Source organism: Camelus ferus, chromosome 14, assembly GCF_009834535.1.
Source record: "Camelus ferus isolate YT-003-E chromosome 14, BCGSAC_Cfer_1.0, whole genome shotgun sequence".
Lineage (NCBI taxonomy): Eukaryota > Metazoa > Chordata > Mammalia > Artiodactyla > Camelidae > Camelus > Camelus ferus.
Window position 1 is genome coordinate 62,300,543 of NC_045709.1, and position 72,089 is coordinate 62,372,631.

Below are 72,089 nucleotides of genomic sequence, written 5' to 3' on the forward strand. Positions count from 1 at the left end.
TTTGGAGTTCCTGCAGTTTTCACAGTAAAACCGAGTTGTTCCTTCTACCGCCCCATATATATGTATGGATTGTAGTTTGCAACCTAAAAGAAACTTAGATTTCCCAAGCAGCTAGTTGTAGTACGGCTTTCACACACACTTATATCTCAGAACTGAGCATGTGGAGAGACGTTCGTTCATTTGGCACAAAAGGAACGGTTTGCAGGAGAAAATTTTACTCTGGTTTCTGAGTATGATTCCTAGTGCCAGTTTGAAGTTCCTGCATTTTTCACTGTAAAAATGAGTTGGAGCTTGTGCCCCCCCATATGTGTGTATGGATTGTAGTTGGCAACTGAAAAGAAACTTTGTTTTCCCAACAAGCTAGGTGAAGTACGGCTTTCACAAACAATTATCTCTCAGAACTGAGCATGTGGAAAGACGTTCGTTCATCTAGCACTAGTGGAACGGGAGTGAGGAGAAAGTTATACTCTTATTTCTCAGTCTGTTTCCTAGTGCCGGATTGAAGTTCCTGCAGTTTACACTGTAAAATCCAGATGGAGCTTGTGCCTCCCCATATGTATGTATGGAGTGTAGTTTGCAACTGAAAAGGAAATTTCTTTTCCCAACAAACTAAATGAAGGTCCGCTTTCACACACACTTATCTCTCAGAACAGATCATGTGGAGAGACATTCTTTCATCGCGCACAAAAAGAACGATTTGCAGGAAAACTTTCACTCTGGTTTCTCAGATTATTTCTAAATGCCGGTTTGAAGTTCCTGCAATTTTCTATTTAAAACGGAGTTGGAGCTTCTGCATCCCCATATATATGTATGGACTGTAGTTTGCAAATGAAAAGAAACTTTGTGTTCCAAACAAGCTAGCTGAAGAACGGCTTTCACACACAGTGTTCTCTCAGAACTGAGGATGTGGAGAGACGTTCGTTCATGTAGCACAAACGGAACGTTTTGCAGGAGAAACTTTTACTCTGGTTTCTCAGTCTGTTTCCTAGTTCCGTTTCGAAATTTCTGCAGATTTTACAGTAAAACCGAGTTGTTGCTTATGCCTCCACATATATATGAATGTAGAGTACTTTGCAACTGAAAAGAAATATTATGTTCCCAACATGATAATTGAAGGACGGCTTTCAAACACACTTATCGCTCTGAAATGAGCATGTGGAAAGACGATCTTTCATCTAGCACAAAAGGAAAGGGTTGCAGGTGAAACTTTTACTCGGGTTTCTCAGTCTGTTTCCAAGAGCCGATTTGAATTGCCTGAGTTTTCACTGTAAAACCGAGTTGCAGCTTGTGCCTACCCATATATATTTATTGATTGTAGTTTGCAACTTAAAAGAAACTTTGTGTTCCCAACATGATAGTTGAAGGATGGCTTTCACACACACAATTCTCTAAGAACTGATCATGTGGAGAGACGTTCGTTCATCGAGCATAATAGGAATTCTTTGCATTGTAAAGTTTTACTCTGTTTTTCTCAGTATGTTTCCTAGTGCCGATTTGAAGTTCCTGCAGTTTTCACTGTAAAACCGTGCTGCAGCTTGTGCCTCCACATATATATGTATGTATTGCAGTTTGCAACTGAAAAGAAACTTTGTGTTCGCAACAAGCTAGGTGAAGTACGGCTTTCACACACACTTATCTCTCAGAACTGAGCATGTGGAGAGACTTTCGTTCATCGAGCATAAAAGGGAACGGTATGAAGGAAAACTTTCACTCTGTTTTCTCAGTCTGTTTCCTAGTGCCGGTTTGAAGTTCCTCCAGATTTCCCTGTAAATCCGGGATGGACTATGTCCCTCCCCTTATATATGTATGGAGTGTATTTTGCAACTGAAAGAATCTTTGTGTTCGCAACAAGGTTGGTGAAGGACGGCTTTCACACACACTTATCTCTCAGAACTGAGCATGTGGAGAGACGTTCGTTCATCGAGCACAAAGTAACGGTTTGCAGGGAAACTGTCACTCTGTTTTCTCAGACTGTTTCCTAATGCCGGTTTGATGTTCCTGCAGTTTTCATTGTTAAACCGAATTGTAGCTTGTGCCTCCCCATATATATGTATGGAGTGTAGATTGCAACTGAATAGAAATTTTGTGTTCCCAACAATCTATGTGAAGGACGGCTTTCACACACACTTTCTTTAAGAACTGAGCAAGTGGAGAGATGTTCGTTCATCGAGCACAAAGGGAAATGGTTGCAGGAGAAATTTTACCCTTTTTTCTAAGTCTTTTTCTTAGTGCCGGTTTGAAGTTCCTGCAGTTTTCACTGTAAAACCGAGTTGGAGCTTGTGCCTCCACATATATTTTTATGGAGTGTAGTTTGCAACTGAAAGGAAACTTTGTATTCCAAACAAGATATGTGAAGGACGGTTTTCACACACACTTATCTCTGAGAACTGGGCATGTGGAGAGACGTTCGTTTATCGAGCACATAAAAACGGTTTGCTGGGAAAATTTTACTCTGGTTTCTCTGAATTTTTCCTAATGTCGGTTTGACGTTCCAGCATTTTTCACTGTTAAAACGAGTTGGAGCTTTTGCCTCACCATATATATGTATGGATTGTAGTTTGCAACTGAAAAGAATATTTGTGTTCGCAACAAGGTTGGAAAATAACGGCTTTCACACACAGTTATCTCTCAGAACTTAGCATGTGGATTGACGTTCGTTCATCTAGCACAAAGTGAACTTGTGGCAGGAGAATATATTACTCTGTATCTCAGTCTGTTTCCTAGTCCCGATTTGAAGTTCCTGCAGTTTTCACTGTAAAACCGTGCTGCAGCTTGTTCCTCCCCATATATATGTATGTATTGTAGTTTGCAACTGAAAAGAAACTTTGTGTTCGCAACAAGCTAGGTGAAGTACGGCTTTCACACACACTTATCTCTCAGAACTGAGCATGTGGAGAGACATTCGTTCATCGATCACAAATTAACGGTTTGCAGGGAAAATTTCACTCTGTTTTCTCAGACTGTTTCCTAATGCCGGTTTGAAGTTCCTGCAGTTTTCACTGTTAAACAATGTTGGAGCTTGTGCCTCCCTATATATATGTATGGAGTTTAGTTTGCAACTGAAAGAATCTTTGTGTTCGCAACAAGTTTGGTGAAGGACGGCTTTCACACACACTTATCTCTCAGAACTGAGCATGTGGAGAGACGTTCGTTCATCGAGCACAAAGTAACGGTTTGCAGGGAAACTGTCACTCTGTTTTCTCAGACTGTTTCCTAATACCGGTTTGATGTTCCTCCAGTTTTCACTGTTTAACCGAATTGTAGCTTGTGCCTCCCCATATATATGTATGGAGTGTAGCTTGCAACTGAATACAAACTTTGTGTTCCCAACAACGATTTGAAGGACGGCTTTCACACACAATTTCTTTAAGAACTGAGCATGTGGAGACACGTTCGTTCATCGAGCACAAAGGGAAATGGTTGCAGGAGAAATTTTACCCTTTTTTCTAAGTCTTTTTCTTAGTGCCGGTTTGAAGTTCCTGCAGTTTTCACTGTAAAACCGAGTTGGAGCTTTTGCCTCCCTATATATTTTTATGGAGTGTAGTTTGCAACTGAAAGGAAACTTTGTATTCCAAACAAGATATGTGAAGGACGGCTTTCACACACACTTATTTCTGAGAACTGGGCATGTGGAGAGACGTTCGTTCATCGAGCACATAGGAACGGATTGCAGGAAAATTTTACTCTGGTTTCTCTGAATATTTCCTAATGCCAGTTTGAGGTTACAGCATTTTTCACTGTGAAACCGAGTTGGAGCTTTTGCCTCCCCATATATGTGTATGGATTGTAGTTTGCAACTGAACGATACTTTGTGTTCCCAACAAGCTAGGTGAAGGACAGCTTTCACACACACTTTTCTCTAAGAACTGATCATGTGGTGAGACGTTCATTCATTTAGCACAAAGGGAAATGCTGGGAGAAGAAACTTTTATTCTTGTTCCTCAGTCTGTTTCCTAGAGCCAGTTTGAAGTTCTTTCATTTTTCACTATAAAACCGAGAGGGATTTGGTACCTACCCAAATATATGTATGGATTGTTGTTTGCAACTTAAAGGAAACTTTGTATTCCCAACAAGTTATGTGAAGGAAGGCTTTCATACACTCTTATCTCTGAGATCTGGGCATGTGGAGAGACGTTCGTTCATCGAGCACATAGGAACGGTTTGCAGGGAAACTTTTATCTGGTTTCTCAAAATTTTTCCTAATGCCGGTTTCAAATTCCTGCACTTTTCACTGTAAAACCGATTTGGAGCTTGTGCCTCCCCATATATATTTATGGAGGGTAGTTAGCAACTGAAAAGAAAGTTTGTGTTCCCAAAGGACTATTTGAAAGACGGCTTTAACACACACAATAATCTCTCAGAATTGAGCATGTGGATATAAGTTCGTTCAACTATCACAAATTGAACGGTTTGTAGAAGCAACATTTAATCTGGTTTCTCAGTCTGTTTCCTAGTGCCTGTTTGAAGTTCCTGCAATTTTCAATGTAAAACGGAGTTGGAGCTTCTGCTTCCCCATATATATGTAAGAATTGTAGTTTGCAACTGAAAAGAAACTTTTGTTCCAAACAAGCTATGTGAAGGACGGCTTTCACACACAGTGATCTCTCAGATCTGAGCATGTGGAGAGACGTTCGTTCATGCAGTACAAAGGGAACATGTTGCAGGAGAAACTTTTACTCTGGTTTCTCAGTCTGTTTCCTAGTTCCGGTTTGAAATTCTTGCCGTTTTCATGGTGTAACCGATTTGGAGCTTGTGCCTCCGCATATATATGTATGGATTGTAGTTTGCAACTGAAAGAAACTTTGTGTTCCTAACAAGCCAGGGGAAGGACAGGTTTCACACACACTTATCTCAAAGAACTGTTCATGTGGAGAGACGTTCATTCACCTAGCACAAAGGGAAAGGCTGGGAGAAGAAACTTTTATTCTTGTTCCTCAGTCTGTTTCCTAGTGCCAGTTTTAAGTTCGTTTAGTATTCACTATAAAACCGAGAGGGATTTTGTACCTCCCCATATATATGTATGGAGTGTTGTTTGCAACTGAAAAGAACTTTGTGTTCCCAACAAGCTAGGTTAAGTACGGCTTTCACACACATTTATTTCTCAGAACTGAACATGTGGAGGGATGTTCGTTCATCGAGCAAAAAGGGAACATGTTGCAGGAGAAACATTTACTCTGGTTTCTCATTCTCTTTCTAGAGATGTTTTGGAGTTCCTGCAGTTTTCTCAGTAAAACAGAATTGTTCCTTCTACCGCCCCATATATATGTATGGATTGTATTTTGCAACCTAAAAGAAACTAAGATTTCCCAAGCAGCTAGGTGAAATAAGGCTTTCACACACACATATCCCTCAGAACTGAGCATGTGGAGAGACGTTCGTTCATTTGGCACAAAAGGAACGGTTTGCAGGAGAAAATTTTACTCTGGTTTCTGAGTATGATTCCTAGTGCCGTTTTGAAGTTCCTGCAGTTTTCACTGTAAAACCGTGCTGCAGCTTGTGCCTCCACATATATATGTATGTATTGTAGTTTGCAACTGAAAAGAAACTTTGTGTTCGCAACAAGCTAGGTGAAGTACGGCTTTCACACACACTTATCTCTCAGAACTGAGCATGTGGAGAGACTTTCGTTCATCGAGCATAAAAGGGAACGGTATGAAGGAAAACTTTCACTCTGTTTTCTCAGTCTGTTTCCTAGTGCCGGTTTGAATTTCCTGCAGATTTCCCTGTAAATCCGGGATGGACTATGTCCCTCCCCTTATATATGTATGGAGTGTATTTTGCAACTGAAAGAATCTTTGTGTTCGCAACAAGGTTGCTGAAGGACGGCTTTCACACACACTTATCTCTCAGAACTGAGCATGTGGAGAGACGTTCGTTCATCGAGCACAAAGTAACGGTTTGCAGGGAAACTGTCACTCTGTTTTCTCAGACTGTTTCCTAATGCCGGTTTGATGTTCCTGCAGTATTCACTGTTAAACCGAATTGTAGCTTGTGCCTCCCCATATATATGTATGGAGTGTAGATTGCAACTGAATAGAAATTTTGTGTTCCCAACAATCTATGTGAAGGACGGCTTTCACACACACTTTCTTTAAGAACTGAGCAAGTGGAGAGATGTTCGTTCATCGAGCACAAAGGGAAATGGTTGCAGGAGAAATTTTACCCTTTTTTCTAAGTCTTTTTCTTAGTGCCGGTTTGAAGTTCCTGCAGTTTTCACTGTAAAACCGAGTTGGAGCTTGTGCCTCCACATATATTTTTATGGAGTGTAGTTTGCAACTGAAAGGAAACTTTGTATTCCAAACAAGATATGTGAAGGACGGTTTTCACACACACTTATCTCTGAGAACTGGGCATGTGGAGAGACGTTCGTTTATCGAGCACATAAAAACGGTTTGCTGGGAAAATTTTACTCTGGTTTCTCTGAATTTTTCCTAATGTCGGTTTGACGTTCCAGCATTTTTCACTGTTAAAACGAGTTGGAGCTTTTGCCTCACCATATATATGTATGGATTGTAGTTTGCAACTGAAAAGAATATTTGTGTTCGCAACAAGGTTGGAAAATAACGGCTTTCACACACAGTTATCTCTCAGAACTTAGCATGTGGATTGACGTTCGTTCATCTAGCACAAAGTGAACTTGTGGCAGGAGAATATATTACTCTGTATCTCAGTCTGTTTCCTAGTCCCGATTTGAAGTTCCTGCAGTTTTCACTGTAAAACCGTGCTGCAGCTTGTTCCTCCCCATATATATGTATGTATTGTAGTTTGCAACTGAAAAGAAACTTTGTGTTCGCAACAAGCTAGGTGAAGTACGGCTTTCACACACACTTATCTCTCAGAACTGAGCATGTGGAGAGACATTCGTTCATCGATCACAAATTAACGGTTTGCAGGGAAAATTTCACTCTGTTTTCTCAGACTGTTTCCTAATGCCGGTTTGAAGTTCCTGCAGTTTTCACTGTTAAACAATGTTGGAGCTTGTGCCTCCCTATATATATGTATGGAGTTTAGTTTGCAACTGAAAGAATCTTTGTGTTCGCAACAAGGTTGGTGAAGGACGGCTTTCACACACACTTATCTCTCAGAACTGAGCATGTGGAGAGACGTTCGTTCATCGAGCACAAAGTAACGGTTTGCAGGGAAACTGTCACTCTGTTTTCTCAGACTGTTTCCTAATACCGGTTTGATGTTCCTCCAGTTTTCACTGTTTAACCGAATTGTAGCTTGTGCCTCCCCATATATATGTATGGAGTGTAGCTTGCAACTGAATACAAACTTTGTGTTCCCAACAACGATTTGAAGGACGGCTTTCACACACAATTTCTTTAAGAACTGAGCATGTGGAGACACGTTCGTTCATCGAGCACAAAGGGAAATGGTTGCAGGAGAAATTTTACCCTTTTTTCTAAGTCTTTTTCTTAGTGCCGGTTTGAAGTTCCTGCAGTTTTCACTGTAAAACCGAGTTGGAGCTTTTGCCTCCCTATATATTTTTATGGAGTGTAGTTTGCAACTGAAAGGAAACTTTGTATTCCAAACAAGATATGTGAAGGACGGCTTTCACACACACTTATTTCTGAGAACTGGGCATGTGGAGAGACGTTCGTTCATCGAGCACATAGGAACGGATGGCAGGAAAATTTTACTCTGGTTTCTCTGAATTTTTCCTAATGCCAGTTTGAGGTTCCAGCATTTTTCACTGTGAAACCGAGTTGGAGCTTTTGCCTCCCCATATATGTGTATGGATTGTAGTTTGCAACTGAAAGATACTTTGTGTTCCCAACAAGCTAGGTGAAGGACAGCTTTCACACACACTTTTCTCTAAGAACTGATCATGTGGTGAGACGTTCATTCATTTAGCACAAAGGGAAATGCTGGGAGGAGAAACTTTTATTCTTGTTCCTCAGTCTGTTTCCTAGAGCCAGTTTGAAGTTCTTTCATTTTTCACTATAAAACCGAGAGGGATTTGGTACCTACCCAAATATATGTATGGATTGTTGTTTGCAACTTAAAGGAAACTTTGTATTCCCAACAAGTTATGTGAAGGAAGGCTTTCATACACTCTTATCTCTGAGATCTGGGCATGTGGAGAGACGTTCGTTCATCGAGCACATAGGAACGGTTTGCAGGGAAACTTTTATCTGGTTTCTCAAAATTTTTCCTAATGCCGGTTTCAAATTCCTGCACTTTTCACTGTAAAACCGATTTGGAGCTTGTGCCTCCCCATATATATGTATGGAGGGTAGTTAGCAACTGAAAAGAAAGTTTGTGTTCCCAAAGGACTATTTGAAAGACGGCTTTAACACACACAATAATCTCTCAGAATTGAGCATGTGGATATAAGTTCGTTCAACTATCACAAATTGAACGGTTTGTAGAAGCAACATTTAATCAGGTTTCTCAGTCTGTTTCCTAGTGCCTGTTTGAAGTTCCTGCAATTTTCAATGTAAAACGGAGTTGGAGCTTCTGCTTCCCCATATATATGTAAGAATTGTAGTTTGCAACTGAAAAGAAACTTTTGTTCCAAACAAGCTATGTGAAGGACGGCTTTCACACACAGTGATCTCTCAGATCTGAGCATGTGGAGAGACGTTCGTTCATGCAGTACAAAGGGAACATGTTGCAGGAGAAACTTTTACTCTGGTTTCTCAGTCTGTTTCCTAGTTCCGGTTTGAAATTCTTGCCGTTTTCATGGTGTAACCGATTTGGAGCTTGTGCCTCCGCATATATATGTATGGATTGTAGTTTGCAACTGAAAGAAACTTTGTGTTCCTAACAAGCCAGGGGAAGGACAGGTTTCACACACACTTATCTCAAAGAACTGTTCATGTGGAGAGACGTTCATTCACCTAGCACAAAGGGAAAGGCTGGGAGAAGAAACTTTTATTCTTGTTCCTCAGTCTGTTTCCTAGTGCCAGTTTTAAGTTCGTTTAGTATTCACTATAAAACCGAGAGGGATTTTGTACCTCCCCATATATATGTATGGAGTGTTGTTTGCAACTGAAAAGAACTTTGTGTTCCCAACAAGCTAGGTTAAGTACGGCTTTCACACACATTTATTTCTCAGAACTGAACATGTGGAGGGATGTTCGTTCATCGAGCAAAAAGGGAACATGTTGCAGGAGAAACATTTACTCTGGTTTCTCATTCTCTTTCTAGAGATGTTTTGGAGTTCCTGCAGTTTTCTCAGTAAAACAGAATTGTTCCTTCTACCGCCCCATATATATGTATGGATTGTATTTTGCAACCTAAAAGAAACTAAGATTTCCCAAGCAGCTAGGTGAAATAAGGCTTTCACACACACATATCCCTCAGAACTGAGCATGTGGAGAGACGTTCGTTCATTTGGCACAAAAGGAACGGTTTGCAGGAGAAAATTTTACTCTGGTTTCTGAGTATGATTCCTAGTGCCGGTTTGAAGTTCCTGCATTTTTCACTATAAAAATGAGTTGGAGCTTGTGCCCCCCCTTATGTATGTATGGATTGTAGTTGGCAACTGAAAAGAAACTTTGTTTTCCCAACAAGCTAGTTGAAGTACGGCTTTCACAAACAGTTATCTCTCAGACCTGAGCATGTGGATAGACGTTCGTTCATCTAGCACAAGTGGAACGGGTGTGAGTTGAAAGTTATACTCTTATTTCTCAGTCTGCTTCCTAGTGCCGGATTGAAGTTCCTGCAGTTTACACTGTAAAACCCAGATGGAGCTTGTGCCTCCCCATATGTATGTATGGAGTGTAATTTGCAACTGAAAAGGAAATTTCTTTTCCCAACAAACTAAATGAAGGTCCGCATTCACACACACTTATTTCTCAGAACCGATCATGTGGAGAGACATTCTTTCATCGCGCACAAAAAGATAGATTTGCAGAAAAACTTTCACTCTGGTTTCTCAGATTGTTTCTTAATGCCGGTTTGAAGTTCCTGCAATTTTCTATTTAAAACGGAGTTGGAGCTTCTGCATCCCCATATATATGTATGGATTGTAGTTTGCAAATGAAAAGAAACTTTGTGTTCCAAACAAGCTAGCTGAAGGACGGCTTTCACACACAGTGTTCTCTCAGATCTGAGGATGTGGAGAGACGTTCGTTCATGTAGCACAAACGGAACGTTTTGCAGGAGAAACTTTTACCCTGGTTTCTCAGTCTGTTTCCTAGTTCCGTTTTGAAATTTCTGCAGATTTTACAGTAAAACCGAGTTGTTGCTTATGCCTCCACATATATATGAATGTAGAGTACTTTGCATCTGAAAAGAAATATTGTGTTCCCAACATGATAGTTGAAGGACGGCTTTCAAACACACTTATCGCTCAGAAATGAGCATGTGGATAGATGATCTTTCATCTAGCACAAAAGGAAAGGGTTGCAGGTGAAACTTTTACTCTGGTTTCTCAGTCTGTTTCCAAGTGCCGATTTGAATTGCCTGAGATTTCACTGTAAAACCGAGTTGCAGCTTGTGCCTCCCCATATATATTTATTGATTGTAGTTTGCAACTTAAAAGAAACTTTGTGTTTCCAACAAGCTAGGTGAAGTACGCCTTTCACACACAATTGTTTCTCAGAACTGAGCATGTGGAGAGACGTTCGTTCATCAAACACATAGGGAATGTGTTGTGGGAGAAACTACTACTCTGGTTTCTCAGTCTGTTTCCTACTGCCGATTTGAGGTTCCTGCCGTTTTCACTCTAAAACCGAGTTGCAGCTTGTGCCTACCCATATATATGTATGGAGTATAGTTTTCAACCTAAAAGAAACTTTGTGTTCCCAACAAGCTAGTTGAAGGACGGCTTTCACACACACTTAACTCTCAGAACTGAGCATGTGGAGAGACGTTCGTTCATCGTGCAAAAAGGGAACGGTTTGCAGAAGAAACTTTTACCATTTTTTCTCAGTCTGTTTACTATTGTCGGTTTGATGTTCCTGCAGGTTTCACTGTTAAACTGTGTTGGAGCTTGTGCCTCCCCATATATATGAATGAAGTGTAGTTTTCAACTGAAAAGAATCTTTGTGTTCGCAACAAGGTTGGAAAATAACGGCTTTCACACACAGTTATCTCTCAGAACTTAGCATGTGGATTCACGTTCGTTCATCTAGCACAAAGTGAACTGGTGGCAGGAGAATATATTACTCTGTTTCTCAGTCTGTTTCCTAGTCCCGATTTGAAATTCCTGCAGTTTTCAATCTAAAGGCGTTTTGGAGCTTGTGCCTCCCCATATATATGTATGAAGTTTAGTTTGCAACTAAAAAGAAACTTTGTGTTCCCAACATGATAGATGAAGGATGGCTTTCACACACACATTACTCTAAGAACTGATCATGTGGAGAGACTTTCGTTCATCGAGCATAATAGGAATTCTTTGCATTTTAAAGTTTTACTCTGTTTTTCTCAGTATGTTTCCTAGTGCCGATTTGAAGTTCCTGCAGTTTTCAATCTAAAGGCGTTTTAGAGCTTGTGCCTCCCCATATATATTTATGGAATGTAGTTTGCAACTGAAAGGACACTTTGTATTCCCAACAAGATATGTGAAGGAAGGCTTTCACACACACTTATCTCTGAGAACTGGGCATGTGGAGGGACGTTCGTTCATCGAGCACAAAGGAAACGGTTGCAGGGAAACTTTTACTCTGGTTTCTCAGAATTTTTCCTAATGCTGGTTTGAAATTCCTGCAGTTTTCACTGTAAAACAGAGTTGCAGCTTGTGCCTCCCCATATATATGTATGGAGTGTAGTTTGCAACTGAAAAGAAAATTTGTGTTCCCAAAGAACTAGTTGAAAGACGGCTTACACACACACAATTTTCTCTCAGAATTGAGCATGTGGAGAGAAGTTCGTTCATCTGTAACAAATGGAACGGTTTGTAGGAGCAAAATTTTTCTGGTTTCTCAGCCTTTTTCCTAGCGCCTGTTTGAAGTTCCTCCAATTTTCAATGTAAAACGGAGTTGGAGCTTCTGCTTCCCCATATATATGTATGGATTATAGTTTGCAACTGAAAAGAAACTATTGTTCCAAACAAGCTAGGTTAAGGACGGGTTTCACACACAGTGATCTCTCAGATCTGAGCATGTGGAGAGACGTTCGTTCATGTAGCAAAAAGGGAAAGTTTTGCAGGAGAAAATTTTCCTCTGATCTCTCAGTCTGTTTCCTAGTGCCGGTTTTAAATTCCTGCCGTTTTCATGTTGTAACTGATTTGGAGCTTGTGCCTCCGCATATATATGTATGGATTGTAGTGTGCAACTGAAAGAAACTTTGTGTTCCCAAGAAGCTAGGTGAAGGACAGCTTTCACACACACTTATCTCTAAGAACTGATCATGTGGAGAGACGTTCATTCATCTAGCACAAAGGGAAATGTTGGGAGGAGAAACTTTTATTCTTATTCCTCAGTCTGTTTCCTAGTGCCAGTTTGAAGTTCGTTCAGTATTCACTATAAAACCGAGAGGGATTTTGTACCTCCCCTTATATATGTATGGAGTGTTGTTTGCAACTTTAAGGAAACTTTGTATTTCGAACAAGATATGTGAAGGACAGCTTTCACACACACTTATCTCTGAGATCTGGGCATGTGGAGAGACGTTCGTTTATCGAGCACATGGGAACGGTTTGCAGGGAAACTTTTATCTGGTTTCTCATAATTTTTCCTAAAGCCGGTTTGAAGTTCCTGCAGTTTTCACTGTAAAACCGAGTTGGAGCTTGTGCCTCCCCATATATATTTATGGAGTTTAGATTGCAACTGAAAGAATCTCTGTGTTCGCAACAAGGTTGATGAAGGACGGCATTCACGCACACTTATCTCTCAGAACTGAGCATGTGGAGAGACGTTCGTTCATCGAGCACAAAGTAACGGTTTGCAGGGAAACTGTCACTCTGTTTTCTCAGACAGTTTCCTAATGCCGGTTTGATGTTCCTGCAGTTTTCACTGTTAAACCAAATTGTAGCTTGTGCCTCCCCATATATATTTATGGAGTGTAGCTTGCAACTGAATAGAAACTTTGTGTTCCCAACAAGCTATTTGAAGGACGGCTTTCACACACAATTTCTTTAAGAACTGAGCATGTGGAGAGACATTCGTTCATTGAGCACAAAGGAAAATGTTTGTAGGAGAAAGTTTACCCTTTTTTCTAAGTCTTTTTCTTAGTGCCGGTTTGAAGTTCCTGCAGTTTTCACTGTATTACCGAGTTGGAACTTGTGCCTCCCCATATATTTTTATGGAGTGTAGTTTGCAACTGAAAGGAAACTTTGTATTCCAAACAAGATATGTGAAGGACGGCTTTCACACACACTTATCTCTGAAAACTGGGCATGTGGAGAGACGTTCGTTCATCGAGCACATAGGAACGGTTTGCAGGGAAAATTTTACTCTGGTTTCTCTGAATTTTTCCTAATGCCGGTTTGAGGTTCCAGCATTTTTCACTGTTAAACCGAGTTGGAGCTTTTGCCTCCCCATATATATGTATGGATTGTAGGTTGCAACTGAAAGAAAATATGTGTTCCCAACAAGCTAGGTGAAGGACAGCTTTCACACATATTTATCTCTAAGAACTGATCATGTGGAGAGACGTTTATTCATTTAGCACAAAGGGAAATGCTGGGAGAAGAAACTTTTATTCTTGTTCCTCAGTCTGTTTCCTAGTGCCAGTTTGAAGTTCGTTCAGTTTTCACTATAAAACCGAGAGGGATTTTGTACCTACCCATATAAATGTATGGAGTGTTGTTTGCAACTGAAAGGAAACTTTGTATTCCCAACAAGATATGTGAAGGACGGCTTTCACACACACTTATCTCTGAGATCTGGGCATGTGGAGAGACGTTCGTTCATCGAGCACATAGGAACGGTTTGCAGGGGAACTTTTATCTGGTGTCTCAAAATTTTGCCTAATGCCAGTTTCAAGTTCCTGCACTTTTCACTGTAAAATTGATTTGGAGCTTGTGCCTCCCCATATATATTTATGGAGGGTAGTTAGCAACTGAAAAGAAAGTTTGTGTTCCCAAAGGACTATTTGAAAGACGGCTTTAACACACACAATAATCTCTCAGAATTGAGCATGTGGAGAGAAGTTCGTTCATCTCTCACAAATTGAACGGTTTGTAGAAGCAACATTTAATCTGGTTTCTCAGTCTGTTTCCTATTGCCTGTTTGAAGTTCCTGCAATTTTCAATGTAAAAAGGATTTGGAGCTTCTGATTCCCCATATATATGTATGGATTGTAGTTTGCAACTGAAAAGAAACTTTTGTTCCAAACAAGCTAGGTGAAGGACGGATTTCACACACAGTGATCTCTCAGATCTGAGCATGTGGAGAGACGTTCGTTCATGCAGCACAAAGGGAACGTGTTGCAGGAGAAACTTTTACTCTGATCTCTCAGTCTGTTTCCTAGTGCCGGTTTGAAATTCCTGCCGTTTTCATGGTGTAACCAATTTGGAGCTTGTTACTCTGCATATATATGTATGGATTGTAGTTTGCAACTGAAAGAAACTTTGTGTTCCCAACAAGCCTGGTGAAGGACAGCTTTCACACACAATTATCTCTAAGAACTGATCATGTGGAGAAACGTTCATTCATCTAGCACAAAGGGAAAGGCTGGAGAAGAAACTTTTATTCTTGTTCCTCAGTCTGTTTCCTAGTGCCAGTTTTAAGTTCGTTCAGTTTTCACTATAAAACCGAGAGGGATTTTGTACCTCCCCATATATATGTATGGAGTGTTCTTTGAAACTGAAAAGAACTTTGTGTTCCCAACAAGCTAGGTTCAGTACGGCTTTCACACACATTTATTTCTCAGAACTGAGCATGTGGAGAGATGTTCGTTCATCGAGCAAAAAGGGAACATGTTGCAGGAGAAATAATTACTCTGGATTCTCTTTCTCTTTCTAGAGCTGTTTTGGAGTTCCTGAAGTTTTCACAGTAAAACCGAGTTTTTCCTTCTACAGCCCCATATATATGTATGGATTGTAGTTTGCAACCTAGAAGAAACTTAGATTTCCCAAGCAGCTAAGTTAAGTACCGCATTCACACACACTTATCCCTCAGAACTGAGCATGTGGAGAGACGTCCGTTCATCAAGCATAATAGGATCGGGTGGCAGGAGAAAATTTTACTCTGGTTTCTCACTCTGTTTCCCACTGTCGCTTTGAACATCCTGCAGTTTTCACTGTAAAAACGATTTGAAACTTGTGCCTCCCCATATGTATGTATGGAGTGTTGTTTGCAACTGAAAAGAAACTTTGTGTTCCCAACAAGCTAGTTGAAGGACGGCTTTCACACATAATTAACTCTCAGACTAGAGCATGTGGAGAGACGTTTGTTCATCTACCACAAAAGGAACGGGTTGCAAGGGAAACTTTTATTTGGTTTCTAAGTCTGTTTCCTAGTGCCTATTTGAAATTCCTGCAGTATTCACTGTAAAACAGAGTTTGAGATTGTGCCTACCAATATGTATGTACAGAATGTAGTTTGCAAATGAAAAAAACTTTCTGTTCCCAACAAACTATGTGAAGGATGGCTTTCACACACATTTATCTCTCAGAACTGTGCATGTAGAGAGACTTTCGTTCATCGAGCAAAAAGGGAACATATTGCAGGAGAAACTTTTACTCTGCTTTCTCAGTCTGTTTGCTAGAGCCGTTTAGATGTTCCTGCAGTTTTCCCTGTAAAACCGAGTTGGAGCTTGTGCCTCCCCATATGTATGTATGGAGTGTTGTTTGCAACTGAAAAGAAACTTTGTGTTCACAACAAGCTAGGTGGAGGACGGCTTTCACACACAATTATCTCTCAGAATAGAGCATGTGGAGAGACGTTCGTTCATCTACCAGAAAATGAATGGGTTGCAGGTGAAATTTTTACTCTAGTTTCTAAGTCTGTTTCCTAGTGCCGGTTTAAAGTTCCTGCAGATTTCATTGTAAAATCGAGTTGGAGCTGGTGCCTCACCGTATATATGTATGGATTGTATTTTGCAACCTAAAAGAAACTTAGTTTTCCCAAGAAACTAGGTGAAGTATGGCATTCACACACAATTATCCGTCAGAACTGAGAATGTGGAGAGACGTTCGTTCATCAAGCACAATGGGAACGGGTTGCAGGAGAAAATTTTACTCTGGTTTCTCAGTCTGTTTCCTAGTGCCGGTTTGATGTTCTTGCATTTTTCAATGTGAAACAGATTTGGAGCTTCTGCCTCCCCATATATATTTATGGAGTGTAGTTTCCAACTGAAAAGAAACTTTGTGTTCCCAACAAGTTAGGTGAAGGACGGCTTTCATACAAAATTATCTCTCAGACCTGAGCATGTGGAGAGACATTCCTTCATCTACCACAAAATGAACGGGTTGCAGGGGAAATTTTACTCTGGTTTCAAAGAGTGTTTCTTATTTCCGGTGTGAAATTCCAGCTGATTTCATTGTAAAACCGATTTGGAACTTCTGCATCACCGTAAATATTTATGGACTGTAGTTTGCAACTGAAAATAAACTTTGTGTTCCCAACAAGCTACGTGAAGGACGGTTTTCACACACAATTATATCTCAGAACTGAGAATTTGGAGAGACGTTCATTCATCTAGCACAAAGGGAATGGGTGGGAGAAGAACTTTTACTCTTATTTCTCAGACTGTTTCCTCGTGCCGGTTTGAAGTTCCTGCAGTTTTCACTGTAAAACAGTTTTGGAAATTCTGCCACCCCATATATATGTATGGAGTGTAGTTTACAAATCATAAGTAACTATGTGTTCCCAAAAAGCTACGTGAAGGACGGATTTCACACACAATTATATCTCAGAACTGAGCATGTGGAGAGACGCTCGTTCATCTAGCACAAAGGGAAAGTGTTGCAGGAGAAACTTTTGCTCCGGTTTCTCAGTCTGTTTCCTAGTGCCGGTTTTAAGTTCCTGCAGTTTTCAATGTAAAACCGACTTGGATTTTGTGCCTCCCCTTGTGAATATATGGAGTGTAGATTGCAACTGAAAAGAAACTTTGTGTTCCCAACAAGCTAGGTGAAAGATGGCTTTCACACACACTTATCTCTCAGAACTGAGCATGTGGAGAGACTTTCGTTCATCTAGCACAAGGGAATGGCTTGCTGGAAAAATTTCACTCTGGTTTCTCAGTCTTTTTCCTAGTGCTGTTTTGAAGTTCCTGCTGTTTTCACGGTAAAACGAAGTTGGAGCTTGTGCTTCCCCATATATATGTATGGAATATATTTTGCAACTTAAAAGAAACTTTTTTTCCCAACAAGCTATGTGAAGTGCGGCTTTCACACACACTAATCTCTCAGAATTGAGCATGTGGAGACACGTTCGTTCATCTAGCACAGTGGGAACAGGTTACAGGAGAATCTTTTACTCTGGTTTCTCAGTCTGTTTCCTAGTGCCGGTTTGAAGTTCCTGCAGTTTTCACTGTAAAACCGAGTTGGAGTTTGTGCCTCCCCATATGTATGTATGGAGTGTAGTTTTCGACAGAAACTAAACTTTGTTTTCCGAACACGCAAGTTGAAGGACGGCTTTCACACACACTTATCTCTCAGAACTGAGCATGTGGAGAGACATTCGTTCATCTACCACAAAAGGAACGGGTTGCATGGGAAACTATTACTCTGGTTTCTAAGTCTGTTTCCTAGTGCCGGTTTGAAGTTCCTGCAGTTTTCACTGAAAAACCGAGTTGGAGCTTGTGCCTCCCAATATGTATGTATTTAGTGTAATTTGCAGCTGAAAAGTAACTTTCTTTTCCCAACAAACTAGGGGAAGGACGGCTTTCACACACACTTATCTCTCAGAACTGAGCTTGTGGAGAGACATTCATTCATCTAGATCAAAAGGAAAGGTTGGGAGGGGAAACTTTTACTCTTATTTCTCAGTTATTTCCTAGTAGCTTTTTGAAGTTCCTGCAGTTTTCACTGTAAAACCGATTTGGTGCTTCTGCATCCCCTTATATATTTATGGAGTGTAGTTTGAAACTGAAAAGAAACTTTGTGTTCCAAATAAGCTAGGTGAAATACGGCTTTCATACACACTTAATTTTCAGATCTGAGCATTTGGAGAGACGTTCGTTCATCAAGCAAAAAGGGAACATGTTGCAGTAGAAATTTTACTCTGGTTTCTCATACTTTTTCCTTCAGCAATTTTTAAGTTCCTGCAGTTTTCACTGTAAAACCGAGTTGTAGCTTGTACAGCCCATATGTATGTATGGATTGTAGTTTGCAACTTAAAAGAAACTTAGATTTCCCAAGAGGCTAGGTGAACTACGGCTTTCACACACACTTATCTCTCAGAACTGAGCATGTGGAGACACGTTCGTTAATCTAGCACAAATGGAACGAGATGCAGTAGAAACTTTTAATCTGAATTCTCAGTCTGTTTCTTAGTGCCTGTTTGAAGTTCCTGCAGTTTTCAGTGTAAAACCGAGTTGGAGTTTGTGCCTCCCCTAATATATGTGTGGAGTGTAGTTGGCAACTGAAAAAAAACTTTGTGTTACCAACAAGCTATGTGCAGTGCGGTTTCACACACACTTATCTCTCAGAATTGAGCATGTGGAGACACGTTTGTTCATCTAGCACAATGGGAACTGGTTGCAGTAAAAACTTTTACTCTGATTTCTCAGTCTGTTTCCTAGTGCCAGTTTGAATTACTTGCAGTTATCACTGTAAAACCGTGTTGGACCTTGTACCTCCCCATATCTATGTATGGGTGTTGTTTGCAAATGAAAAGAAACATTGTGTTCCCAACAAGCTAGGTGATGGACGGCTTTCACACACACTTATCTCTCAGAAGTGAGCATTTGGAGAGACTATCGTTCATCTAGCACAAAGGGAAAGGGTTGCAGTGGAACGTTCACTATGGTTTTTCAGACAGTTTCCTAGTGCCGGTTTAAAGTTCCTGCAGATTTCACTGTAAAATCGAATTGGATCTTGTGCGTGCCCTTATGTAGGTATCGATTGTAATTTGCAAATAAAAAGAAACTTTGTGTTCCCAAAAAGCTAGGTGAAGGACGGCTTTCAGCACACTTATCTCTAGAACTGTGCATGTGCTGAGACGTTCGTTCATTTGGCACAAACGAACGGTTTGCAAGAGAAAATTTTACTCTGGTTTCTCAGTATGTTTCCTAGTGCCGGGTTGAAGTTCCTGCAGTTTACACTGTAAAAACGTGTTGGAGCTTTTGCCTCCCCATATATATGTATTTGGTGTAGTTTGCAACTGAAAAGAAACTTTGTGTTCCCAACAAGCTTGGTGAAGGACGGCTTTCCCACACTCTTAACTCTCAGAAATGAGCATGTGGAGAGACATTCTTTCATCTAGCCCAAAGGGAACAGGTTGCAGGAGAATCTTTTACTCTGGTTTCTCAGTCTGTTTCCTAGTGCCGGTTTGAAGTTCCTGCAGTTTTCACTGTAAAACCCAGTTGGAGTTTGTGCCTCCCCATATGTATGTATGGAGTGTAGTTTTCGACTGAAGCTAAACTTTGTTTTCCGAACACGCAAGGTGAAGGACGGCTTTCACACACACTTATCTCTCAGAACTGAGCATGTGGAGAGACTTTCGTTCATCTACCACAAAAGGAACGGGTTGCATGGGAAACTATTACTCTGGTTTCTAAGTCTGTTTCCTAGTGCCGGTTTGAAGTTCCTGCAGTTTTCACTGAAAAACCGAGTTTTAGCTTTTGCCTCCCAATATCTATGTATTTAGTGTAATTTGCAACTGAAAAGTAACTTTCTTTTCCCAACAAACTAGGGGAAGGACGGCTTTCACACACACTTATCTCTCAGAACTGAGCATGCGGAAAGACATTCATTCATCTAGATCAAAAGGGAAGGATGGGAGGGGAAACATTTACTCTTATTTCTCAGTTATTTCCTAGTAGCTTTTTGAAGTTCCTGCAGTTTTCACTGTAAAACCGAGTTGGTGCTTCTGCATCCCCTTATATATTTATGGAGTGTAGTTTGAAACTGAAAAGAAACTTTGTGTTCCAAACAAGCTAGGTGAAATACGGCTTTCATACACACTTAATTTTCAGATCTGAGCATTTGGAGAGACGTTCGTTCATCAAGCAAAAAGGGAACATGTTGCAGTAGAAATTTTACTCTGGTTTCTCATTCTTTTTCCTAGAGCAATTTTTAAGTTCCTGCAGTTTTCACTGTAAAACCGAGTTGTAGCTTGTACAGCCCCATATTTATGTATGGATTGTAGTTTGCAACCTAAAAAACTTAGATTTCCCAAGAGGCTAGGTGAACTACGGCTATCACACACACTTATCTCTCAGAACTGAGCATGTGGTGAGACGTTCTTTCATCAAGCACAAAAGGAACGTTTTGCAGGAGAAAATTTTACTCTGGTTTCTCACTCTGTTTCCTAGTGCCGGTTTGAAGTTCCTGCAGTTTTCACTGTAAAATCGAGTTGGATCTTGTGCGTCCCCTTATATAAGAATCAATTGTAATTTGCAACTAAAAAGAAACTTGTGTTCCCAAAAAGCTTGGAGAAGGACCGCTTTCACACACACGTTTCTCTCAGAACTGAGCATGTGGATAGACGTTCATTCATCTAGCACAAAAGGAACGGTTGGGAGGACCAACATTTACTCTTATTTCTCACACTGTTTCCTTGTGCCGGTATGAAGTTCCTGCAGTTTTCACTGTAAAAATTAGTCGGTGCTTGTACCTCCCCATATATATTTATGGAGTGTAGTTTGCAACTGAAAAGAAACTTTGTGTTCCAAACAAGCTAGTTGAAGGACGTCTTTCACACACAATTATCTCTCATAACTGAGCATGTGGAGAGACTTTCGTTCATCTAGCACAAAGGGAAAGGGTTGCAGGAGAAACTTTTACTCTGGTTTCTTAGTCTGTTTCCAAGTGCCGGTTTGAAGTTCTTGCAGTTTTCACTGTAAAACCGAGTTGGAGTTTGTACCTCCCCATATATATTTATGGATTGTAGTTTGCAACTTAAAAGAACTTTGTGTTCCCAACAAGCTAGGTGAAGTACGGGTTTCACACACATTTATCTCTCAGAACTGAGCATGTGGAGAGACGTTCGTTCATCAAGCACAATGGGAACGGGTTGCAGGAGAAAATTTTACTCTGGTTTCTCAGTCTGTTTCATAGTGCCGGTTTGAAGTTCTTGCATTTTTCAATGTGAAACCGATTTGGAGCTTCTGCCTCCCCATATATATTTATGGAGTGTAGTTTGCAACTGAAAAGAAACTTTGTGTTCCCAACAAGTTAGATGAAGGACGGCTTTCATACAAAATTATCTCTCAGACCTGAGCATGTGGAGAGACATTCCTTAATCCACCACAAAATGAACGGGTTGCAGGGGAAATTTTACTCTGGTTTCTAAGAGTGTTTACTATTGCCGGTGTGAAATTCCTGCTGATTTCATTGTAAAACCGATTTGGAAATTGTGCATCACCGTAAATATTAATGGACTGTAGTTTGCAACTGAAAATAAACTTTGTGTTCCCAACAAGCTACGTGAAGGACGGTTTTCACACACAATTATATCTCAGAACTGAGAATTTGGAGAGACGTTCATTCATCTAGCACAAAGGGAATGGGTGGGAGAAGAAATTTTACTCTTATTTCTCAGACTGTTTCCTCGTGCCGGTTTGAAGTTCCTGCAGTTTTCACTGTAAAACAGTTTTGGAAATTCTGCCTCCCCATATATATGTATGGAGTGTAGTTTACAAATCATAAGTAACTATGTGTTCCCAACAAGCTACGTGAAGGACGGATTTCACACACAATTATGTCTCAGAACTGAGCATGTGGAGAGACGCTCGTTCATCTAGCACAAAGGGAAAGTGTTGCAGGAGAAACTTTTGCTCCGGTTTCTCAGTCTGTTTCCTAGTGCCGGTTTTAAGTTCCTGCAGTTTTCAATGTAAAACCGACTTGGATTTTGTGCCTCCCCTTGTGAATATATGGAGTGTAGATTGCAACTGAAAAGAAACTTTGTGTTCCCAAAAAGCTAGGTGAAGGACGGCTTTCACACACACTTATCTCTCAGAACTGAGCATGTGGAGAGACGTTCGTTCATCTATCACAAAGGGAACGTGTTGCAGGAGAAACTTTTACTCAGGTTTCTCGGTCTGTTTCCTAGTACCGCTTTCAAATTCCTGCAGTTTACACTGTAAAACAGGGTTGGAGCTTGTGCCTCCCCTTATATATGTATTGAGTGCAGTTTGCAACTGAAAAGAAACTTTGTGTTCCCAAAAAGCTAGGTGAAGGGCGGCTTTCACGCACACTTTTCTCTCAGACCTGAGCATGTCGAGAGACATTCGTTCATCTAGCACAAAAGGAACGGGATGCAAAAGAAATTTTACTCTGGTTTATAAGTCTGTTTCCTAGGTTCGGTTTGAAGTTCATGCAGTTTTCACAGTACAACCGATTTTGAGCTTGTGCATCCCCATATATATGTATGGATTGTAGTTTTCTACAGATAAGAAATTTTGTGATCCCAACAAGCAATGTTAAGGACGTCTTTCACACACACTTATCTCTCAAAACTGAGCATGTGGAGAGACGTTCGTTCATCTAGCACAAAGGGAATGGTTTGCAGGAGAAATTTTACTCTGTTTACTCATTCTGTTTCCTAGTGCCGGTTTGAATCTCCTGCAGTTTTCACTTTAAAACTGAGTTGGAGCTTGTGCCTCCCCATATATATGTATGGAGTGTAGTTTGCAAACTGAAAGTAATTTCTCTTCCCAACAAACTATGTGAAGGACGGCATTCACACACACTTATATCTCAGAACTGAGCATGTGGAGAGACATTCATTCATCTAGCAGAAAAGGTACGGGTAGGAGGAAAAACTTTTACTCTTATTTCTCAGTATGTTTCCTAGTGCCAGTTTGAAGTTCCTGAAGTTTTCCATGTAAAATCGATTTGGTGCTTCTGCCTCCCTTATATATGTATGGAGTGTAGTTTTCAACTGAAAAGAAACATTGCGTTCCCAACAAGTTAGGTGATATACGGCTTTCACACACACTTAATTTTCAGAACTGAGCATGTGGAGAGACTTTCATTCATCGAAAAAATTGGAATATGTTGCAGGAGAAACATTTACTCTGGTTTCTCATTCTGTTTCCTAGAGCCCTTTTGCAATTCCTGCAGTTTTCACTGTAAAACAGTGTTGGTCCTTGTGCCTCCCCATATGTATGTATGGAGTGTAGTTTGCAACTGAAAAGAAACTTAGTGTTCCCAAATTGCAAGGTGAAGGACGGCTTTCACACACAATTATCTCTCAGAAATGAGCATGTGGAGAGACGTTCATTCATCTAGCACAAAGGGAACGGGTTGCAGGGAAACTTTTACTCTGGTTTCTCAGTCTGTTTCCTAGTGTCGGTTTCAAGTTCCTGCATATTTCACTGTAAAACCGAGTTGGAGCTTGTGCCTCACCATATATATGAATGGAGTGTTGTTTGCAACTGAAAAGAAACTTTGTGTTCCGAACAAGCTAGGCGAAGGGCGGCTTTCACACACAAATATCTCTCAGAACTGAGCATGTGGAGAGACGTTCGTTCATCTAGCACAAAGGTAACGGTTTGCAGGAGAAACTTTCACTCTGGTTTCTCAGTCTGTTTCCTAGTGCCGGTTTGAAGTTCCTGCAGTTTTCACTCAAAAATCGAGATGGAGCTTGTGCATCCCCATATATATGTATGGTGTGTAGTTTGCAACTTAAAAGAAACTTTGTTTTCCCAACAAGCTATGTGAAATTCTTCGTTCACACACACTTATGTCTCAGAACTGAGCATGTGGAGAGATATTCTTTCATCTAAAACAAATGGAAAGTGTTGCAGATGAAACTGTTACACTTGTTTCTCAGTCTGTGTCCTAGTGCCGGTTTGAAGTTCCTGCAGATTTCACTGTAAATTCGTTTTGAGGCTTGTGCATTCCAATATGTATGTATGGAGTGTAGTTTGCCACTGAAAAGAAACTTTGTGTTCCCAACAAGCTAGGTGAAAGATGGCTTTCACACACACTTATCTCTCAGAACTGAGCATGTGGAGAGACATTCATTCATCTAGCAGAAAAGGTACGGGTAGGAGGAAAAACTTTTACTCTTATTTCTCAGTATGTTTCCTAGTGCCAGTTTGAAGTTCCTGAAGTTTTCCATGTAAAATCGATTTGGTGCTTCTGCCTCCCTTATATATGTATGGAGTGTAGTTTTCAACTGAAAAGAAACATTGCGTTCCCAACAAGTTAGGTGATATACGGCTTTCACACACACTTAATTTTCAGAACTGAGCATGTGGAGAGACTTTCATTCATCGAAAAAATTGGAATATGTTGCAGGAGAAACATTTACTCTGGTTTCTCATTCTGTTTCCTAGAGCCCTTTTGCAATTCCTGCAGTTTTCACTGTAAAACAGTGTTGGTCCTTGTGCCTCCCCATATGTATGTATGGAGTGTAGTTTGCAACTGAAAAGAAACTTAGTGTTCCCAAATTGCAAGGTGAAGGACGGCTTTCACACACAATTATCTCTCAGAAATGAGCATGTGGAGAGACGTTCATTCATCTAGCACAAAGGGAACGGGTTGCAGGGAAACTTTTACTCTGGTTTCTCAGTCTGTTTCCTAGTGTCGGTTTCAAGTTCCTGCATATTTCACTGTAAAACCGAGTTGGAGCTTGTGCCTCACCATATATATGAATGGAGTGTTGTTTGCAACTGAAAAGAAACTTTGTGTTCCGAACAAGCTAGGCGAAGGGCGGCTTTCACACACAAATATCTCTCAGAACTGAGCATGTGGAGAGACGTTCGTTCATCTAGCACAAGGTAACGGTTTGCAGGAGAAACTTTCACTCTGGTTTCTCAGTCTGTTTCCTAGTGCCGGTTTGAAGTTCCTGCAGTTTTCACTCAAAAATCGAGATGGAGCTTGTGCATCCCCATATATATGTATGGTGTGTAGTTTGCAACTTAAAAGAAACTTTGTTTTCCCAACAAGCTATGTGAAATTCTTCGTTCACACACACTTATGTCTCAGAACTGAGCATGTGGAGAGATATTCTTTCATCTAAAACAAATGGAAAGTGTTGCAGATGAAACTGTTACACTTGCTTCTCAGTCTGTGTCCTAGTGCCGGTTTGAAGTTCCTGCAGATTTCACTGTAAATTCGTTTTGAGGCTTGTGCATTCCAATATGTATGTATGGAGTGTAGTTTGCCACTGAAAAGAAACTTTGTGTTCCCAACAAGCTAGGTGAAAGATGGCTTTCACACACACTTATCTCTCAGAACTGAGCATGTGGAGAGACGTTCGTTCATCTAGCACAAGGGAATGGCATGCTGGAAAAATTTCACTCTGGTTTCTCAGTATTTTTCCTAGTGCTGTTTTGAAGTTCCTGCAGTTTTCACGGTAAAACGGAGTTGGAGCTTGTGCCTCCCCATATATATGTATGGAATATAGTTTGCAACTTAAAAGAAACTTTTTTTTTCCCAACAAGCTATGTGAAGTGCGGCTTTCACACACACTTATCTTTCAGAATTGATCATGTGGAGACACGTTCGTTCATCTAGCACAGTGGGAACAGGTTGCAGTAAAAACTTTTACTCTGGTTTCTCAGTATGTTTCCTAGTGCCGGTTTGAAGTTCCTGCAGTTTACACTGTAAAAACGTGTTGGAGCTTTTGCCTCCCCATATATATGTATTTGGTGTAGTTTGCAACTGAAAAGAAACTTTGTGTTCCCAACAAGCTTGGTGAAAGACGGCTTTCCCACACTCTTACCTCTCAGAAATGAGCATGTAGAGAGACATTCTTTCATCTAGCCCAAAGGGATCAGGTTGCAGGAGAATCTTTTACTCTGGTTTCTCAGTCTGTTTCCTAGTGCCGGTTTGAAGTTCTTGCAATTTTCAATGTGAAACCGATTTGGAGCTTCTGCATCCCCATATATATTTATGGAGTGTAGTTTGCAACTGAAAAGAAACTTTGTGTTCCCAACAAGTTAGATGAGGGACGGCTTTCATACAAAATTATCTCTCAGACCTGAGCATGTGGAGAGACATTCCTTCATCTACCACAAAATGAACGGGTTGTAGGGGAAAATTTGCTCTATTTTCTAAGAGTTTTTACTATTGCCAGTGTGAAATTCCTGCTGATTTCATTGTAAAACCGATTTGGAACTTGTGCATCACCATAAATATTAATGAACTGTAGTTTGCAACTGAAAATAAACTTTGGGTTCCCAACAAGCTACGTGAAGAACGGTTTTCACACACAATTATATCTCAGAACTGAGAATTTGGAGAGACGTTCATTCATCTAGCACAAAGGAATGGGTGGGAGAAGAAATTTTACTCTTATTTCTCAGACTGTTTCCTCGTGCCGGTTTGAAGTTCCTGCAGTTTTCAATGTAAAACCGACTTGGATTTTGTGCCTCCCCTTATGAATATATGGAGTGTAGATTGCAACTGAAAAGAAACTTTGTGTTCCCAACAAGCTAGGTGAAGGACGGCTTTCACACACACTTATCTCTCAGAAATCAGCATGTGGAGAGACGTTCGTTCATCTATCAAAAAGGGAAAGTGTTGCAGGAGAAACTTTTACTCTGGTTTCTCGATCTGTTTCCTAGTATCGGTTTCAAGTTCCTGCAGTTTACACTGTAAAACAGGGTTGGAGCTTGTGCCTCCCCTTATATATGTATTGAGTGCAGTTTGCAACTGAAAAGAAACTTTGTGTTCCCAAAAAGCTAGGTGAAGGACGGCTTTCACGCACACTTTTCTCTCAGACCTGATCATGTCGAGAGACATTCGTTCATCTAGCACAAAAGGAACGGGATGCAAAAGAAATTTTTACTCTGGTTTATAAGTCTGTTTCCTAGGGTCGGTTTGAAGTTCATGCAGTTTTCACAGTACAACCGATTTTGAGCTTGTGCATCCCCATATATATGTATGGATTGTAGTTTTCTACAGATAAGAAATTTTGTGATCCCAACAAGCAATGTTAAGGACGTCTTTCACAGACACTTATCTCTCAAAACTGAGCATGTGGAGAGACGTTCGTTCATCTAGCACAAAGGGAAAGGTTTGCAGGAGAAATTTTACTCTGTTTTCTCATTCTGTTTCCTAGTGCCGGTTTGAATCTCCTGCAGTTTTCACTTTAAAACTGAGTTGGAGCTTGTGCCTCCCCATATATATGTATGGAGTGTAGTTTGCAAACTGAAAGTAATTTCTCTTCCCAACAAACTATGTGAAGGACGGCATTCACACACACTTATCTCTCAGAACTGAGCATGTGGAGAGACATTCATTCATCTAGCAGAAAAGGTACGGGTAGGAGGAAAAACTTTTACTCTTATTTCTCAGTATGTTTCCTAGTGCCAGTTTGAAGTTCCTGAAGTTTTCCATGTAAAATCGATTTGGTGCTTCTGCCTCCCTTATATATGTATGGAGTGTAGTTTTCAACTGAAAAGAAACATTGCGTTCCCAAAAAGTTAGGTGAAATACGGCTTTCACACACACTTAATTTTCAGAACTGAGCATGTGGAGAGACTTTCATTCATCAAAAAAATTGGAATATGTTGCAGGAGAAACATTTACTCTGGTTTCTCATTCTGTTTCCTAGTGCCGGTTTGTATTTCTTGCAGTTATCACTGTAAAACCGTGTTGGACCTTGTACCTCCCCATATCTATGTATGGGTGTAGTTTGCAACTGAAAAGAAACTTTGTGTTCCCTACAAGCTAGGTGAAGGACGGCTTTCACACACACTTATCTCTCACAAGTGAGCATTTGGAGAGACTATCGTTCATCTAGCACAAAGGGAAAGGGTTGCAGTGGAACTTTCACTCTGGTTTTTCAGACAGTTTCCTACTGTCGGTTTAAAGTTCCTGCAGATTTCACTGTAAAATCGAATTGGATCTTGTGCGTCCCATTAAGTACGTATCGATTGTAATTTGCAAATAAAAAGAAACTTTGGGTTCCCATAAGCTAGGTGAAGGACGGCTTTCACACACACTTATCTCTAGAATTGTGCATGTGCTGAGACGTTCATTCATTTGGCACAAACGAACGGTTTGCAAGAGAAACTTTTACTCTGGTTTCTCAGTATGTTTCCTAGTGCCGGTTTGAAGTTCTTGCAGTTTTCAATGTAAAACCGGCTTTTATTTTGTGCCTCCCCTTATGAATATATGGAGTGTAGATTGCAACTGAAAAGAAACTTTGTGTTCCCAACAAGCTAGGTGAAGGACGGCTTTCACACACACTTATATCTCAGAACTGAGCATTTGGAGAGACGTTCGTTCATCTATCACAAAGGGAACGTGTTGCAGGAGAAACTTTTACTCTGGTTTCTCGATCTGTTTCCTAGTACCGCTTTCAAGTTCCTGCAATTTACACTGTAAAACAGGGTTGGAGCTTGTGCCTCCCCTTATATATGTATTGAGTGCAGTTTGCAACTGAAAAGAAACTTTGTGTTCCCAAAAAGCTAGGTGAAGGACGTTTTTCACACACACTTATCTCTCAGAAGTGAGCATTTGGAGAGACTATCGTTCATCTAGCACAAAGGGAAAGGGTTGCTGTGGAACTTTCACTCTGGTTTTTCAGACAGTTTCCTACTGTCGGTTTAAAGTTCCTGCAGATTTCACTGTAAATTCGAATTGGATCTTGTGCGTCCCCTTATGTAGGTATCGATTGTAATTTGCACATAAAAAGAAACTTTGTGTTCCCGAAAAGCTAGGTGAAGGACGGCTTTCACACACACTTATCTCTAGAACTGTGCATGTGCTGAGACGTTCGTTCATTTGGCACAAACGAACGGTTTGCAAGAGAAACTTTTACTCTGGTTTCTCAGTATGTTTCCTAGTGCCGGTTTGAAGTTCCTGCAGTTTTCAATGTAAAACCGACTTTTATTTTGTGCCTCACCTTATGAATATATGGAGTGTAGATTGCAACTGAAAAGAAACTTTGTGTTCCCAACAAGCTAGGTGAAGGACGGCTTTCACACACACTTATCTCTCAGAACTGAGCATATGGAGAGAAGTTCGTTCATCTATCACAAAGGGAACGTGTTGCAGGAGAAACTTTTACTCTGGTTTCTCCATCTGTTTCCTAGTACCGGTTTCAAGTTCCTGCAGTTTACACTGTAAAACAGGGTTGGAGCTTGTGCCTCCCCTTATATATGTATTGAGTGCAGTTTGCAACTGAAAAGAAACTTTGTGTTCCCAAAAAGCTAGGTGAAGGACGGCTTTCACACACACTTTTCTCTCAGACCTGAGCATGTCGAGAGACATTCGTTCATCTAGCACAAAAGGAACGGGATGCAAAAGAAATTTTTACTCTGGTTTATAAGTCTGTTTCCTAGGGTCGGTTTGAAGTTCATGCAGTTTTCACAGTACAACCGATTTTGAGCTTGTGCATCCCCATATATATGTATGGATTGTAGTTTTCTACAGATAAGAAATTTTGTGATCCCAACAAGCAATGTTAAGGACGTCTTTCACACACACTTATCTCTCAAAACTGAGCATGTGGAGAGACGTTCGTTCATCTAGCAAAAAGGGAAAGGTTTGCAGGAGAAATTTTACTCTGTTTTCTCATTCTGTTTCCTACTGCCGGTTTGAATCTCCTGCAGTTTTCACTTTAAAACTGAGTTGGAGCTTGTGCCTCCCCATATATATGTATGGAGTGTAGTTTGCAAACTGAAAGTAATTTCTCTTCCCAACAAACTATGTGAAGGACGGCATTCACACACACTTAACTCTCAGAAGTGAGCATTTGGAGAGACTATCGTTCATCTAGCACAAAGGGAAAGGGTTGCAGTGGAACTTTCACTCTGGTTTTTCAGACAGTTTCCTACTGCCGATTTAAAGTTCCTGCAGATTTCACTGTAAAATCGAATTGGATCTTGTGCGTCCCCTTATGTAGGTATCGATTGTAATTTGCAAATAAAAAGAAACTTTGTGTTCCCAAAAAGCTAGGTGAAGGACGGCTTTCACACACACTTATCTCTAGAACTGTGCATGTGCTGAGACGTTCGTTCATTTGGCACAAATGAACGGTTTGTAAGAGAAACTTTTACTCTGGTTTCTCAGTATGTTTCCTAGTGCCGGTTTGAATTTCCTGCAGTTTTCAATGTAAAACCGACTTGGATTTTGTGCCTCCCCTTATGAATATATGGAGTGTAGATTGCAACTGAAAAGAAACTTTGTGTTCCCAACAAGCTAGGTGAAGGACGGCTTTCACACACACTTATCTCTCAGAACTGAGCATGTGGAGAGAAGTTCGTTCATCTATCACAAAGGGAACGTGTTGCAGGAGAAACTTTTACTCTGGTTTCTCGATCTGTTTCCTAGTGCCGGTTTGAATCTCCTGCAGTTTTCACTTTAAAACTGAGTTGGAGCTTGTGCCTCCCCATATATATGTATGGAGTGTAGTTTGCAAACTGAAAGTAATTTCTCTTCCCAACAAACTATGTGAAGGACAGCATTCACACACACTTATCTCTCAGAACTGAGCATGTGGAGAGACATTCATTCATCTAGCAGAAAAGGTACGGGTAGGAGGAAAAACTTTTACTCTTATTTCTCAGTATGTTTCCTAGTGCCAGTTTGAAGTTCCTGAAGTTTTCCATGTAAAATCGATTTGGTGCTTCTGCCTCCCTTATATATGTATGGAGTGTAGTTTTCAACTGAAAAGAAACTTAGTTTTCCCAACAAGTTAGGTGTAATACGGCTTTCACACACAATTAATATTCAGAACTGAGCATGTGGAGAGATTTTAATTCATCGAAAAAATTGGAATATGTTGCAGGAGAAACATTTACTCTGGTTTCTCATTCTGTTTCCTAGAGCCCTTTTGAAATTCCTGCAGTTTTCACTGTAAAACAGTGTTGGTCCTTGTGCCTCCCCATATGTATGTATGGAGTGTAGTTTGCAACTGAAAAGAAACTTTGTGTTCCCAACAAGCTAGGTGAAGGTCGGCTTTCACACACACAAAACTCTCAGAACTGAGCATGTGGAGAGACGTTCGTTCATCTAGCACAAAGGTAACGGTTTGCAGGAGAAACGTTCACTCTGGTTTCTCAGTCTGTTTCCTAGTGCCGGTTTGAAGTTCCTGCAGTTTTCACTCAAAAAACGAGATGGAGCTTGTGCATCCCCATATATATGTATGGTGTGTAATTTGCAACTTAAAAGAAACTTTGTTTTCCCAACAAGCTATGTGAAAGTCTTCGTTCACACACACTTATGTCTCAGAACTGAGCATGTGGAGAGATATTCTTTCATCTAAAACAAATTGAAAGTGTTGCAGATGAAACTGTTACTCTTGTTTCTCAGTCTGTGTCCTAGTGCCGGTTAGAAGTTCCTGCACATTTCACTGTAAATTCGTTTTGGGGCTTGTGCATTCCAATATGTATGTATGGAGTGTAGTTTGCCACTGAAAAGAAACTTTGTGTTCCCAACAAGCTAGGTGAAAGATGGCTTTCACACACACTTATCTCTCAGAACTGAGCATGTGGAGAGACGTTCGTTCATCTAGCACAATGGAATGGCTTGCTGGAAAAATTTCACTCTGGTTTCTCAGTCTTTTTCCTATTGCTGTTTTGAAGTTCCTGCAGTTTTCACGGTAAAACGGAGTTGGAGCTTGTGCCTCCCCATATATATGTATGGAATATAGTTTGCAACTTAAAAGAAACTTTTTTTTTCCCAACAAGCTATGTGAAGTGCGGCTTTCACACACACTTATCTCTCAGAATTGAGCATGTGGAGACACGTTCGTTCATCTAGCACAGTGGGAACAGGTTGCAGTAAAAACTTTTACTCTGGTTTCTCAGTATGTTTCCTAGTGCCTGTTTGAAGTTCCTGCAGTTTACACTGTAAAAACGTGTTGGACCTTTTACCTCCCCATATCTATGTATGGGTGTAGTTTGCAACCTAAAAGAAACTTTGTGTTCCCAACAAGCTAGGTGAAGGACGGCTTTCACACACACTTATCTCTCAGAAGTGAGCATTTGGAGAGACTATCATTCAACTAGCACAAAGGGAAAGGTTTGCAGTGGAACTTTCACTCTGGTTTTCCAGACAGTTTCCTAGTGCCGGTTTAAAGTTCCTGCAGATTTCACTGTAAAAACGAATTGGATCTTGTGCGTCCCCTTATGTAGGTATCGATTGTAATTTGCAAATAAAAAGAAACTTTGTGTTCCCAAAAAGCTAGGTGAAGGACGGCTTTCACACACACTTATCTCTAGAAATGTGCATGTGCTGAGACGTTCGTTCATTTGGCACAAATGAACGGTTTGCAAGAGAAACTTTTACTCTGGTTTCTCAGTCTGTTTCCTAGTGTCGGTTTGAAGTTCCTGCAGTTTTCAATGTAAAACCGACTTGGATTTTGTGTCTCCCCTTATGAATATATGGAGTGTAGATTGCAACTGAAAAGAAACTTTGTGTTCCCAAAAAGCTAGGTGAAGGACGGCTTTCACACACACTTATCTCTCAGAACTCAGCATGTGGAGAGACTTTCGTTCATCTACCACAAAAGGTACGGGTTGCATGGGAAACTATTACTCTGGTTTCTAAGTCTGTTTCCTAGTGCCGGTTTGAAGTTCCTGCAGTTTTCACTGAAAACCCGATTTGGAGCTTGTGCCTCCCAATATGTATGTATTTAGTGTAATTTGCAACTGAAAAGTAACTTTCTTTTCCCAACAAACTAGGGGAAGGACGGCTTTCACACACACTTATCTCTCAGAACTGAGCATGTGGAGAGACATTCATTCATCTAGATCAAAAGGAAATGTTGGGAGGGGAAACTTTTACTCTTATTTCTCAGTTATTTCCTAGTAGCTTTTTGAAATTCCTGCAGTTTTCACTGTAAAACCGATTTGGTGCTTCTGCATCCCCTTATATATTTATGGAGTGTAGTTTGAAACTGAAAAGAAACTTTGTGTTCCAAACAAGCTAGGTGAAATACGGCTTTCATACACACTTAATTTTCAGATCTGAGCATTTGGAGAGACGTTCGTTCATCAAGCAAAAAGGGAACATGTTGCAGTAGAAATTTTACTCTGGTTTCTCATACTTTTTCCTAGAGCAATTTTTAAGTTCCTGCAGTTTTCACTGTAAAACCGAGTTGTAGCTTGTACAGCCCCATATGTATGTATGGATTGTAGTTTGCAACATAAAAGAAACTTAGTTTTCCCAAGAGGCTAGGTGAACTACGGCTTTCACACACACTTATCTCTCAGAACTGAGCATGTGGTGAGACGTTCTTTCATCAAGCACAAAGGGAACGTTTTGCAGGAGAAAATTTTACTCTGGTTTCTCACTCTGTTTCCTAGTGCCGGTTTGAAGTTCCTGCAGTTTTCACTGTAAAATCGAGTTGGATCTTGTGCGTCCCCTTATATAAGAATCAATTGTAATTTGCAACTAAAAAGAAACTTGTGTTCCCAAAAAGCTTGGAGAAGGACCGCTTTCACACACACGATTCTCTCAGAACTGAGCATGTGGCTAGACGTTCATTCATCTAGCACAAAAGGAACGGTTGGGAGGACCAACATTTACTCTTATTTCTCACACTGTTTCCTTGTGCCGGTATGAAGTTCCTGCAGTTTTCACTGTAAAAATTAGTTGGTGCTTGTTCCTCCCCATATATATTTATGGAGTGTAGTTTGCAACTGAAAAGAAACTTTGTGTTCCAAACAAGCTAGTTGAAGGACGTCTTTCACACACAATTATCTCTCATAACTGAGCATGTGGAGAGACTTTCGTTCATCTAGCACAAAAGGAAAGGGTTGCAGGTGAAACTTTTACTCTGGTTACTAAGTCTCTTTCCTAGTGCCGGTTTGAAGTTCCTGCAGTTTTCACTGTAAAACCGAGTTGGAGTTTGTACCTCCCCATATATATGTATGGATTGTAGTTTGCAACTTAAAAGAACTTTGTTTTCCCAACAAGCTAGTTGAAGTACGGGTTTCACACACACTTATCTCTCAGAACTGAGCATGTGGAGAGACGTTCGTTCATTTGGAACAAAGGGAAAGGTTTAAGGAGAAAATTTTACTTTCTTTTCTCAGTATATTTCCTAGTGTCGGTTTCAAGTTCCAGCAATTTTCACTGTAAAATCGAGTTGGAATTTGTGCCTCCCCATATATATGTATTTGTTGTAGTTTGCAACTGAAAAGTTACTTTGTGTTCCCAACAAGCTAGTTGAAGTACGGCTTTCCCACACACTTATCTGTTCAGATTTGAGCATGTTGAGAGACGTTCGTTCATGTAGCACAAAGGAAACGGGTTGCAGGTGAAACTTTTACTATGGTTACTAACTCTCTTTCCTAGTGCCTTTTAGAAATTCCTTCAGTTTTCACAGTAAAATCGAGTTGGTGCTTTGGCATCCCCTTATATATATATGGAGTTTAATTTGCAACTGAAAACAAACTGTGTGTTCCCAAATAGCTAGGTGTAGGACGGCTTTCACACACACATATATTTCAAAACTGAGCATGTGGAGATACGTTCGTTAATCTAGTACAAAGGGAATGCTTTGCCGGAGAAACTTTTACTCTTATTTCTCAGTGAGTTTCCTAGTGCCGGTTTGAAGTTCCTGCAGTTTTCAATGTAAATCCGACTTGGAGTTTGTGCGTCCCCATATGTACGTATGGAGTGTAGTTTGCAACTAAAAAGAAACTTTGTGTTCCCAATGAACTAGGTGAAGTACGGCTTTCACACACACTTATCTCTCAGAACTGAGCATGTGGAGAGACTTTCGTTCATCTACCACAAAAGGAACGGGTTGCATGGGAAACTATTACTCTGGTTTCTAAGTCTGTTTCCTAGTGCCGGTTTGAAGTTCCTGCAGTTTTCACTGAAAACCCGAGATGGAGCTTTTGCCTCCCAATATCTATGTATATAGTGTAATTTGCAACTGAAAAGTAACTTTCTTTTCCCAACAAACTAGGGGAAGGACGGCTTTCACACACACTTATCTCTCAGAACTGAGCATGTGGAGAGACATTCATTCATCTAGATCAAATGGAAAGGCTGGGAGGGGAAACTTTTACTCTTATTTCTCAGTTATTTCCTAGAAGCTTTTTGAAATTCCTGCAGTTTTCACTGTAAAATCGATTTGGTGCTTCTGCATCCCCTTATATATTTATGGAGTGTAGTTTGAAACTGAAAAGAAACTTTGTGTTCCAAACAAGCTAGGTGAAATACGGCTTTCATACACACTTAATTTTCAGATCTGAGCATTTGGAGAGACGTTCGTTCATCAAGCAAAAAGGGAACATGTTGCAGTAGAAATTTTACTCTGGTTTCTCATACTTTTTCCTAGAGCAATTTTTAAGTTCCTGCAGTTTTCACTGTAAAACCGAGTTGTAGCTTGTACAGCCCCATATGTATTTATGGATTGTAGTTTGCAACCTAAAAGAAACTTAGTTTTCCCAAGAGGCTAGTTGAACTACGGCTTTCACACACACTTATCTCTCAGAACTGAGCATGTGGTGAGACGTTCTTTCATCAAGCACCAAGGGAATGTTTTGCAGGAGAAAATTTTACTCTGGTTTCTCACTCTGTTTCCTAGTGCCGGTTTGAAGTTCCTGCAGTTTTCACTGTAAAATCGAGTTGGATCTTGTGCGTCCCCTTATATAAGTATCAATTGTAATTTGCAACTAAAAAGAAACTTGTGTTCCAAAAAAGCTTGGAGAAGGACCGCTTTCACACACACGTTTCTCTCAGAACTGAGCATGTGGATAGACGTTCATTCATCTAGCACAAAAGGAACGGTTGGGAGGACCAACATTTACTCTTATTTCTCACACTGTTTCCTTGTGCCGGTATGAAGTTCCTGCAGTTTTCACTGTAAAATCGAGTTGGATCTTGTGCGTCCCCTTATATAAGTATCAATTGTAATTTGCAACTAAAAAGAAACTTGTGTTCCAAAAAAGCTTGGAGAAGGACCGCTTTCACACACACGTTTCTCTCAGAATTGAGCATGTGGATTGACGTTCGATCATCTAGCACAAAGTGAACTGGTGGCAGGAGAATATATGACTCTATTTCGCAGTCTGTTTCCTAGTCCCGATTTTAAGATCCTGCAGTTTTCACTCTAAAGGCGTGTTGGAGCTTGTGCCTCCCCATATATATGTATGGAGTGTAGTTTGCAACTAAAAATAAACTTTGTGTTCCCAACATGATAGTTGAAGGATGGCTTTCACACACACATTACTCTAAGAACTGATCATGTGGAGAGACTTTCGTTCATCGAGCACAAAGTAACGGTTTGCAGGGAAACTGTCACTCTGTTTTCTCAGACTGTTTTCTAATGCCGGTTTGATGTTCCTGCAGTTTTCACTGTTAAAACGAATTGTAGATTGTGCCTCCCCATATATATGTATGGAGTGTAGCTTGCAAATGAATAGAAACTTTGTGTTCCCAACAAGCTATTTGAAGGACGGCTTTCACACACACTTTCTTTAAGAACTGAGCATGTGGAGAGACGTTCATTCATCGAGCACAAAGGGAAATGGTTGCAGGAGAAATTTTACCCTTTTTTCTAAGTCTTTTTCTTAGTGCCGGTTTGAAGTTCCTGCAGTTTCCACTGTAAAACCGAGTTGGAGCTTGTGCCTCCCCATATATTTTTATGGAGTGCAGTTTGCAACTGAAAGGAAACTTTGTATTCCAAACAAGATATGTGAAGTACGGCTTTCACACACACTTATCTCTGAGAACTGGGCATGTGGAGAGACGTTCGTTTATCGAGCACATAGGAACGGTTTGCAGGGAAAATTTTACTCTGGTTTCTCTGAATTTTTCCTAATGCCGGTTTGACGTTCCAGCATTTTTCACTGTTAAACCGAGTTGGAGCTTTTGCCTCCCCATATATATGTATGGATTGTAGTTTGCAACTGAAAGGAAACTTTGTATTCCAAACAAGATATGTGAAGGACGGCTTTCACACACACTTCTCTCTGAGAACTGGGCATGTGGAGAGACGTTCGTTCATCGAGCACATAGGAACGGTTTGCAGGGAAAATTTTACTCTGGTTTCTCTGAATTTTTCCTAATGCCGGTTTGACGTTCCAGCATTTTTCACTGTTAAACCGAGTTGGAGCTTTTGCCTCCCCATATATATGTATGGATTGTAGTTTGCAACTGAAAGGAAACTTTGTATTCCAAACAAGATATGTGAAGGGCGGCTTTCACACACACTTATCTCTGAGAACTGGGCATGTGGAGAGACGTTCGTTCATCGAGCACATAGGAACGGTTTGCAGGGAAAATTTTACTCTGGTTTCTCTGAATTTTTCCTAAAGCCGGTTTGACGTTCCAGCATTTTTCACTGTTAAACCGAGTTGGAGCTTTGGCGTCCCCATATATATGTATCGATTGTTGTTTGTAACTGAAAAGAAACTTTGTGTTCCAAACAAGCTAGGTGAAGGACGGCTTTCACACATAGTGATCTCTCAGATCTGAGCATGTGGAGAGACGTTCGTTCATGCAGCACAAAAGGAACGTGTTGCAGGAGAAACTTTTACTCTGATCTCTCAGTCTGTTTCCTAGTGCCGGTTTTAATTTCCTGCCGTTTACATGGTGTAACCGATTTGGAGCTTGTGCCTCCGCATATATATGTATGGATTGTAGTTTGCAACTGAAAGAAACTTTGTGTTCCCAACAAGCCAGGTGATGGACAGGTTTCACACACACTTATCTCAAAGAACTGATCATGTGGAGAGACGTTCATTCATCTAGCACAAAGGGAAAGGCTGGGAGAAGAAACTTTTTTTCTTGTTCCTCAGTCGGTTTCCTAGTGCCAGTTTGAAGTTCGATCAGTTTTCACTATGAAACCGAGAGGTATTTTGTACCTCCCCATATATATGTATGGAGTGTTGTTTGCAACTGAAAAGAACTTTGTGTTCCCAACAAGCTAGGTTAAGTACGGCTTTCACACACACTTATCTCTCAGAACTGAGCATGTGGAGAGACGTTCGTTCATCGTGCAAAAAGGGAACGGTTTGCAGAAGAAACTTTTACCATTTTTTCTCAGTCTGTTTACTATTGTCGATATGATGTTCCTGCAGGTTTCACTGTTAAACTGAGTTGGAGCTTGTGCCTCCCCATATATATGAATGGAGTGTAGTTTGCAACTGAATAGAATCTTTGGTTTCGCAACAAGGTTGGAAAATAACGGCTTTCACACACAGTTATCTCTCAGAACTTAGCATGTGGATTGACGTTCGTTCATCTAGCACAAAGTGAACTTGTGGCAGGAGAATATATGACTCTATTTCTCAGTCTGTTTCCTAGTCCCAATTTTAAGATCCTGCAGTTTTCACTGTAAAGGCGTGTTGGAGCTTGTGCCTCCCCATATATATGTATGGAGTGTAGTTTGGAACTAAAAATAAACCTTGTGTTCCCAACATGATAGTTGAAGGATGGCTTTCACACACACATTACTCTAAGAACTGATCATGTGGAGAGACTTTCGTTCATCGAGCACAAAGTAACGGTTTGCAGGGAAACTGTCACTCTGTTTTCTCAGACTGTTTCCTAATGCCGGTTTGATGTTCCTGCAGTTTTCACTGTTAAACCGAATTGTAGCTTGTGCCTCCGCATATATATGTATGGAGTGTAGCTTGCAACTGAATAGAAACTTTGTGTTCCCAACAAGCTATTTGAAGGACGGCTTTCACACACACTTTCTTTAAGAACTGAGCATGTGGAGAGACGTTCATTCATCGAGCACAAAGGGAAATGGTTGCAGGAGAAATTTTACCCTTTTTTCTAAGTCTTTTTCTTAGTGCCGGTTTGAAGTTCCTGCAGTTTTCACTGTAAAACCGAGTTGGAGCTTGTACCTCCCCATATATTTTTATGGAGTGCAGTTTGCAACTGAAAGGAAACTTTGTATTCCAAACAAGATATGTGAAGTACGGCTTTCACACACACTTATCTCTGAGAACTGGGCATGTGGAGAGACGTTCGTTTATCGAGCACATAGGAACGGTTTGCAGGGAAAATTTTACTATAGTTTCTCTGAATTTTTCCTAATGCCGGTTTGACGTTCCAGCATTTTTCACTGTTAAACCGAGTTGGAGCTTTTGCCTCCCCATATATATGTATGGATTGTAGTTTGCAACTGAAAGGAAACTTTGTATTCCAAACAAGATATGTGAAGGACGGCATTCACACACACTTCTCTCTGAGAACTGGGCATGTGGAGAGACGTTCGTTCATCGAGCACATAGGAACGGTTTGCAGGGAAAATTTTACTCTGGTTTCTCTGAATTTTTCCTAATGCCGGTTTGACGTTCCAGGATTTTTCACTGTTAAAACGAGTTGGAGCTTTGGACTCCCCATATATATGTATCGATTTTAGTTTGCAACTGAAAAGAAACTTTGTGTTCCAAACAAGCTAGGTGAAGGACGGCTTTCACACACAGTGATCTCTCAGATCTGAGAATGTGGAGAGACGTTAGTTCATGCAGCACAAAAGGAACGTGTTGCAGGAGAAACTTTTACTCTGATCTCTCAGTCTGTTTCCTAGTGCCGGTTTGAAATTCCTGCCGTTTTCATGGTGTAACCGATTTGGAGCTTTTGCCTCCGCATATATATGTGTGGATTGTAGTTTGCAACTGAAAGAAACTTTGTGTTCCCAACAAACCAGGTGATGGACAGCTTTCACACACACTTATCTCAAAGAACTGATCATGTGGAGAGACGTTCATTCATCTAGCACAAAGGGAAAGGCTGGGAGAAGAAACTTTTTTTCTTGTTCCTCAGTCTGTTTCCTAGTGCCAGTTTGAAGTTCGTTCAGTTTTCACTATAAAACCGAGTGTGATTTTTGTACCTCCCCATATATATGTATGGAGTGTTGTTTGCAACTGAAAAGAACTTTGTGTTCCCAACAAGCTAGGTTAAGTACGGCTTTCACACACACTTATTTCTCAGAACTGAGCATGTGGAGAGATGTTCGTTCATCGAGCAAAAAGGGAACATGTTGCAGGAGAAACATTTACTCTGGTTTCTCATTCTCTTTCTAGAGCCGTTTTGGAGTTCCTGCAGTTTTCACAGTAAAACCGAGTTGTTCCTTCTACCGCCCCATATATATGTATGGATTGTAGTTTGCAACCTAAAAGTAACTTAGATATCCCAAGCAGGTAGGTGAAGTACGGCTTTCACACACACTTATCTCTCAGAACTGTGCATGTGGAGAGACGTTCGTTCATTTGGCACAAAAGGAACGGTTTGCAGGAGAAAATTTTACTCTGGTTTCTGAGTATGTTTCCTAGAGCCGGTATGAAGTTCCTGCATTTTTCACTATAAAAATGAGTTGGAGCTTGTGCCCCCCCATATATATATTTATGGATTGTAGTTGGAAACTGAAAAGAAACTTTGTTTTCCCAACAAACTAGTTGAATTACGGCTTTCACAAACAATTATCTCTCAGACCTGAGCATGTGGGTAGACGTTCATTCATCTAGCACAAGTGGAACGGGTGTGAGGAGAAAGTTATACTCTTATTTCTCAGTCTGTTTCCTAGTGCCGGATTGAAGTTCCTGCAGTTTACACTGTAAAACCCAGATGGAGCTTGTGCCTCCCCATATGTATGTATGGAGTGTAGTTGGCAACTGAAAAGGAAATTTCTTTTCCCAACAAACTAAATGAAGGTCCGCATTCACACACACTTATCTCTCAGAACAGATCATGTGGAGAGACATTCTTTCATCGCGCACAAAAAGAACGATTTGCAGGGAAACTTTCACTCTGGTTTCTCAGATTGTTTCTTAATGCCGGTTTGAAGTTCCTGCAATTTTCTATTTAAAATGTAGTTGGAGCTTCTGCATCCCCATATATATGTATGGATTGTAGTTTGCAAATGAAAAGAAACTTTGTGTTCCAAACAAGCTAGCTGAAGGACGGCTTTCACACACAGTGTTCTCTCAGAACTGAAGATGTGGAGAGACTTTCGTTCATGTAGCACAAACGGAACGTGTTGCAGGAGAAACTTTTATCTGGTTTCTCAGTCTGTTTCCTAGATCCATTTTGAAATTTCTGCAGATTTTACAGTAAAACCGAGTTGTTGCTTATGCCTCCACATATATATGAATGTAGAGTACTTTGCAACTGAAAAGAAATATTGTGTTCCCAACATGATATTTGAAGGACGACTTTCAAACACACTTATCACTCAGAAATGAGCATGTGGAGAGACGATCTTTGATGTAGCACAAAGGGAATGGTTTGCAGGAGAAATATTACTCTGGTTTCTCAGTCTGTTTCCAAGTGCCGAGTTGAATTTCCTGAATTTTCACTGTAAAATCGAGTTGCAGCTTGTGCCTCCCCATATATGTTTATTGACTGTAGTTTGCAACTTAAAAAAAACTTTGTGTTACCAACAAGGTAGGTGAAGTACGCCTTTCACACACAATTACCTTTCAGAAGTTAGCATGTGGAGAGACGTTCTTTCTTGTAGCAGAAACGGAACGTGTTGCAGGAGAAACTTATAGTCTGGTTTTGCAGTCTGTTTCCTAGTACCGTTTCAAAATTTCTGCAGATTTTACAGTAAAACCGTGTTTTTGCTTGTGCCTCCACATATATATGAATATAGAGTACTTTGCAACTGAAAAGAAACATTGTGTTCCCAACATGATAGTTGAAGGACGGCTTTCAAACACACTTATCGCTCAGAAATGAGCATGTGAAGTGACGATCTTTCATCTAGCACAAAGGCAGTGGGTTGCAGGTGAAATTTTACTCCCGTTTCTCTGTCTCTTTCCAAGTGCCGATTTGAAGTTCCTGCAGTTTTCACTGTAAAACCGAGTTGGAGCTTTTGCCTCCCCATATATATGTATGGAGTATAGTTTGCAACTAAAAAGAAAATTAGTGTTCCCAACAAGATATTTGATGGACGGTTTCACTCACTTATCTCTCAGAAATGAGCATGTGAAGAGACGTTTGTTCATGTAGCACAAAGGGAACGGGTTGCAGGTGAATCTTTAACTCTGGTTTCTCATTCTGTTTCCTGTTGTCGGTTTGAAGTTCCTGCAGTAGTCACTGTAAAACCGAGTTGCAGCATCTGCCTCCCCATATATATGTATGGATTGTAGTTTTCAACCTATAAGAAACTTTGTGTTCCCAACAAGATAGGTGAAGGACGGCTTTCAAACACACTTATCTCTCAGAACTGAGTATGTGGAGAGACGTTCGTTCATCACGCACAAATGGAACGGTTTTCAGGGGAAACTTTTACCCTGGTTTCTCAGTGTGTTTCCTAATGCCGGATTGAAGTTCCTGCAGTTTTCACAGTAAAACCGATTTGGAGCATGGGCCTCCCCATATATATGTATGGAGTGCAGTTTGCAACTAAAAAGAAAATTTGTGTTCACCATGATAGGTGAAGGTCAGCTTAAACCCACACTTTTTTCTCTGAACTCAGCATGTGGAGAGAGGTTCGTTCATCTAGCACCAAGAGAACGGGTCGCAGGTGAAACTTTTACTCTGGTTTCTCAGTCTGTTTCCTAGTGCAGGTTTGATGTTCCTGAATTTTTCACTGTAAAAACGAGTTGGAGCTTGTTCCTCCCCATATATATGTATTGAGTGTAGTTTGTAACTGAAAAGAAACTTTGTGATCCCAACAAGCTATGTGAAGGCCGGGTTAAACACACACTTATCTCTCAGAACTGAGCATGTGGAGAGAGTTTCGTTCATCTAGCACAAAGGGAACGTTTTGCAGAAGAAATTTTTACTCTGTTTTCTCATTCTGTTTCCTAGTGCCGGTTTGAAATTAATGCAGTTTTCAATCTAAAACCGAGTTGTAGCTTGTACATCACCATATATATATATGAAATGTAGTTTGAAACTGAAAAGAAACTTTGTGTTCCCATCAAGCCAGGTGAAGTAATTTTTTCACACACACTTCTCTCTCAGAACTGAGCATGTTGAGAGACATTCGTTCATCTATCACTGAGGGATCGGGTTGCAGGAGAAACTTTTACTCTGGTTTCTCAGTCTGTTTCCTAGTGCTGGTTTGAACTTCCTGCAGTTTTCACTGTAAAACACAGTTGGAGATTGTGCCTCCCCATATATATGTATGGTGAGTTGTATGCAACTGAAAAGGAACTTTGTGTTCCCAACAAGTTACGTGAAATACGGCTTTCACACACACTTATCTCTCAGACCTGAGCATGTGGAGAGACATTCATTCATCTACCACAAATGGAACGGGTTGCAGGCGAAACTTATACTCTGGTTTCTAATTTATTTTCCTAGTGCCGGTTTGAAGTTCCTACAGATTTCATTGTAAAACCGAGTTGGAGCTTGTGCCCCACCATATATATTAATGGAGTGTATTTTGCAACTGAAAAGAAACTTTGTGTTCCCAACACGCAAGATGAAGGATGGCTTTCACACACATTTAGCTCTCGGAATTGAGCATGTGGAGAGACGTTCATTCATCTAGCACAGACGGAACGGTTGGGAGGAGAAACTTTTACTCTTATTTCTCAGTCTGTTTCCTAGTGCCGGTTTGAAGTACGTGCATTTTTCACTATAAAACTGAGTTGGAGTTTGTACATCCCCATATATATTTATGGAGTGTAGTTTGCAACTGAAAAGAACTTTGTGTTCCCAACAAGCTAGCTGAAGTACGGCATTCACACACACATATCCCTGGGAACTGAGCATGTGAAGAGACTTTCGTTGATCTAGCACAAAGGGAATTGGTTGCAGGAGAACTTTTTACCCTGGTTTCTCAGTATGTTTTCTAGTGTCGGATTAAAGTTCCTGCAGTTTTCACTGTAAATCCGAGTTGGTGCTTCTGCTTCCCTTTATATAGGTATGGAGTGTAGTTTGAAACTGAAAATAAACTTTGTGTTCCCAACAAGCTAGGTGAAATACGTCTCTCACACACTTTATTTTCAGAACTGAGCATGTGGAGAGACTTTCGTTCATAGTGCAAAGGGGAACTTGTTGCAGGAGAAACTTTTACTCTGGTTTCTCATTCTGTTTCCTAGAGCCGTTTTGAAGTTCCTGCCGTTTTCACTATAAAATCGAGTTGGAGCTTGTGCTTCCCCATATATATGTATGGATTTTAATTTGCAAGTAAATAGAAACTTTGTGTTCCGAAACAAGCTAGGTGAAGGACGGCTTTCACACACACTTATCTCTCAGAACTGAGCGTGTGGAGAGACATTCGTTCATCTAGCAAAAAAGGAACTTGTTGCAGGAGAAAATTTTACTCTAGTTTCTCATTCTGTTTCCTAGTGCCAGTATGAAGTTACTGCAGTTTACACTGTAAAACAGGTTTGGAGCTTGTGCATCCCCATATATATATATTTGGTGTAGTTTGCAACTGGAAAGAAACTTTGTGTTCTCAACAAGCTAAGTGAAGGACGGCTTTCACACACACTTATATCTCAGAAATGAGAATGTCGAGAGACGTTCGTTCATCTAGCACAATAGGAACGGTTTGCAGGAGGAATTTTTCTCTGGTTTCTAATTCTGTTTCCTAGTGTCGGTTTGAAATTCATGCAGTTTTCACAGTAAAACCGAGTTTGAGCTTGTGCATCCCCATATATATGTATGGAGAGTAGTTTGCTACAGATAAGAAATTTTGTGATCCCAACAAGCAAGTTTAAGGACTGCTTTCACACACACTTATCTCTCAAAACTGAGCATGTGGAGAGACGTTCGTTCATCTAGCACAAAGGGAATGTGTGGGAGGAGAAACTATTACTCTTATTTCTCTGTCTGTTTCCTAATGCCGGATTGAAGTTCTTGCAGTTTACACTGTAAAACCCAGATGGAGCTTTTGCCACCCCATATGTATGTATGGAGTGTAGTTTCCAACTGAAAAGAAGCTTTGTGTTCCCTACAAGCTATGTGAAGGACGGCTTTTGAACACGCTTATCTCTCAGAACTGAGCATGTCAAGAGACTTTCGTTCATTTATCAAAAACGGAACGTGTTGCAGGAGATACTTTAACTCTGGTTTCTCAATCTGTATCCTAGTACCGGTTTCAAGTTCCTGCAGTTTACACTGTAAAACAGGATTGGAGCTTGTGCCTCCCCGTATATATGTATTGAGTGTAGTTTGCAACTGAAAAGAATCTTTGTGTTCCCAACAAGCTAAGTGAAGGACGGCTTTCAAACACACTTTTCTCTCAGAACTGAGCATGTCGAGAGACATTCGTTCATCTAGCACAAAAGGAACGGTTTGCAGGAGAAATTTTTACTCTGGTTTCTAATTCTGTTTCCTAGGGTCGGTTTGAAGTTCATGCAGTTTTCACAGTAAAACCGAGTTGGAGCTTGTGCATCCCCATATATATGTATGGAGTGTAGTTTGCTACAGATAAGAAATTTTGTGATCCCAACAAGCAAGTTTAAGGACTGCTTTCACACACACTTATCTCTCAAAACTGAGCATGTGGAGAGACGTTCGTTCATCTAGCACAAAGGGAATGTGTGGGAGGAGAAACTATTACTCTTTTTTCTCTGTCTGTTTCCTAATGCCGGATTGAAGTTCCTGCAGTTTACACTGTAAAACCGAGTTGGAGCTTGTGCCTCCCCATATGTATGTATTGAGTGTAGTTTGCAACTGAAAAGAAGCTTTGTGTTCCCAACAAGCTAGGTGAAATACGGCTTTCATACACAATTATGTCTCAGAACTGAGCATGTGGAGAGACATTCGTTCATCTAGCAAAAAGAGAACGGTTTGCAGGAGAAACTTTTAGTCTGGTTTCTCAGTCTGTTTCCTAGTGCCGGTTTGATATTCCTGCAGTTTTCACTGTAAAACAGAATTGGAAATTTATCAAATCTCTATATATATATGGAGTGTATTTTTCAATTGAAAAGAAGCTTTGTGTTCCCAACAAGCAATGTGAAGGACGGCTTTCATACACACTTAACTCTCAGAATGTAGCATGTGGAAAGACTTTTGTTCATATAGCACAATGGGAACGGGTTGCAGGAGAAATTATACTCTGGTTTCTCAGTCTGTTTCCTAGTGCTTCTTTGAAGTTCCTGCAGTTTTCACTGTAAAATCGAGTTGGATTTTGTGCCATGCCATATATATGTATGGACTGTAGTTTGCTATTGAAACGAAAATTTGTGTTCCCAACAAGCTACGTGAAGTACGGTTTTCACACACAATTATATCTCAGAACTGAGAATTTGGAGAGACTTTCATTCATCTAGCACAAAGGGAACGGGTGGGAGGAGAAATTTTACTCTTATTTTTCAGACTGTTTCTTGTGCAGGTTTGAAGTTCCTGCAGTTTTCACTTTAAAACAGATTTGGAGATTCTGCCTCCCCATATATATGTATGGAGTGTAGTTTGCAAATGAAAAGTAACTTTGTGTTCCCAACAAGCTACGTGAAGTACGGTTTTCACACACAATTATGTCTCAGAACTGAGCATGTGGAGAGACGCTCGTTCATGTAGCACAAAGGAACGTGTTGCAGGAGTAACTTTTAATGTGGTTTCTAAGTCTTTTTCCCAGTGCTGGTTTGAAGTTCCTCCAGGTTTCACTGTAAAACAGAGTGGGAGCTTGTACAGCCCTATATATATGTTTGGATTGTATTTTGCAACCTAAAAGAAACGTAGTTTTCCCAAGCAGCTATGTGAAGTATGGCATTCACACACACTTATCCCTCAGAACTGAGCATTTGGAGAGACATTCGTTCATCTAGCACAAAGGAACGTGTTGCAGGAGTAACTTTTAATGTGGTTTCTAAGTCTTTTTCCCAGTGCTGGTTTGAAGTTCCTCCAGGTTTCACTGTAAAACCGAGTTGGAGCTAGTGCCTCCCCATATGTAAGTATGGAGTGTAGTTTGCAACAGAAAAGAAACTTTCCTTTCAAAAGAAGCAATGTGAAGGACGGCTTTCAAACACACTTACCTCTCAGATCTGAGCATGTGGAGAGACGTTCATTCATCTAGCACAAACGGAACGGTTGGGAGGAGAAACTTTTACTCTTATTTCTCAGTCTGTTTCCTTGTGCCGGTTTGAAGTACGTGCATTTTTCACTATAAAGCCTAGTTGGAGTTTCTACATCCCCATATATATGTATGGAGTGTAGTTTGCAACCTAAAAGAAACTTAGTTTTCCCAAGAAGCTAGGTGAAGTACAGCATTCACACACACTTATCCCTCAGAACTTAGCATGTGGAGAGAGGTTCGTTCATCAAGCACAATGGGAGCGGGTTGCAGGGGAAAATTTTACTCTGGTTTCTCAGTCTGTTTCTTAGTGCCGTTTTGAAATTCTTGCATTTTTCAATGTGAAACAGATTTGGAGCTTCTGCCTCCCCATATATATGTATCGAGTGTAGTTTTCAACTGAAAAAAAACTTTGTGTTCCCAACAAGCTAGGTGAAGGATGGCTTTCACACACAATTATCTCTCAGACCTGAGCATGTGGAGAGACATCGTTCATCTACCACAAAAAGAACCGGTTGCAGGGGAAACATTTACTCTGGTTTCTAAGACTGTTTCCTAGCGCCTGTTTGTAGTTCCTGCAGATTTCACAGTAAAACCGAGTTGGAGCTTGTGCCTCACCATATATATGAATGGAGTGTTGTTTGCAACTGAAAAGAAACTTTGTGTTCCCAACAAGCTAGGTGAAGGACGGCTTTCACACACACTTATCTCTCAGAACTGAGCATGTGGAGAGACGTTCGTTCATCTAGCACAGACGGAACGGTTGGGAGGAGAAACTTTTACTCTTATTTCTCAGTCTGTTTCCTAGTGCCGGTTTGAAGTACGTGCATTTTTCACTATAAAACTGAGTTGGAGTTTGTACATCCCCATATATATTTATGGAGTGTAGTTTGCAACTGAAAAGAACTTTGTGTTCCCAACAAGCTAGCTGAAGTACGGCATTCACACACACATATCCCTGGGAACTGAGCATGTGAAGAGACTTTCGTTCATCTAGCACAATTGGAATTGTTTGCAGGAGAACTTTTTCTCTGGTTTCTCAGTATGTTTCCTAGTGTCAGATTAAAGTTCCTGCAGTTTTCACTGTAAATCCGAGTTGGTGCTTCTGCTTCCCTTTATATAGGTATGGAGTGTAGTTTGAAACTGAAAATAAACTTTGTGTTCCCAACAAGCTAGGTGAAATACGTCTCTCACACACTTTATTTTCAGAACTGAGCATGTGGAGAGACTTTCGTTCATCGTGCAAAGGGGAACTTGTTGCAGGAGAAAATTTTACTCTAGTTTCTCATTCTGTTTCCTAGAGCCGTTTTGAAGTTCCTGTAGTTTTCACTATAAAATTGAGTTGGAGCTTGTGCGTCCCCATATATATGTATGGATTTTAATTTGCAAGTAAATAGAAACTTTGTGTTCCGAAACAAGCTAGGTGAAGGACGGCTTTCACACACACTTATCTCTCAGAACTGAGCGTGTGGAGAGACATTCGTTCATCTAGCAAAAAAGGAACTTGTTGCAGGAGAAAATTTTACTCTAGTTTCTCATTCTGTTTCCTAGTGCCGGTATGAAGTTACTGCAGTTTACACTGTAAAACAGGTTTGGAGCTTGTGCATCCCCATATATATTTATTTAGTGTAGTTTGCAACTGGAAAGAAACTTTGTGTTCCCAACAAGCTAAGTGAAGGACGGCTTTCACACACACTTATTTCTCAGAACTGAGAATGTGGAGAGACGTTCGTTCATCTAGCACAATGGGAAATGATGGCAGGAGAAACTTTTACTCTGGTTTCTCAGTCTGTTAGCTAGTGCCGGTTTCAAGTTCCTGCAGTTTTCACTGGAAAATCGTGTTAGAACTTGTGCTTCCCCATATGTATGTATGGAGTGTAGTTTGCAAATAAAAATAATCTTTGTGTTCCCTACAAGCTATGTGAAGGACGGCTTTCGCACACGCTTATCTCTCAGAAATGAGCATGTCGAGAGACTTTCGTTCATTTATCAAAAACGGAACGTGTTGCAGGAGATACTTTAACTCTGGTTTCTCAATCTGTTTCCTAGTACCGGTTTCAAGTTCCTGCAGTTTACACTGTAAAACAGGGTTGAAGCTTGTGCCTCCCCATATATATGTATAGAGTGTAGTTTGCAACTGAAAAGAATCTTTGTGTTCCCAACAAGCTAAGTGAAGGACGGCGTTCAAACACACTTTTCTCTCAGACCTGAGCATGTCGAGAGACATTCGTTCATATAGCACAAAAGGAACGGTTTGCAGGAGAAATTTTTACTCTGGTTTCTAATTCTGTTTCCTAGGGTCGGTTTGAAGTTCATGCAGTTTTCACAGTAAAACCGAGTTTGAGCTTGTGCATCCCCATATGTATGTATGGAGTGTAGTTTGCAACTGAAAAGAAGCTTTGTGTTCCCAACAAGCTAGGTGAAATACGGCTTTCATACACAATTATGTCTCAGAACTGAGCATGTGGAGAGACATTCGTTCATCTAGCAAAAAGAGAACGGTTTGCAGGAGAAACTTTTAGTCTGGTTTCTCAGTCTGTTTCCTAGTGCCGGTTTGATATTCCTGCAGTTTTCACTGTAAAACAGAATTGGAAATTTATCAAATCTCTATATATATATGGAGTGTATTTTTCAATTGAAAAGAAGCTTTGTGTTCCCAACAAGCAATGTGAAGGACGGCTTTCATACACACTTAACTCTCAGAATGTAGCATGTGGAAAGACTTTTGTTCATATAGCACAATGGGAACGGGTTGCAGGAGAAATTATACTCTGGTTTCTCAGTCTGTTTCCTAGTGCTTCTTTGAAGTTCCTGCAGTTTTCACTGTAAAATCGAGTTGGATTTTGTGCCACGCCATATATATGTATGGACTGTAGTTTGCTATTGAAATGAAAATTTGTGTTCCCAACAAGCTACGTGAAGGACGGTTTTCACACACACTTATATCTCAGAACTGAGAATTTGGAGAGACTTTCATTCATCTAGCACAAAGGGAACGGGTGGGAGGAGAAATTTTACTCTTATTTTTCAGACTGTTTCTTGTGCAGGTTTGAAGTTCCTGCAGTTTTCACTTTAAAACAGATTTGGAGATTCTGCTTCCCCATATATATGTATGGAGTGTAGTTTGCAAATGAAAAGTAACTTTGTGTTCCCAACAAGCTACGTGAAGTACGGTTTTCACACACAATTATGTCTCAGAACTGAGCATGTGGAGAGACGCTCGTTCATGTAGCACAAAGGAACGTGTTGCAGGAGTAACTTTTAATGTGGTTTCTAAGTCTTTTTCCCAGTGCTGGTTTGAAGTTCCTCCAGGTTTCACTGTAAAACAGAGTGGGAGCTTGTACAGCCCTATATATATGTTTGGATTGTATTTTGCAACCTAAAAGAAACGTAGTTTTCCCAAGCAGCTATGTGAAGTATGGCATTCACACACACTTATCCCTCAGAACTGAGCATTTGGAGAGACATTCGTTCATCTAGCACAAAGGAACGTGTTGCAGGAGTAACTTTTAATGTGGTTTCTAAGTCTTTTTCCCAGTGCTGGTTTGAAGTTCCTCCAGGTTTCACTGTAAAACCGAGTTGGAGCTAGTGCCTCCCCATATGTAAGTATGGAGTGTAGTTTGCAACAGAAAAGAAACTTTCCTTTCAAAAGAAGCAATGTGAAGGACGGCTTTCAAACACACTTACCTCTCAGATCTGAGCATGTGGAGAGACGTTCATTCATCTAGCACAAACGGAACGGTTGGGAGGAGAAACTTTTACTCTTATTTCTCAGTCTGTTTCCTTGTGCCGGTTTGAAGTACGTGCATTTTTCACTATAAAGCCTAGTTGGAGTTTCTACATCCCCATATATATGTATGGAGTGTAGTTTGCAACCTAAAAGAAACTTAGTTTTCCCAAGAAGCTAGGTGAAGTACAGCATTCACACACACTTATCCCTCAGAACTTAGCATGTGGAGAGAGGTTCGTTCATCAAGCACAATGGGAGCGGGTTGCAGGGGAAAATTTTACTCTGGTTTCTCAGTCTGTTTCTTAGTGCCGTTTTGAAATTCTTGCATTTTTCAATGTGAAACAGATTTGGAGCTTCTGCCTCCCCATATATATGTATCGAGTGTAGTTTTCAACTGAAAAAAAACTTTGTGTTCCCAACAAGCTAGGTGAAGGACGGCTTTCACACACAATTATCTCTCAGACCTGAGCATGTGGAGAGACATCGTTCATCTACCACAAAAAGAACCGGTTGCAGGGGAAACATTTACTCTGGTTTCTAAGACTGTTTCCTAGTGCCTGTTTGTAGTTCCTGCAGATTTCACTGTAAAACCGAGTTGGAGCTTGTGCCTCACCATATATATGAATGGAGTGTTGTTTGCAACTGAAAAGAAACTTTGTGTTCCCAACAAGCTAGGTGAAGGACGGCTTTCACACACACTTATCTCTCAGAACTGAGCATGTGGAGAGACGTTCATTCATCTAACACAAAGGGAACGGGTTGCCGGGGAAAATTTTACTCTGGTTTGTGACTCTGTTTCCTACTGCCATTTTGAAGTTCCTGCAGTTTTCACTGTAAAACTGAGTTGGAGCTTGTGCCTCCCATATGTATGTATGGAGTGTAGTTTTCAACTGAAAAGAAACTTTCTGTTCCCAACAAAATAGGTGAAGGACGGCATTCACACACACTTATATCTCAGAACTGAGAATTTGGAGAGACGTTCATTCATCTAGCACAAAGGGAACGTGTGGGAGGAGAAACTTTTACTCTTATTTCTCAGACTGTTTCCTTGTGCCGGTTTGAAGTTCCTGCAGTTTTCACTGTAAAATCGAGTTGGAGCTTGTACCGCCCTGTATATATGTATGGATAGTATTTTGCAACCTAAAAGACACGTAGTTTTCCCAAGCAGCTTTGTGAATTACGGCATTCACACACACTTATACCTCAGAAATGAGCATGTGGATAGAAGTGCGTTCATCTAGCACAAAGGGAATGGGTTGCAGGAGAAACTTTTACTGTGGTTTCTCAGTCTGTTTCCTAGTGCCGGTTTGAAGTTCTTGCAGTTTTCTCTGTAAAACCGACATGGAGTTTGTGCCTAACCATATGTATGTATGGTGTGTGGATTTCAACTGAAAAGAAACTTCGTGTTCCCAACAAGCTAGGTGAAGGACGGCTTTCACACACACTTATCTCTCAGAACTGAGCATGTGGAGAGACGTTCGTTCATCTAGCACAAAGGGAACGGGTTGCAGGAGAAACTTTTACTCTGGTTTCTCAGTGTGTTTCCTAGTGCCGGTTTGAAGTTCCTGCAGTTTTCACTGTAAAACCGAGTTGGAGCTTGTGCCTCCCCATATATATGTATTGAGTGTAGTTTGCAACTGAAAAGAATCTTTGTGTTCCCAACAAGCTAAGTGAAGGACGGCTTTCAAACACACTTTTCTCTCAGACCTGAGCATGTCGAGAGACATTCGTTCATCTAGCACAAAAGGAACGGTTTGCAGGAGAAATTTTTACTCTGGTTTCTAATTCTGTTTCCTAGGGTCGGTTTGAAGTTCATGCAGTTTTCACAGTAAAACCGAGTTGGAGCTTGTGCATCCCCATATATATGTATGGAGTGTAGTTTGCTACAGATAAGAAATTTTGTGATCCCAACAAGCAAGTTTAAAGACTGCTTTCACACACACTTATCTCTCAAAACTGAGCATGTGGAGAGACGTTCGTTCATCTAGCACAAAGGGAATGTGTGGGAGGAGAAACTATTACTCTTATTTCTCTGTCTGTTTCCTAATGCCGGATTGAAGTTCCTGCAGTTTACACTGTAAAACCGAGTTGGAGCTTGTGCCTCCCCATATGTATGTATGGAGTGTAGTTTGCAACTGAAAAGAAGCTTTGTGTTCCCAACAAGCTAGGTGAAATACGGCTTTCATACACAATTATGTCTCAGAACTGAGCATGTGGAGAGACATTCGTTCATCTAGCAAAAAGAGAACGGTTTGCAGGAGAAACTTTTAGTCTGGTTTCTCAGTCTGTTTCCTAGTGCCGGTTTGATATTCCTGCAGTTTTCACTGTAAAACAGAATTGGAAATTTATCAAATCTCTATATATATGGAGTGTCTTTTTCAATTGAAAAGAAGCTTTGTGTTCCCAACAAGCAATGTGAAGGACGGCTTTCATACACACTTAACTCTCAGAATGTAGCATGTGGAAAGACTTTCGTTCATATAGCACAATGGGAACGGGTTGCAGGAGAAATTATACTCTGGTTTCTCAGTCTGTTTCCTAGTGCTTCTTTGAAGTTCCTGCAGTTTTCACTGTAAAATCGAGTTGGATTTTGTGCCACGCCATATATAAGTATGGATTGTAGTTTGCTATTGAAACGAAAATTTGTGTTCCCAACAAGCTACGTGAAGGACGGTTTTCACACACACTTATATCTCAGAACTGAGAATTTGGAGAGACTTTCATTCATCTAGCACAAAGGGAACGGGTGGGAGGAGAAATTTTACTCTTATTTTTCAGACTGTTTCTTGTGCAGGTTTGAAGTTCCTGCAGTTTTCACTTTAAAAAAAATTTGGAGATTCTGCCTCCCCATATAAATGTATGGAGTGTAGTTTGCAAATGAAAAGTAACTTTGTGTTCCCAACAAGCTACGTGAAGTACGGTTTTCACACACAATTATGTCTCAGAACTGAGCATGTGGAGAGACGCTCGTTCATGTAGCACAAAGGAACGTGTTGCAGGAGTAACTTTTAATGTGGTTTCTAAGTCTTTTTCCCAGTGCTGGTTTGAAGTTCCTCCAGGTTTCACTGTAAAACAGAGTGGGAGCTTGTACAGCCCTATATATATGTTTGGATTGTATTTTGCAACCTAAAAGAAACGTAGTTTTCCCAAGCAGCTATGTGAAGTATGGCATTCACACACACTTATCCCTCAGATCTGAGCATTTGGAGAGACATTCGTTCATCTAGCACAAAGGAACGTGTTGCAGGAGTAACTTTTAATGTGGTTTCTAAGTCTTTTTCCCAGTGCTGGTTTGAAGTTCCTCCAGGTTTCACTGTAAAACCGAGTTGGAGCTAGTGCCTCCCCATATGTAAGTATGGAGTGTAGTTTGCAACAGAAAAGAAACTTTCCTTTCAAAAGAAGCAATGTGAAGGACGGCTTTCAAACACACTTACCTCTCAGATCTGAGCATGTGGAGAGACGTTCATTCATCTAGCACAAACGGAACGGTTGGGAGGAGAAACTTTTACTCTTATTTCTCAGTCTGTTTCCTTGTGCCGGTTTGAAGTACGTGCATTTTTCACTATAAAGCCTAGTTGGAGTTTCTACATCCCCATATATATGTATGGAGTGTAGTTTGCAACCTAAAAGAAACTTAGTTTTCCCAAGAAGCTAGGTGAAGTACAGCATTCACACACACTTATCCCTCAGAACTTAGCATGTGGAGAGAGGTTCGTTCATCAAGCACAATGGGAGCGGGTTGCAGGGGAAAATTTTACTCTGGTTTCTCAGTCTGTTTCTTAGTGCCGTTTTGAAATTCTTGCATTTTTCAATGTGAAACAGATTTGGAGCTTCTGCCTCCCCATATATATGTATCGAGTGTAGTTTTCAACTGAAAAAAAACTTTGTGTTCCCAACAAGCTAGGTGAAGGACGGCTTTCACACACAATTATCTCTCAGACCTGAGCATGTGGAGAGACATCGTTCATCTACCACAAAAAGAACCGGTTGCAGGGGAAACATTTACTCTGGTTTCTAAGACTGTTTCCTAGTGCCTGTTTGTAGTTCCTGCAGATTTCACTGTAAAACCGAGTTGGAGCTTGTGCCTCACCATATATATGAATGGAGTGTTGTTTGCAACTGAAAAGAAACTTTGTGTTCCCAACAAGCTAGGTGAAGGACGGCTTTCACACACACTTATCTCTCAGAACTGAGCATGTGGAGAGACGTTCATTCATCTAACACAAAGGGAACGGGTTGCCGGGGAAAATTTTACTCTGGTTTGTGACTCTGTTTCCTACTGCCATTTTGAAGTTCCTGCAGTTTTCACTGTAAAACTGAGTTGGAGCTTGTGCCTCCCATATGTATGTATGGAGTGTAGTTTTCAACTGAAAAGAAACTTTCTGTTCCCAACAAAATAGGTGAAGGACGGCATTCACACACACTTATATCTCAGAACTGAGAATTTGGAGAGACGTTCATTCATCTAGCACAAAGGGAACGTGTGGGAGGAGAAACTTTTACTCTTATTTCTCAGACTGTTTCCTTGTGCCGGTTTGAAGTTCCTGCAGTTTTCACTGTAAAATCGAGTTGGAGCTTGTACCGCCCTGTATATATGTATGGATAGTATTTTGCAACCTAAAAGACACGTAGTTTTCCCAAGCAGCTTTGTGAATTACGGCATTCACACACACTTATACCTCAGAAATGAGCATGAGGATAGAAGTGCGTTCATCTAGCACAAAGGGAATGGGTTGCAGGAGAAACTTTTACTGTGGTTTCTCAGTCTGTTTCCTAGTGCCGGTTTGAAGTTCTTGCAGTTTTCTCTGTAAAACCGACATGGAGTTTGTGCCTAACCATATGTATGTATGGTGTGTGGATTTCAACTGAAAAGAAACTTCGTGTTCCCAACAAGCTAGGTGAAGGACGGCTTTCACACACACTTATCTCTCAGAACTGAGCATGTGGAGAGACGTTCGTTCATCTAGCACAAAGGGAACGGGTTGCAGGAGAAACTTTTACTCTGGTTTCTCAGTGTGTTTCCTAGTGCCGGCTTGAAGTTCCTGCAGTTTTCACTGTAAAACCGAGTTGGAGCTTGTGCCTCCCCATATATATGTATGGAGTGTAGTTGGCAACTGAAAAGAAACTTTGTGTTCCCAACAAGCTAGGTGAAGGGCGGCTTTCACACACAATAATCTCTCAGACATGAGCATGTGGAGAGACTTTCGTTCATCTACCACAAAAGTAACAGGTTGCAGGGGAAACTTTTACTCTGGTTTCTAAGTCTGTTTCCTAGTGCCGATTTGAAGTTCCTTGAAGATTTCATTGTAAAACCATGATGGAGCTTGTGCCTCACCATTAATATGAAAGGGTGTAGTTTGCAAATGACAAGTAACTGTGTGTTCCCAACAAGTTAGGTGAAGGACGGCTTTCAACGCAATTATATCTCAGAACTGAGCATCTGGAGAGACGTTCGTTCATCTAGCACAGAGGAAACGGGTTGCAGTTGTAACTTTTAATGTGGTTTCTAAGTCTGTTTCCTAGTGCTGGTTTGAATTTCCTTCAGGTTTCAGTTTAAAACAGAGTTGGAGCTAGTGCCTCCCCATATGTATGTATGGAGTGTAGTTTGCAACTGAAAAGAAACTTTCTGTTCCGAACGTACTAGTTGAAGGACGGCTTTCACACACACTTAGCTCTCTGAACTGAGCATGTGGAGAGACGTTCATTCATCTAGCACAGACGGAACGGTTGGGAGGAGAAACTTTTACTCTTATTTCTCAGTCTGTTTCCTAGTGCCGGTTTGAAGTACGTGCATTTTTCACTATAAAACTGAGTTGGAGTTTGTACATCCCCATATATATTTATGGAGTGTAGTTTGCCACTGAAAAGAACTTTGTGTTCCCAACAAGCTAGCTGAAGTACGGCATTCACACACACATATCCCTGGGAACTGAGCATGTGAAGAGACTTTCGTTCATCTAGCACAAATGGAATTGTTTGCAGGAGAACTTTTTCTCTGGTTTCTCAGTATGTTTCCTAGTGTCAGATTAAAGTTCCTGCAGTTTTCACTGTAAATCCGAGTTGGTGCTTCTGCTTCCCTTTATATAGGTATGGAGTGTAGTTTGAAACTGAAAATAAACTTTGTGTTCCCAACAAGCTAGGTGAAATACGTCTCTCACACACTTTATTTTCAGAACTGAGCATGTGGAGAGACTTTCGTTCATCGTGCAAAGGGGAACTTGTTGCAGGAGAAACTTTTACTCTGGTTTCTCATTCTGTTTCCTAGAGCCGTTTTGAAGTTCCTGCAGTTTTCACTATAAAATTGAGTTGGAGCTTGTGCGTCCCCATATATATGTATGGATTTTAATTTGCAAGTAAATAGAAACTTTGTGTTCCGAAACAAGCTAGGTGAAGGACGGCTTTCACACACACTTATCTCTCAGAACTGAGCGTGTGGAGAGACATTCGTTCATCTAGCAAAAAAGGAACTTGTTGCAGGAGAAAATTTTACTCTAGTTTCTCATTCTGTTTCCTAGTGCCGGTATGAAGTTACTGCAGTTTACACTGTAAAACAGGTTTGGAGCTTGTGCATCCCCATATATATTTATTTAGTGTAGTTTGCAACTGGAAAGAAACTTTGTGTTCCCAACAAGCTAAGTGAAGGACGGCTTTCACACACACTTATTTCTCAGAACTGAGAATGTGGAGAGACGTTCGTTCATCTAGCACAATGGGAAATGATGGCAGGAGAAACTTTTACTCTGGTTTCTCAGTCTGTTAGCTAGTGCCGGTTTCAAGTTCCTGCAGTTTTCACTGGAAAATCGTGTTAGAACTTGTGCCTCCCCATATGTATGTATGGAGTGTAGTTTGCAAATAAAAATAATCTTTGTGTTCCCTACAAGCTATGTGAAGGACGGCTTTCGCACACGCTTATCTCTCAGAACTGAGCATGTCGAGAGACTTTCGTTCATTTATCAAAAACGGAACGTGTTGCAGGAGATACTTTAACTCTGGTTTCTCAATCTGTTTCCTAGTACCGGTTTCAAGTTCCTGCAGTTTACACTGTAAAACAGGGTTGGAGCTTGTGCCTCCCCATATATATGTATTGAGTGTAGTTTGCAACTGAAAAGAATCTTTGTGTTCCCAACAAGCTAAGTGAAGGACGGCTTTCAAACACACTTTTCTCTCAGACCTGAGCATGTCGAGAGACATTCGTTCATCTAGCACAAAAGGAACGGTTTGCAGGAGAAATTTTTACTCTGGTTTCTAATTCTGTTTCCTAGGGTCGGTTTGAAGTTCATGCAGTTTTCACAGTAAAACCGAGTTGGAGCTTGTGCATCCCCATATATATGTATGGAGTGTAGTTTGCTACAGATAAGAAATTTTGTGATCCCAACAAGCAAGTTTAAAGACTGCTTTCACACACACTTATCTCTCAAAACTGAGCATGTGGAGAGACGTTCGTTCATCTAGCACAAAGGGAATGTGTGGGAGGAGAAACTATTACTCTTATTTCTCTGTCTGTTTCCTAATGCCGGATTGAAGTTCCTGCAGTTTACACTGTAAAACCGAGTTGGAGCTTGTGCCTCCCCATATGTATGTATGGAGTGTAGTTTGCAACTGAAAAGAAGCTTTGTGTTCCCAACAAGCTAGGTGAAATACGGCTTTCATACACAATTATGTCTCAGAACTGAGCATGTGGAGAGACATTCGTTCATCTAGCAAAAAGAGAACGGTTTGCAGGAGAAACTTTTAGTCTGGTTTCTCAGTCTGTTTCCTAGTGCCGGTTTGATATTCCTGCAGTTTTCACTGTAAAACAGAATTGGAAATTTATCAAATCTCTATATATATATGGAGTGTCTTTTTCAATTGAAAAGAAGCTTTGTGTTCCCAACAAGCAATGTGAAGGACGGCTTTCATACACACTTAACTCTCAGAATGTAGCATGTGGAAAGACTTTCGTTCATATAGCACAATGGGAACGGGTTGCAGGAGAAATTATACTCTGGTTTCTCAGTCTGTTTCCTAGTGCTTCTTTGAAGTTCCTGCAGTTTTCACTGTAAAATCGAGTTGGATTTTGTGCCACGCCATATATAAGTATGGATTGTAGTTTGCTATTGAAACGAAAATTTGTGTTCCCAACAAGCTACGTGAAGGACGGTTTTCACACACACTTATATCTCAGAACTGAGAATTTGGAGAGACTTTCATTCATCTAGCACAAAGGGAACGGGTGGGAGGAGAAATTTTACTCTTATTTTTCAGACTGTTTCTTGTGCAGGTTTGAAGTTCCTGCAGTTTTCACTTTAAAACAGATTTGGAGATTCTGCCTCCCCATATAAATGTATGGAGTGTAGTTTGCAAATGAAAAGTAACTTTGTGTTCCCAACAAGCTACGTGAAGTACGGTTTTCACACACAATTATGTCTCAGAACTGAGCATGTGGAGAGACGCTCGTTCATGTAGCACAAAGGAACGTGTTGCAGGAGTAACTTTTAATGTGGTTTCTAAGTCTTTTTCCCAGTGCTGGTTTGAAGTTCCTCCAGGTTTCACTGTAAAACAGAGTGGGAGCTTGTACAGCCCTATATATATGTTTGGATTGTATTTTGCAACCTAAAAGAAACGTAGTTTTCCCAAGCAGCTATGTGAAGTATGGCATTCACACACACTTATCCCTCAGATCTGAGCATTTGGAGAGACATTCGTTCATCTAGCACAAAGGAACGTGTTGCAGGAGTAACTTTTAATGTGGTTTCTAAGTCTTTTTCCCAGTGCTGGTTTGAAGTTCCTCCAGGTTTCACTGTAAACCGAGTTGGAGCTAGTGCCTCCCCATATGAAAGTATGGAGTGTAGTTTGCAACAGAAAAGAAACTTTCCTTTCAAAAGAAGCAATGTGAAGGACGGCTTTCAAACACACTTACCTCTCAGATCTGAGCATGTGGAGAGACGTTCATTCATCTAGCACAAACGGAACGGTTGGGAGGAGAAACTTTTACTCTTATTTCTCAGTCTGTTTCCTTGTGCCGGTTTGAAGTACGTGCATTTTTCACTATAAAGCCTAGTTGGAGTTTCTACATCCCCATATATATGTATGGAGTGTAGTTTGCAACCTAAAAGAAACTTAGTTTTCCCAAGAAGCTAGGTGAAGTACAGCATTCACACACACTTATCCCTCAGAACTTAGCATGTGGAGAGAGGTTCGTTCATCAAGCACAATGGGAGCGGGTTGCAGGGGAAAATTTTACTCTGGTTTCTCAGTCTGTTTCTTAGTGCCGTTTTGAAATTCTTGCATTTTTCAATGTGAAACAGATTTGGAGCTTCTGCCTCCCCATATATATGTATCGAGTGTAGTTTTCAACTGAAAAAAAACTTTGTGTTCCCAACAAGCTAGGTGAAGGACGGCTTTCACACACAATTATCTCTCAGACCTGAGCATGTGGAGAGACATCGTTCATCTACCACAAAAAGAACCGGTTGCAGGGGAAACATTTACTCTGGTTTCTAAGACTGTTTCCTAGTGCCTGTTTGTAGTTCCTGCAGATTTCACTGTAAAACCGAGTTGGAGCTTGTGCCTCACCATATATATGAATGGAGTGTTGTTTGCAACTGAAAAGAAACTTTGTGTTCCCAACAAGCTAGGTGAAGGACGGCTTTCACACACACTTATCTCTCAGAACTGAGCATGTGGAGAGACGTTCATTCATCTAACACAAAGGGAACGGGTTGCCGGGGAAAATTTTACTCTGGTTTGTGACTCTGTTTCCTACTGCCATTTTGAAGTTCCTGCAGTTTTCACTGTAAAACTGAGTTGGAGCTTGTGCCTCCCATATGTATGTATGGAGTGTAGTTTTCAACTGAAAAGAAACTTTCTGTTCCCAACAAAATAGGTGAAGGACGGCATTCACACACACTTATATCTCAGAACTGAGAATTTGGAGAGACGTTCATTCATCTAGCACAAAGGGAACGTGTGGGAGGAGAAACTTTTACTCTTATTTCTCAGACTGTTTCCTTGTGCCGGTTTGAAGTTCCTGCAGTTTTCACTGTAAAATCGAGTTGGAGCTTGTACCGCCCTGTATATATGTATGGATAGTATTTTGCAACCTAAAAGACACGTAGTTTTCCCAAGCAGCTTTGTGAATTACGGCATTCACACACACTTATACCTCAGAAATGAGCATGAGGATAGAAGTGCGTTCATCTAGCACAAAGGGAATGGGTTGCAGGAGAAACTTTTACTGTGGTTTCTCAGTCTGTTTCCTAGTGCCGGTTTGAAGTTCTTGCAGTTTTCTCTGTAAAACCGACATGGAGTTTGTGCCTAACCATATGTATGTATGGTGTGTGGATTTCAACTGAAAAGAAACTTCGTGTTCCCAACAAGCTAGGTGAAGGACGGCTTTCACACACACTTATCTCTCAGAACTGAGCATGTGGAGAGACGTTCGTTCATCTAGCACAAAGGGAACGGGTTGCAGGAGAAACTTTTACTCTGGTTTCTCAGTGTGTTTCCTAGTGCCGGCTTTGAAGTTCCTGCAGTTTTCACTGTAAAACCGAGTTGGAGCTTGTGCCTCCCCATATATATGTATGGAGTGTAGTTGTCAACTGAAAAGAAACTTTGTGTTCCCAACAAGCTAGGTGAAGGACGGCTTTCACACACAATAATCTCTCAGACATGAGCATGTGGAGAGACTTTCGTTCATCTACCACAAAAGTAACAGGTTGCAGGGGAAACTTTTACTCTGGTTTCTAAGTCTGTTTCCTAGTGCCGATTTGAAGTTCCTTGAAGATTTCATTGTAAAACCAATGATGGAGCTTGTGCCTCACCATTAATATGAAAGGGTGTAGTTTGCAAATGACAAGTAACTGTGTGTTCCCAACAAGTTAGGTGAAGGACGGCTTTCAACGCAATTATCTCTCAGAACTGAGCATCTGGAGAGACGTTCGTTCATCTAGCACAGAGGAAACGGGTTGCAGTTGTAACTTTTAATGTGGTTTCTAAGTCTGTTTCCTAGTGCTGGTTTGAATTTCCTTCAGGTTTCAGTTTAAAACAGAGTTGGAGCTAGTGCCTCCCCATATGTATGTATGGAGTGTAGTTTGCAACTGAAAAGAAACTTTCTGTTCCGAACGTACTAGTTGAAGGACGGCTTTCACACACACTTAGCTCTCTGAACTGAGCATGTGGAGAGACGTTCATTCATCTAGCACAGACGGAACGGTTGGGAGGAGAAACTTTTACTCTTATTTCTCAGTCTGTTTCCTAGTGCCGGTTTGAAGTACGTGCATTTTTCACTATAAAACTGAGTTGGAGTTTGTACATCCCCATATATATTTATGGAGTGTAGTTTGCAACTGAAAAGAACTTTGTGTTCCCAACAAGCTAGCTGAAGTACGGCATTCACACACACATATCCCTGGGAACTGAGCATGTGAAGAGACTTTCGTTCATCTAGCACAAATGGAATTGTTTGCAGGAGAACTTTTTCTCTGGTTTCTCAGTATGTTTCCTAGTGTCAGATTAAAGTTCCTGCAGTTTTCACTGTAAATCCGAGTTGGTGCTTCTGCTTCCCTTTATATAGGTATGGAGTGTAGTTTGAAACTGAAAATAAACTTTGTGTTCCCAACAAGCTAGGTGAAATACGTCTCTCACACACTTTATTTTCAGAACTGAGCATGTGGAGAGACTTTCGTTCATCGTGCAAAGGGGAACTTGTTGCAGGAGAAACTTTTACTCTGGTTTCTCATTCTGTTTCCTAGAGCCGTTTTGAAGTTCCTGCAGTTTTCACTATAAAATTGAGTTGGAGCTTGTGCGTCCCCATATATATGTATGGATTTTAATTTGCAAGTAAATAGAAACTTTGTGTTCCGAAACAAGCTAGGTGAAGGACGGCTTTCACACACACTTATCTCTCAGAACTGAGCGTGTGGAGAGACATTCGTTCATCTAGCAAAAAAGGAACTTGTTGCAGGAGAAAATTTTACTCTAGTTTCTCATTCTGTTTCCTAGTGCCGGTATGAAGTTACTGCAGTTTACACTGTAAAACAGGTTTGGAGCTTGTGCATCCCCATATATATTTATTTAGTGTAGTTTGCAACTGGAAAGAAACTTTGTGTTCCCAACAAGCTAAGTGAAGGACGGCTTTCACACACACTTATTTCTCAGAACTGAGAATGTGGAGAGACGTTCGTTCATCTAGCACAATGGGAAATGATGGCAGGAGAAACTTTTACTCTGGTTTCTCAGTCTGTTAGCTAGTGCCGGTTTCAAGTTCCTGCAGTTTTCACTGGAAAATCGTGTTAGAACTTGTGCCTCCCCATATGTATGTATGGAGTGTAGTTTGCAAATAAAAATAATCTTTGTGTTCCCTACAAGCTATGTGAAGGACGGCTTTCGCACACGCTTATCTCTCAGAACTGAGCATGTCGAGAGACTTTCGTTCATTTATCAAAAACGGAACGTGTTGCAGGAGATACTTTAACTCTGGTTTCTCAATCTGTTTCCTAGTACCGGTTTCAAGTTCCTGCAGTTTACACTGTAAAACAGGGTTGGAGCTTGTGCCTCCCCATATATATGTATTGAGTGTAGTTTGCAACTGAAAAGAATCTTTGTGTTCCCAACAAGCTAAGTGAAGGACGGCTTTCAAACACACTTTTCTCTCAGACCTGAGCATGTCGAGAGACATTCGTTCATCTAGCACAAAAGGAACGGTTTGCAGGAGAAATTTTTACTCTGGTTTCTAATTCTGTTTCCTAGGGTCGGTTTGAAGTTCATGCAGTTTTCACAGTAAAACCGAGTTGGAGCTTGTGCATCCCCATATATATGTATGGAGTGTAGTTTGCTACAGATAAGAAATTTTGTGATCCCAACAAGCAAGTTTAAAGACTGCTTTCACACACACTTATCTCTCAAAACTGAGCATGTGGAGAGACGTTCGTTCATCTAGCACAAAGGGAATGTGTGGGAGGAGAAACTATTACTCTTATTTCTCTGTCTGTTTCCTAATGCCGGATTGAAGTTCCTGCAGTTTACACTGTAAAACCGAGTTGGAGCTTGTGCCTCCCCATATGTATGTATGGAGTGTAGTTTGCAACTGAAAAGAAGCTTTGTGTTCCCAACAAGCTAGGTGAAATACGGCTTTCATACACAATTATGTCTCAGAACTGAGCATGTGGAGAGACATTCGTTCATCTAGCAAAAAGAGAACGGTTTGCAGGAGAAACTTTTAGTCTGGTTTCTCAGTCTGTTTCCTAGTGCCGGTTTGATATTCCTGCAGTTTTCACTGTAAAACAGAATTGGAAATTTATCAAATCTCTATATATATATGGAGTGTATTTTTCAATTGAAAAGAAGCTTTGTGTTCCCAACAAGCAATGTGAAGGACGGCTTTCATACACACTTAACTCTCAGAATGTAGCATGTGGAAAGACTTTCGTTCATATAGCACAATGGGAACGGGTTGCAGGAGAAATTATACTCTGGTTTCTCAGTCTGTTTCCTAGTGCTTCTTTGAAGTTCCTGCAGTTTTCACTGTAAAATCGAGTTGGATTTTGTGCCATGCCATATATATGTATGGACTGTAGTTTGCTATTGAAACGAAACTTTGTGTTCCCAACAAGCTACGTGAAGGACGGTTTTCACACACACTTATATCTCAGAACTGAGAATTTGGAGAGACTTTCATTCATCTAGCACAAAGGGAACGGGTGGGAGGAGAAATTTTACTCTTATTTTTCAGACTGTTTCTTGTGCAGGTTTGAAGTTCCTGCAGTTTTCACTTTAAAACAGATTTGGAGATTCTGCCTCCCCATATATATGTATGGAGTGTAGTTTGCAAATGAAAAGTAACTTTGTGTTCCCAACAAGCTACGTGAAGTACGGTTTTCACACACAATTATGTCTCAGAACTGAGCATGTGGAGAGACGCTCGTTCATGTAGCACAAAGGAACGTGTTGCAGGAGTAACTTTTAATGTGGTTTCTAAGTCTTTTTCCCAGTGCTGGTTTGAAGTTCCTCCAGGTTTCACTGTAAAACAGAGTGGGAGCTTGTACAGCCCTATATATATGTTTGGATTGTATTTTGCAACCTAAAAGAAATGTAGTTTTCCCAAGCAGCTATGTGAAGTATGGCATTCACACACACTTATCCCTCAGAACTGAGCATTTGGAGAGACATTCGTTCATCTAGCACAAAGGAACGTGTTGCAGGAGTAACTTTTAATGTGGTTTCTAAGTCTTTTTCCCAGTGCTGGTTTGAAGTTCCTCCAGGTTTCACTGTAAACCCGAGTTGGAGCTAGTGCCTCCCCATATGAAAGTATGGAGTGTAGTTTGCAACAGAAAAGAAACTTTCCTTTCAAAAGAAGCAATGTGAAGGACGGCTTTCAAACACACTTACCTCTCAGATCTGAGCATGTGGAGAGACGTTCATTCATCTAGCACAAACGGAACGGTTGGGAGGAGAAACTTTTACTCTTATTTCTCAGTCTGTTTCCTTGTGCCGGTTTGAAGTACGTGCATTTTTCACTATAAAGCCTAGTTGGAGTTTCTACATCCCCATATATATGTATGGAGTGTAGTTTGCAACCTAAAAGAAACTTAGTTTTCCCAAGAAGCTAGGTGAAGTACAGCATTCACACACACTTATCCCTCAGAACTTAGCATGTGGAGAGAGGTTCGTTCATCAAGCACAATGGGAGCGGGTTGCAGGGGAAAATTTTACTCTGGTTTCTCAGTCTGTTTCTTAGTGCCGTTTTGAAATTCTTGCATTTTTCAATGTGAAACAGATTTGGAGCTTCTGCCTCCCCATATATATGTATCGAGTGTAGTTTTCAACTGAAAAAAAACTTTGTGTTCCCAACAAGCTAGGTGAAGGACGGCTTTCACACACAATTATCTCTCAGACCTGAGCATGTGGAGAGACATCGTTCATCTACCACAAAAAGAACCGGTTGCAGGGGAAACATTTACTCTGGTTTCTAAGACTGTTTCCTAGTGCCTGTTTGTAGTTCCTGCAGATTTCACTGTAAAACCGAGTTGGAGCTTGTGCCTCACCATATATATGAATGGAGTGTTGTTTGCAACTGAAAAGAAACTTTGTGTTCCCAACAAGCTAGGTGAAGGACGGCTTTCACACACACTTATCTCTCAGAACTGAGCATGTGGAGAGACGTTCATTCATCTAACACAAAGGGAACGGGTTGCCGGGGAAAATTTTACTCTGGTTTGTGACTCTGTTTCCTACTGCCATTTTGAAGTTCCTGCAGTTTTCACTGTAAAACTGAGTTGGAGCTTGTGCCTCCCATATGTATGTATGGAGTGTAGTTTTCAACTGAAAAGAAACTTTCTGTTCCCAACAAAATAGGTGAAGGACGGCATTCACACACACTTATATCTCAGAACTGAGAATTTGGAGAGACGTTCATTCATCTAGCACAAAGGGAACGTGTGGGAGGAGAAACTTTTACTCTTATTTCTCAGACTGTTTCCTTGTGCCGGTTTGAAGTTCCTGCAGTTTTCACTGTAAAATCGAGTTGGAGCTTGTACCGCCCTGTATATATGTATGGATAGTATTTTGCAACCTAAAAGACACGTAGTTTTCCCAAGCAGCTTTGTGAATTACGGCATTCACACACACTTATACCTCAGAAATGAGCATGAGGATAGAAGTGCGTTCATCTAGCACAAAGGGAATGGGTTGCAGGAGAAACTTTTACTGTGGTTTCTCAGTCTGTTTCCTAGTGCCGGTTTGAAGTTCTTGCAGTTTTCTCTGTAAAACCGACATGGAGTTTGTGCCTAACCATATGTATGTATGGTGTGTGGATTTCAACTGAAAAGAAACTTCGTGTTCCCAACAAGCTAGGTGAAGGACGGCTTTCACACACACTTATCTCTCAGAACTGAGCATGTGGAGAGACGTTCGTTCATCTAGCACAAAGGGAACGGGTTGCAGGAGAAACTTTTACTCTGGTTTCTCAGTGTGTTTCCTAGTGCCGGCTTGAAGTTCCTGCAGTTTTCACTGTAAAACCGAGTTGGAGCTTGTGCCTCCCCATATATATGTATGGAGTGTAGTTGGCAACTGAAAAGAAACTTTGTGTTCCCAACAAGCTAGGTGAAGGGCGGCTTTCACACACAATAATCTCTCAGACATGAGCATGTGGAGAGACTTTCGTTCATCTACCACAAAAGTAACAGGTTGCAGGGGAAACTTTTACTCTGGTTTCTAAGTCTGTTTCCTAGTGCCGATTTGAAGTTCCTTGAAGATTTCATTGTAAAACCATGATGGAGCTTGTGCCTCACCATTAATATGAAAGGGTGTAGTTTGCAAATGACAAGTAACTGTGTGTTCCCAACAAGTTAGGTGAAGGACGGCTTTCAACGCAATTATCTCTCAGAACTGAGCATCTGGAGAGACGTTCGTTCATCTAGCACAGAGGAAACGGGTTGCAGTTGTAACTTTTAATGTGGTTTCTAAGTCTGTTTCCTAGTGCTGGTTTGAATTTCCTTCAGGTTTCAGTTTAAAACAGAGTTGGAGCTAGTGCCTCCCCATATGTATGTATGGAGTGTAGTTTGCAACTGAAAAGAAACTTTCTGTTCCGAACGTACTAGTTGAAGGACGGCTTTCACACACACTTAGCTCTCTGAACTGAGCATGTGGAGAGACGTTCATTCATCTAGCACAGACGGAACGGTTGGGAGGAGAAACTTTTACTCTTATTTCTCAGTCTGTTTCCTAGTGCCGGTTTGAAGTACGTGCATTTTTCACTATAAAACTGAGTTGGAGTTTGTACATCCCCATATATATTTATGGAGTGTAGTTTGCAACTGAAAAGAACTTTGTGTTCCCAACAAGCTAGCTGAAGTACGGCATTCACACACACATATCCCTGGGAACTGAGCATGTGAAGAGACTTTCGTTCATCTAGCACAAATGGAATTGTTTGCAGGAGAACTTTTTCTCTGGTTTCTCAGTATGTTTCCTAGTGTCAGATTAAAGTTCCTGCAGTTTTCACTGTAAATCCGAGTTGGTGCTTCTGCTTCCCTTTATATAGGTATGGAGTGTAGTTTGAAACTGAAAATAAACTTTGTGTTCCCAACAAGCTAGGTGAAATACGTCTCTCACACACTTTATTTTCAGAACTGAGCATGTGGAGAGACTTTCGTTCATCGTGCAAAGGGGAACTTGTTGCAGGAGAAACTTTTACTCTGGTTTCTCATTCTGTTTCCTAGAGCCGTTTTGAAGTTCCTGCAGTTTTCACTATAAAATTGAGTTGGAGCTTGTGCGTCCCCATATATATGTATGGATTTTAATTTGCAAGTAAATAGAAACTTTGTGTTCCGAAACAAGCTAGGTGAAGGACGGCTTTCACACACACTTATCTCTCAGAACTGAGCGTGTGGAGAGACATTCGTTCATCTAGCAAAAAAGGAACTTGTTGCAGGAGAAAATTTTACTCTAGTTTCTCATTCTGTTTCCTAGTGCCGGTATGAAGTTACTGCAGTTTACACTGTAAAACAGGTTTGGAGCTTGTGCATCCCCATATATATTTATTTAGTGTAGTTTGCAACTGGAAAGAAACTTTGTGTTCCCAACAAGCTAAGTGAAGGACGGCTTTCACACACACTTATTTCTCAGAACTGAGAATGTGGAGAGACGTTCGTTCATCTAGCACAATGGGAAATGATGGCAGGAGAAACTTTTACTCTGGTTTCTCAGTCTGTTAGCTAGTGCCGGTTTCAAGTTCCTGCAGTTTTCACTGGAAAATCGTGTTAGAACTTGTGCCTCCCCATATGTATGTATGGAGTGTAGTTTGCAAATAAAAATAATCTTTGTGTTCCCTACAAGCTATGTGAAGGACGGCTTTCGCACACGCTTATCTCTCAGAACTGAGCATGTCGAGAGACTTTCGTTCATTTATCAAAAACGGAACGTGTTGCAGGAGATACTTTAACTCTGGTTTCTCAATCTGTTTCCTAGTACCGGTTTCAAGTTCCTGCAGTTTACACTGTAAAACAGGGTTGGAGCTTGTGCCTCCCCATATATATGTATTGAGTGTAGTTTGCAACTGAAAAGAATCTTTGTGTTCCCAACAAGCTAAGTGAAGGACGGCTTTCAAACACACTTTTCTCTCAGACCTGAGCATGTCGAGAGACATTCGTTCATCTAGCACAAAAGGAACGGTTTGCAGGAGAAATTTTTACTCTGGTTTCTAATTCTGTTTCCTAGGGTCGGTTTGAAGTTCATGCAGTTTTCACAGTAAAACCGAGTTGGAGCTTGTGCATCCCCATATATATGTATGGAGTGTAGTTTGCTACAGATAAGAAATTTTGTGATCCCAACAAGCAAGTTTAAAGACTGCTTTCACACACACTTATCTCTCAAAACTGAGCATGTGGAGAGACGTTCGTTCATCTAGCACAAAGGGAATGTGTGGGAGGAGAAACTATTACTCTTATTTCTCTGTCTGTTTCCTAATGCCGGATTGAAGTTCCTGCAGTTTACACTGTAAAACCGAGTTGGAGCTTGTGCCTCCCCATATGTATGTATGGAGTGTAGTTTGCAACTGAAAAGAAGCTTTGTGTTCCCAACAAGCTAGGTGAAATACGGCTTTCATACACAATTATGTCTCAGAACTGAGCATGTGGAGAGACATTCGTTCATCTAGCAAAAAGAGAACGGTTTGCAGGAGAAACTTTTAGTCTGGTTTCTCAGTCTGTTTCCTAGTGCCGGTTTGATATTCCTGCAGTTTTCACTGTAAAACAGAATTGGAAATTTATCAAATCTCTATATATATATGGAGTGTATTTTTCAATTGAAAAGAAGCTTTGTGTTCCCAACAAGCAATGTGAAGGACGGCTTTCATACACACTTAACTCTCAGAATGTAGCATGTGGAAAGACTTTCGTTCATATAGCACAATGGGAACGGGTTGCAGGAGAAATTATACTCTGGTTTCTCAGTCTGTTTCCTAGTGCTTCTTTGAAGTTCCTGCAGTTTTCACTGTAAAATCGAGTTGGATTTTGTGCCATGCCATATATATGTATGGACTGTAGTTTGCTATTGAAACGAAACTTTGTGTTCCCAACAAGCTACGTGAAGGACGGTTTTCACACACACTTATATCTCAGAACTGAGAATTTGGAGAGACTTTCATTCATCTAGCACAAAGGGAACGGGTGGGAGGAGAAATTTTACTCTTATTTTTCAGACTGTTTCTTGTGCAGGTTTGAAGTTCCTGCAGTTTTCACTTTAAAACAGATTTGGAGATTCTGCCTCCCCATATATATGTATGGAGTGTAGTTTGCAAATGAAAAGTAACTTTGTGTTCCCAACAAGCTACGTGAAGTACGGTTTTCACACACAATTATGTCTCAGAACTGAGCATGTGGAGAGACGCTCGTTCATGTAGCACAAAGGAACGTGTTGCAGGAGTAACTTTTAATGTGGTTTCTAAGTCTTTTTCCCAGTGCTGGTTTGAAGTTCCTCCAGGTTTCACTGTAAAACAGGGTGGGAGCTTGTACAGCCCTATATATATGTTTGGATTGTATTTTGCAACCTAAAAGAAATGTAGTTTTCCCAAGCAGCTATGTGAAGTATGGCATTCACACACACTTATCCCTCAGAACTGAGCATTTGGAGAGACATTCGTTCATCTAGCACAAAGGAACGTGTTGCAGGAGTAACTTTTAATGTGGTTTCTAAGTCTTTTTCCCAGTGCTGGTTTGAAGTTCCTCCAGGTTTCACTGTAAACCCGAGTTGGAGCTAGTGCCTCCCCATATGAAAGTATGGAGTGTAGTTTGCAACAGAAAAGAAACTTTCCTTTCAAAAGAAGCAATGTGAAGGACGGCTTTCAAACACACTTACCTCTCAGATCTGAGCATGTGGAGAGACGTTCATTCATCTAGCACAAACGGAACGGTTGGGAGGAGAAACTTTTACTCTTATTTCTCAGTCTGTTTCCTTGTGCCGGTTTGAAGTACGTGCATTTTTCACTATAAAGCCTAGTTGGAGTTTCTACATCCCCATATATATGTATGGAGTGTAGTTTGCAACCTAAAAGAAACTTAGTTTTCCCAAGAAGCTAGGTGAAGTACAGCATTCACACACACTTATCCCTCAGAACTTAGCATGTGGAGAGAGGTTCGTTCATCAAGCACAATGGGAGCGGGTTGCAGGGGAAAATTTTACTCTGGTTTCTCAGTCTGTTTCTTAGTGCTGTTTTGAAATTCTTGCATTTTTCAATGTGAAACAGATTTGGAGCTTCTGCCTCCCCATATATATGTATCGAGTGTAGTTTTCAACTGAAAAAAAACTTTGTGTTCCCAACAAGCTAGGTGAAGGACGGCTTTCACACACAATTATCTCTCAGACCTGAGCATGCGGAGAGACATCGTTCATCTACCACAAAAAGAACCGGTTGCAGGGGAAACATTTACTCTGGTTTCTAAGACTGTTTCCTAGTGCCTGTTTGAATTTCCTGCAGTTTTCACTGTAAAACCAAGTTGGAGTTGTTCTTCCCCATATGTATATATGGAGTGTAGTTTGCAACTGAAAAGAAACTTTGTGTTCCCAACAAGCCAGTTGAAGGAAGGCTTTCACACACACTTATCTCTCAGAACATAGCATGTGGAGAGACGTTTGTTCATCTAGCACAAAGGGAATGGGTTGCAGGAGAAAATTTTACTATGGTTTCTCAGTCTGTTTCCTAATGCCGGTTTGAAATTCCTGCAGTTTTCACTGTAAAACCGAGTTGGAGCTTGGACTTCCCCATATATATGTATGGACTGTAGTTTGCAAATGAAAAGAAACTTTATTTTCCCAACAAGCTATGTGAAGGTCGGCTTTCACACACACTTACCTCTCAGAAATGAGCATGTGGAGAGATGTTCGTTAATGGAACAAAAATGGAAAGGTTTGCAGGAGAAACTTTTACTCTGGTTTCTCAGTCTGTTTCCTAGTGCCGGTTTGAAGTTCCTGCAGTTTTCACTGTAAAATCTAGTTGGAGTTGTGCATCACCATATATATGTATGGAGTGTAGTTTGCAACTGAAAAGAAACTTTGTGTTCCCAACAAGCTAGTTGAAGGACCGCTTTCACAAACACTTATCTCTCAGAAATGAGCATGTGTATAAACATTCGTTCATCTATCATCAAGGGAAATGGTTGCAGGAGAAACTTTTACTCTGGTTCCTCAGTCTGTTTCTTAGTGCCTGTTTGTAGTTCCTGCAGTTTTCACTGTAAAATCGAGTTGGAGTTTGTGCCTCGCCATATATATGTTTGTAGTGTAGTTTGCTACTGAAAAGAAACTTTGTGTTCACCACCATCTAGGTGAAGGACTGGTTTCACACACACTTATCTCTCAGAACAGAGCATGTGGAGAGACGTTCATTCATCTAGCACAAAGGGAACGGGTTGCAGGGGAAATTTTACCCTGGTTTCTCAGTCTGTTTCCTATTGCCCGTTTGAAGTTCCTGCATTTTTCATTGTAAAACAGATTTGGAAATTTATCAAATCTCTCTATATATATGGATTGTATTTTGTAACTTAAAATAAACTTTGTGTTTCCAACAATTTATGTGCAGT

At 40.7% G+C, this 72,089-nt stretch overlaps 1 long non-coding RNA gene across 1 annotated transcript; it reads left to right on the plus strand.

Annotated features, from left to right (window-relative positions):
• Nucleotides 1-25,821: 25,821 nt before the first annotated feature.
• On the plus strand, nt 25,822-42,283 carry LOC116668507. Its single transcript, XR_004325609.1, has 3 exons — nt 25,822-25,898; nt 33,090-33,094; nt 42,270-42,283. It is a non-coding gene; the product is annotated as an uncharacterized LOC116668507 (long non-coding RNA).
• The last annotated feature ends 29,806 nt before the right edge of the window (nt 42,284-72,089 follow it).